Source organism: Parasteatoda tepidariorum, chromosome 11 (genome assembly GCF_982258835.1).
Source record: "Parasteatoda tepidariorum strain Cologne lab strain chromosome 11, Ptep-v5.0, whole genome shotgun sequence".
Taxonomy (NCBI): Eukaryota; Metazoa; Arthropoda; class Arachnida; order Araneae; family Theridiidae; genus Parasteatoda; species Parasteatoda tepidariorum.
In genome coordinates, this window is record NC_141765.1 from 86837504 (window position 1) to 86899046 (window position 61543).

At 29.4% G+C, this 61543-nt stretch overlaps 2 protein-coding genes across 5 annotated transcripts; one reads left to right on the forward strand and one right to left on the reverse strand.

Moving 5' to 3' along the window:
- Positions 1-10236: 10236 nt before the first annotated feature.
- LOC107450467 (flavin-containing monooxygenase 5) lies at positions 10237-41121 on the reverse strand. 3 transcript variants are annotated; one of them, XM_016066275.5, is made up of 5 exons: positions 41000-41121; positions 40678-40861; positions 24564-24913; positions 18345-18635; positions 10237-12654 (listed from the first exon to the last, which is right to left on the reverse strand). In XM_016066275.5, exons 2-5 carry the CDS (start codon positions 40730-40732, stop codon positions 11761-11763), a joined length of 1590 nt encoding a protein of 529 aa, XP_015921761.2. In that variant the 5' UTR covers positions 40733-40861; positions 41000-41121; the 3' UTR covers positions 10237-11760. The 3 variants fall into 3 exon arrangements, with proteins under 3 accessions (XP_015921761.2, XP_071043406.1, XP_015921753.2); XM_071187305.2 differs by having other exon boundaries at positions 40678-40892; positions 41000-41076; XM_016066267.4 differs by lacking the exons at positions 40678-40861; positions 41000-41121 and adding an exon at positions 32396-32786.
- A 7224-nt stretch (positions 41122-48345) lies between these two features.
- On the forward strand, positions 48346-55257 carry LOC139427015 (uncharacterized). Of its 2 annotated transcripts, none has more exons than XM_087154652.1 (3): positions 48346-48420; positions 52106-52198; positions 53207-55257. In XM_087154652.1, exon 3 carries the CDS (start codon positions 53233-53235, stop codon positions 53860-53862), a length of 630 nt encoding a protein of 209 aa, XP_087010778.1. In that variant the 5' UTR covers positions 48346-48420; positions 52106-52198; positions 53207-53232; the 3' UTR covers positions 53863-55257. The 2 variants fall into 2 exon arrangements, with proteins under 2 accessions (XP_087010778.1, XP_087010779.1); XM_087154653.1 differs by having other exon boundaries at positions 52106-52140.
- The last annotated feature ends 6286 nt before the right edge of the window (positions 55258-61543 follow it).

Genomic DNA, 61543 nt, shown 5'->3' on the forward strand with positions numbered 1-61543 from the left:
TTGTAATTGCGAAATAAGAATTTCCAAATACACCATATCATTGATCTTAATCTAATAAACTGCTTAAAATCATTTTCAATTCACTGATTCAACTTAGAATCATTTTTTTTAATTCGAATCATTTTAATAATTCGTTTTGCTCATTTATGAACTATACTTTTGTTCTATAATCGTAATTTGCATGTTTCAATAAGATATTGAAGGGTATGTACATATAATCAATTATGAAGTTGATTTTGTTCTGTAAAGAAATTAATATCTCATGTATTGTTATTCCTTTTTTTTTAATTAAGCTTTACTGATCGGGAAAAGTTCTCATGATCACCACTGTTACTAACATGTTACGACATGCATTATAAAAACGAAATATTTTTAAATACATCAAGTATGATAAATAAGTCAAGCTAAATGTCTATTAAAAAGATTTAAAAAAAAGCTTTTTCTGCCAAAATAACTGATTTCCTTTGTTATTCTATTTTATGATTTGATATTTAGGTCAAGAGTGTTTTTTCATATAAGAGATTCATTTTAAAACTCGTAAAAAGGAAAACTGTGACCTTTGTATTTTGTGATAAGATAGATGTTTATAAAGACAAAAAAATACTTTACTCCACCAACTATTCGATATAACTTAAGATGCTGATATATATAGTTTATTCTAGGTTGTTCACCTCACATTAGGGAATATCAAGATGTGATGATCTTGAATCTTATCTGATTCATATAAATGCTGATTCCCTAGTCAACGACATGAGTTCTTCCCCATAACATGAGTTCACATCTCGTGGAAATAAATCTGGCCTGCTTTGCCTCTCTCGGCTATCGTGGTTTTTTATAATTTTGATATTCCCTAATATTTACTTTCGATCTTTTCATTTATTTTACAACCGGCCTGGAATAGCCGACCCGATTCTGATTTTACGACCATGAGTGTTCAAATCCGTAGCATTGTAATTTTGAGCCCAACCCAGGAGATGAGGAAACTCCTGGATCGAGAATTGGGGCAAAATAGCTTTCATGGAAGATTTTTTGATTAAATTAAACCGTATTTGCGTTACATGAAGAGGAAAACTATTAGGCGGCGAACGCTCTATACTTTGAAGCACTTTAGCTCTGACTCGCCCCTTTTTTTATTTTACTTTTTACGCCCCTTTTTTTTTATTTTACCGTCGTTGAACAGTCCGACCCAATATTGAGTTTCACGTCCACCAATGTTCAACTCCGTAGCAATGTAGTTTTGAATCCAATCCAGAAGACAAGAGGACTCCAGAAACAAGTATTGGGAGAAATTTTGTTTTCGTGGAGGAGTTCTTGATGAAACTATCCCGTAATTGCGTTACATAGAGAGATAAACAACGAAAACCTGACAGCAAAGGGACTCTTACCCATGATCCGTCTTCACTAAGGATATTTTACGTCAGCACTGTTGTCGGTGCGAATCGGCTGCGGAATTCATATCAACCAGCCATCGCTGGGATTCGAATCAGTTTCACCCTGAGCCAGCAAGACTCGGCATGCCTGCTTGACAACTCTATGATTTCCGTTTGCGATATGTTTTTTCCCCTTGGTCTTGCGAATGAGAGTCTATTTTTGAGTGCCCGAAGCGAATCTATTGTTTCACTTTTGAAATAAATATTAACAAAAAACCTCATATTTTCATTTTTTAATGTTTTTTTTCTAAATTTGTTTGCTTGGCTATCCTTTTCATATTAAATTTTTTCTTTAATTTAACTTTATAATTTATTATAAAACATCTAAAGGCTAATATAATTTCAATGCAATCTTAAAGAGTAAAATAGATATGATTAAAATATATCCAATAAATTTTTTATGTTTTTCAAATTACATTATTAAAATTTGTTTTGAAAAATTCAATGACTTTTCAAGATACATAAAATATTTTAATTCAAATTAACTGTTACTTTTTCATAATGAAGTAAACTGATTTTACTTATAATTCCGACCACTACCTTCTGCCAGGAAGTTTTATAAATGCCAAATTGATCACAAAATACGAACTCTTATACAATGTCTATTTGATTAATATAATCCTCAATCATTACATGCAAATTCCAGTAAGTGAATTTAGCTAAATTATATTATTACCGTAGTTGTTTGAATAACAATAATTGGCTATTGACAAATAATTAAAACATAATTAGCCATAAAAGTTATGAGCCTATTCTGCAAATCTAGCCAATAAACATTCCTAAGGCTACTACAGCCTTTTTACATCATTTTCTAATGGTTTTGCCAAATAAAGCTTATTAACACTAAATTTATTTGCTTTTTTTACCCATACACTCAAATACTGCTCCAATTTGTATACAATGCATAAAACAATAATAATATAAATCATTATTCGTTTATCGTCTGCTACGAAAAGAAAGTCTGGAAGAAAAGGATTTAAGATATTTAAGGATCCGACCGGATTTTTGAAAACAGCCTTAATTTAAATGTTAATTTTGTTTTTGGTAAATTGGGTTCCTAAAATTATAAATCTAAAGCAAGTTTTAATAATTTATAAAATATTTTTTTTGCAAAATAAGGGCAAAGAGCATAAGAACTACAAATGTTTTTTGTCACTTTATCAAATTGTAAAGCATAAATATCGAAATAATCTCAATCTAGATCAATAAAATTGTTTCTAGTGTTTTGAACTATAATCTTTAAAATAATATTCAAATATGCAATAAAGCTGTTCAATATTGATTTAAAAAAAATAAACACTATAACTTAAAGTTTGATAAAATTATTAATTCCCACTTAAACCTTAGATTTTACTTCAACTCATAGCTAAAGTTATGCAAAACGTGCATGCAAATTTTCAAATAATTTTATAATAATTATTTTTTTTTGTAATATGTGCTATCGTAAAGAAATTTTCTCAAAATTAACGTTTTTCAGAAAATGCATCTAAAATACAAGAAAATTCTGCTCAAAGAGAAAGATTATTTATTCAAAAAGTAATTTCTGAAATGAATCGAATCATTGTTCTAAAAATATATTTTATTCAAGTAAAATTTTTTTAAATAATCAAACATAATGAAAAATATTACGTTTGACTTTCGGAAATTTTTCTTCGGTTTTAATTTTGTCTATCAACATGCGAAAAAACTATAACATGATTTCTAGAAATCGGAGAACAAAAATTTAAAGGGTTTTGAAAAGCTAATGAACTCAAGTTAACATATAGATTAAAAAAAAATTTTTTTTCGTCGAAATTGCTGATTTTTACCCTGTTTTGTACAAACAATTATCGACTGTTAACGAGGTAGACATTAAATTGAGATAAAATTTTCCGTGCCATTCAAATGCATATATTCAAATGTAACATTTTCGAACTGTATCTTTCATGATAGAAATATGAACTAGACAAACATTAGAAGTAACAACATAGCACTACAACAAAAATGGCTGGTACAAACAGAATCCAATATGTAAGCCAGACTGGTTTTTCTGTCTCTTTTCTCTAGCACGCATTTTTAAAGATTTTCATATTATAAATTCAAAGAATTATCATGCATTTCCTTATTAAATTCTTCACAATTACCTCTATTCTTATCAATGGAATCTGTATTTGTCTATTGTCTCTTCTTTTAACATATTACAAAACAATACTAAATGCAAACTTTTCTGTAGTAGTGGAACATTACGCATCGTAGAATGAAGTTTGTCGCAAGTACTAAAACCCTCTATCAAGTTGATCTACCTGCGGGCTACGGAGCGAATCATTTTATACGCCGCCAGTGTCTGGTACCACAATACTGTTAAAATCAACGAAAAACTTAAATCCATACAGAGAATCTCACTCATTAACATCACTAAGGCCTACTCTACAACCAGCACGGAGGCCCTCCAGATACTGGCGGGGGTAAAACCTATCCATCTTAAGATTTTGGAGGACACTTGCGTTAAAAGACTTAAGTGGAATTGGAGACTTAACGACTTTGACTCAGAGATGCAGCAGATTCTCCTCACAGCACATATGGATGATCCACCAACTAGGATTCACCCATCAAAACTTATTTCCGTTCCCTACGGTAGATCACTCCCAACAAACAGCGGCCTTGAAATTTTTACTGATGGATCAAGGATGGAGGTTGCCGACTCCGCTACTGATACCACAGAATATAGAACTGGCTTCGACATTGTTACTAAAATGCACGATACTTTAATTGAGGCAACCTCCACCAGGATCTCAAACAATAGTAATGTTTACATGGCAGAATTGGTGGCAATTAATAATGCTTTTTCTGGCTCTCTAAAAAAGAATATCCAGACGCCACTATCTATACTGATTCGCTTTCCTCGTTGAAACCTTACAAAACCTAGTATCAAACTCAAAAATTGTTGAAAACACTAAACAATTATGGCGATCTAATATACTCTGTAATTGGGTTAAAGCTCATATAGGTACTCAATGCAACGAGGAGGCGGATCGAGCAGCTAAGAAAGCCACCGATCTCTGCCAAATTACCCTTGAGGTCCCAAGCTCCATCGCCCAAATTAAAACTCAGGTTAAATTATATAGCATGAAGAGCTGGGGGCTGGAATGGCGGAGTTTCGAGAAAGGGAGACAGACATTCAAATTTTTTAAAGACCCGAAATTAAATAGACTACAAGCAAACTTCTATCTCAATCAATTTTTAACACGCCACGGAGTGTTTGGAGAACACCAATATAAATTATTCCACAAAACTCCAGAATGCAATTACTGTGGTGAATATCAATCTATTGATCACTTGTTAATGAATTATTCTCAATTTCAGACAATCCGGGGCAATAACTTTAATAATATTGGTCAACATCAATGCTATGCTAACCTGACTTGTAGAAATATCATAAAAAAGATTATTAAACAAACTTTAGAGGATGTATTGAGGGACGGTCTTTAATGTCTCGGAGCTTGTTCCTTCCAGCTTGGGTGTCTCAATTTTTTTTTTTTTTTTTTACTATGTCTTTTATAAACTCTTCTTCTTTTACTTGCTCCAATTTTATTGTTATTTACTTTTGTACTATTTAATTGGTTTTAAAAGTACTGTTTTTAAATGTTTTACAATATTGTTCTTTTGTAAATTTTGCACGTTTATCTTTTAAAGTGTTCTTTTAAATTATTCTTTTAATTGACACTTTTAATATATTGCTGTTTTAATGGTTATCACCTAACATGATTTTAGCTGCTCTACGCCCGCCATGTTCATGGGCTGTCCATGTCCATGTTCGTGGCCATGTCTGATGTGTATTTTATGTATTTTATGTTTGTACTGTTTTCTGGATTTTTTTTATTTTAATAAACATTTACCCGTATGCCCTAAATAAGGGCGGGTCGGGGTAAATTCTTCCATATGATTATTAAGTATAAGGGAAAGAAAATGGGTTAAGTATAAAGTAATTTCATTCGTTGCAAAACAATTAGTTTAAATTTTATAAGGAATCAAAAGATGATTAATTTATATTTTCTAATTTCGGAGATGTATTTTTGAAATTATTCTTTTTTAAATCTTTCTAGTATGAAGAATTTTTGTTTCCTTTCTAAAAAAATGGAATTTCAGCAGTCGATTGAATGCCCGGAACTATACCACTTTTGTCCCATTCTTTTTGTGACTTATTCTTCAAGGTCTAGCTACAAGCTAGTCCATGTCCAGGAGGTCGGGAATCCTTAAAAAGTCATACACAGTAAGAGGTGTAGTTCTAATGTCCTCATGCAAAAGCCGCTCACAGTGAATATGCCCTGGGGAGACCTGTGCAGACGTGCACTTGGTGCACACTCGATAAGATTTCAGTCCATCATCGATATGTAAGGCTCCCTATTTGTCCACTCAAGAGTCAGCTGATGAAACTTTGGACAGCTCTATCAACGGTGAGGGGGTGTATTTGGGCGGAGTGGGTGAAGTACGTTGAGAGTGCTGGCAAGAACTCCCCTCATCATGAAGTCTAAGGCCGTCTGCTGCTATGGAAACAGGAAATAGCGCATTTCAAAAAGGGGAGTTTCTCTCCCCCCTGATAACCTGCCTCTCACCGTCCTGAGCCAAAATCTGTCTTAAATTATGATCCAAAACCCCTACTTGAAATAGTTAAAACTCGTAACCATAGTCACCGCCACTACTCCAGACGAATGTCTAGGGGAGTTCTTTACATAGACAAACTATATTCTTTTTGTAGGGCCAAACAAGGTGTGAAAGCCGCTCCATTATGCTTAACTAAAGTCTGCAGGCACAGGAACTAAGTCAGTCTTCTGTTTTTGGGTGCTCCGGGTCTAATGATCCTCAGAAGTTGTCCACCACATTCTTCAGTCATGAGACGTGAATCTTCTGCAGTTCATGCTTCCCCCTTCTTTTTGCAAGCATGAGACAAGTGGTACCGAGCAAGGATCTGCGTTAATAATTCAGTGTATTGCTGTTTACTTTTTAAGAAGACGCGCAACTCATTTGCTTAGATTATTAACCGCTTAACAGCGTCTTTTTTCTGGCAAATTGGGTCCAAAAATAAGCATATTTTTGAGAAACAAATTTCTGTTAAAATCGATTACATAAACTCAAATCAAGAGTCAAAACTGTTACAATTACTGATTTTATGAAATAATTTTAATTTTTATAAGGAGCAAAAACAATTGCTATTTTTACTTAAAGTTGACTTTTCTACTAAGCTAGTGAAAACAAAATTCACGCCTTTTCCCGCGTAAAAGAAAAGCGCCAAAACCTTTTGCAATCATACCTCTACTGGACTACCAGAGCCATCTGTTAGAAACGTTGTAAACTAAAGAAAGAAAAAATTCGGGCAAATTATTGCAATAGAGTAAAAAAGTCAGTCGCAGGAGCGGCGCTCGGGCAAAACAGGGAAGGCCCCTTTTCAAGTACCTGAACGATGTTCGGTCAAAACTGGGAAGTGGTTAATTTAATATAACATCATTAGAAATATTTATAAAATAACTAATTACAGGCAACCGAATGATTTATATATTTCACGAAATGATAATCTCATTACATTTTTAAATCAATTATGTAAATCAGAAGGAAACATTGATTATTATTTTAAGATGAAAATGGTATGAATTGAAATTCGACATATAAAACTAAAAATAACTAATAACTGTAAAGCAAATTCATTTCCGCAAATTCATTCCGCTTTTCTACGAAGGAAGCTCGCTTAATTCTACCGTATTCCGGTAGTTTCGTCCATACTTTTTTTCAGGGAATATATATTTCTGGTTTAAAGATATTCTTATCGTCGAGCTATTTGTCAGTTTCACTTAAAAGGCCAGTCAGAATATATCATTTATCAGAATACTCGAACCCAAAGTTTGCTTGTCTTAAGGGTTGGATTCAAAATAGCAAGTCTGCGAAGTATAACATTGAAAATCATATATCCGTGATATGGGTTGCAATCAAATTAATACAACATTGCCTAGATTACAATCTTCCAAAGAAAAAAAAACTGCTCCATTTTACTGCGAAAAGAGATAAAAAAAATTAATAAAAACAAAATAAATCGATTGTTCATTTAGTATTCGTATCATTATCTGAGTGATTAATAATTTAGCATTATTCTTATAGATACGCACAATTACTCATGAAAAAATAGAAAACTATTTGGTTAACTATTTTAAATCCTTATTTTAGCTATGTTATTAGCTTTTTTTCTTAAATTTCAAAATTGTTTTAAGAAATGTAATGTGAAGTTTGAAACTTTGTAAATATTTTTTTTACATTTTCAGAGTCATTTTTTTATAGGTAGTAGAGCATTTTGTAGAGGTGTCCTTCATACATCAGTCCATTTAAAAATTCAATTGTTAAATAACGATAACATTTCAAAAGATCCGGGAAACGAAGCATTAAATTTAATGAAATTCTCGGAAATATATATTACTGACAAAAGCTTACATTGAATTATTTAACAGCACTCGGAACACAGGCATCCGCATTCAACGACCCTTGCATTTTGTTATTTATGCATTCATGAAAAAAAACTATCATGAGCTTATAAAGCCACGACTTGTAATGAGTGTATGCGTCTCAATCAATCGTTTTACACTGTAGTTACAGTCCAAATTTTTAGACGCACGGTAAGATTCTATGCAAAATCTTAATTATCAGGTGAACAGCTTTACAGCTTTATTGTTTTACGCGGCTGAAAGCAGTTTACACTCGTTTATGTTCGAGTATTAATTGGTAAATATTGTAATGAAATACGTTAAAAATAAATGCAAATATACACTGAAGAGCCAAAAAAAACTGGTATACCTGCCTAATATTGTGTAGGGTCACTCTTCTGAATTTAGACACTTCCGCTGGCCACCGAAATCCCCAGACATGAGCATTATTTAAGATATTTGGGATGTCTTGCAACGTGACGTTCAGAAGATATCCCAGCCCCCTCTTACTCCTACTTATGGACAGCCCTGCAGGATTCATGATGTCAATTATCTCCAGTACTACTTCACACATTGATCGAATCCATGGCACGTCGTGTTGCGGCACTTCTGCGTGCTCGCGGGTAACCTACACGATATTAGGCAGGTATATCAGTTTTTTTGGCTCTTCAGTGTATATAAAAAATCTCCTCGATAAAAACCCATTACATTTATGTTAAGCGATGAGAATATAGCATATAAACTCGTGCAAAGCATGCAATTATTAAAACACTACAGCGCGTCTATTAATTTGGTCTAAATGCCTGATATAATAAATATTCCATATTTATATAATATATCGTCTAATTTATCGTCTGATATAATAACTATTCTATATTTATATAATATACCGTCTAATTTATTCAATTGTCGAATTTATATTATATATCGTCTAATTTCACCAATTCATACACAAACGTAAACAAGTACAAACCGGTTTCTGCGCAAAAGCAATAAAGCTGTATAGTATCACCTGATGATTAAGATTTAACATAGAATCTTATAGCGCATCTAATAATTTGCCCAGGGATTGCAGTTATTGGCGTAACTCTTTTACATTTTTTTATTACATGCAATTGACAAGCTTAAGATATAATAGACCAGAATGTATAAAATATCATACGTTTGTTTTTATTAATTTGTATTCATGTTATCAATTTTTTAGGGGTGTTAGTGAAAAGCTATTAAGGGTTTTATAAAAATGTATAGATAGGAACTCGGAGTCCAAATGGCCTGAAGAATTAATGAAGTATAAATTATATCTGTTAAACGTTATATTGAATCTACAGAGAAATTAATTTTGACATGTTTTGTTTCAGAAGTTTTGAGCTACAGCGTCGTACTGTGAAACCAAAACACTTTCCTGAATGACTGACGTTGAAGATTAGAAAAAAAATACTTTATATATTTGAAAAACTCATTACATTTAATAAAAAATATTTCGCGTATTCTAAAAATGAATTTATTCATAAGTTAAGCATGGAAAATGGTTATCAAAAAGTTAAGGAAGTTTCAGTTTTGCCGTTCTATTTTTTTTCAATATTTATATCATTGGTAAAGAGTAAGGGTAGTTTTGTTTTTTTATAAAATTTATTTTTAACCTAAAATGTTACGATTTACTTTGAATGTATTAAATTTATTGCAAAAAGCCTTTTAGTTTTTTTTTCCTTGTAAAATGTAGAAGAAACAAGGAACTCATAGTTATTCAAGCTTTTATGATTCTTACACGGCGATATATATACAAAAATGTTTGAAACTGTTGAAGTAGAAGAATTAATTGCAAAATATTGGAATTGATTATAAAATATGATTAAATTGAGTATAAAATATTTTTAAGAAAAATTATCATTTTTTAATCTTTATCATAGGTTTCTGGTTAATTCTTTTTATCTTTACTATTTTTTTCTGATTACTAGTTCTTTATTATGTAAAAAAATTCCATTGTTTTCTTTTCTCTGAAACAATAAAAACTTATATCTTTATACCAACCATGGATCTCGAGTTTATTATCACGTGGGATCTACTTTAAAAATTAATTTTTAGGATTCATTAGTTGCTTCAGTTTTATTCGTTTTATTCACAAAGTTTAGATTTTGCAGCTTTAACTTTCGATTCAACGGAATCAGTAACTTTACTTTTTTATAGAGAAGTAAACTCGAATGCAAACAAAATAAACGCAACAAATCCACAATTTTAAACATTTTTGAAACGTTCGTTAAATTATTTTATTCACCCGCTAGAAGCTCATAATCTACAATGTGATGAATAATTTTATTCCAAATAAATAAAAATTGGAAGCAAAATTAGATAAATTAGAAACAAAATTAATTAAATTCATTTTATTAGCTGGGACAAAAAACATACAAAATCATAAAATACCAAAAAGCATTAAACTCAAAATTATATACTACAGTTATTATAAAGATTGTTATGATCTACTTACATGTTTTTAACTTTCGAAGGAAAAATAAATGTATAAATGCATCAACTCACAAAAATCGAATAAGAATACGCATAAAAATACAACGTTTCAATACAAAATATAACATTGAAATAAGCACATTTTCAATACAAAATATAATTCTGATTGAAACAGGTTATCAAGCTAAAATATATAAAAATTATACATGATATCACAGATTCTCTTATTACTTTGATGAATGCTATAAAATTGTGTGCATATGAAATTAAAAGGAAAGGAAAAAAATAATTCATACACTAAACAAATATAACTACATCAAATAAGTGCTTTTACCTAATTTTTGAGAAGAACGTGAGGATTAAAATGATAAGCCAAGAGAATTTATCTATGCACTAAGTCAAAGATAATTTCAAAACTATAATTTCGGACAAAATACATCGATATAATTCAATGAAAAGGAAAGAAAAAAAAAGTTCTGAAATTTATAATATTAAATTTAAATTCGAAACATAAACAAAATTTTATTATTTATCGATATTTCATTGTGATAAAATTAAACAGCAATAGATAATAGTAGCTTACTGGAGAAAAGAAAAATATGTACATACATTGGAAGTTAATGAAGAGATTTATTTCAGAATAAAATTAAAAATAGACGAGTTCAATGAAAGATTTTTAACAAGTTAGAAAAAAATTGTATAATTTCTCGGAAGGGATGCATGTACGAGGGCTGTTTTTTAAGCAAGAGCAATTTTGTTGAGTACACTAATAGGTGACGCGTGCGTCGCAACGAGTGCATGCGTCGAGTCCTAGCATTCCTTGGGAACAACTGTGTAGGTAACCTATACGGTCAATTCTGTGTCTTTTAAATGTTCAAGTTTAACAAATCGCCATCAGCGTATGAAGTACGGTCAGTAATGTGTTTTTAGTAGGCAAAAAACCTGTCTTTTGCGTACATTCACAGGCAGATTTGTGAAGTTTACGAAACTTCCTACTGGCATATTGACAGGAATTTTTGCAACTCCGTGACAATCACTCTCTCCACAGCTCAGTCCCGATCTTTATTCGACTCTTTTGACTGGGAAGTTTTGAACCACCCTTCAATGCAGCCCAATCATTTCTCGGCAACCAGTACAACGATGACGAAGGCGGGAAAACGGTCGTAACCTCTTGATTATTGGAGCAGGTGGCAAATTACTATGAAGAGGGTATTCTAAATTTATTTAGAAGGCATTAAGTGCTTAAGCAAACTTGGCAACTATTTTGAAAGAAAGAAAAACGTATGGAGATTCAAAAAATAAATTTGCTGCATAAATTTTTTGTTTTGTTTTTATTTTCAAACGGCCCTTACTTAAAAACTAACCATCGTAATTTGGATAAAATTTGAAAATGACTTTTTGATGTAAATTTCAAATGATTTTTAGTATTAATCATCGCATTTCCTAGTATTCAAAGCAGCAAGAACACGCTCATTATACTTTAAAATCGCTTCCCGTGCACCTGACCAAGAATGGGGACCTTTCAATCGATATTGATAAGGTAAAGATGGACCTGTGAGTAAGGCCCAAAAAAGTTTAGGGTCTGTAACAAGTAGTTTATGAAGCTGTGGTTTGACATCAATCAATTCCGCTAGTTCGTCCAAGTATGTTATATAATCAACTTGTACTGTATGTCGGGGGGATGGAATATATCTTTCACTATTTGCTTTCAATTTCGCATTAATATCTTGTAGCATGATTTCTTTTGTTGGTAATTTCCGCTTTCCTGTCATTATCAATGAATACCATCTAGCTTGAGCTTCAGCAACTGGAAAAATAGCACCAATTACTTGCACTAGAGCAATAACAGCCAAGCTAGGATGTGTCAAATTAGGAGGAAACATATACTTGTAAAGTTCAACCTTGTTGTGTTTGACAGGAATTATTTCCTCACCTATAAGTGGAAATGCAATTTCATAGCCAGTTGCTAAGATAACAGCGTCGATGTCTGTTTGATGGTCATCGTATTTAAAAATAACACCATTTTCAGTAAAAGATTTAACATCCTCTCTGAGAATTACAGTTCCACTGAGGATTTTGTTGGGTAAGGCATCATTTATGGTAGGATGTTGGCTAAAAACATGATGTTTAGGCTTCAAACCATATGCAGCGTGATCAAAACGCTTGTTTAGTTCATGTTCTATAAACCAACAGGAAATGTTATATGGAGCCATTTTTCTTAAAATGTCAAGATTACGTTTGGTATAAGCAGCATCAAATGGCTTACCATCCGGTCCTACACGTTGAAACAGCCAAGCTCCTCTTCTGGTGCTCAAATAAACCTGAAAATTGACAGTTTCTTAGGATTAAAACAACAAAAAAGAAATCTATGGAAAAAGCTGAAATAAATTTCAAACATTTTACTTTCAGTAGATCAACATTATTTCACCAATGGAAATAGCTATTCTAAGTAATAAAGGGTAGAGATGGGTGAGTACCATTTTTTACGGTATCAGCTCCAGACTGATGCTGATACAACTGAGATTAGTTACAAAAACTTACCATTGTTTATGTAAGATGCAGTTCAAAAATAATTTAGATCTGAATTAATGAAAGGGATGAAGAATTAAAAAGTTTTCATTTCATCTAATTTCGTTACATTTTTATTCGCTGATAATTCAGATTTAAAAACATTTTTGGTCTTAACATAAAATGACATTTAATTTAAATTGCATACAAAATTAAAAGGATTTTGTTAGAAAATAGCATTTTTAATTCGTGTTTATCATCGTTGCAGTCAATGAAGTAATACAAATAGAATAATTCTACGGAACCAAATAGGATATAAACAGTTCATATGTTAATTACGATTGCATCATAAACTTTTTTTTTAATGGCGGGCACTTGGGGGTTGTCCCATTGGCCACTAAAATGCTAGAACTGCTACTCTCTTCTCGTTACCCAGTGGGCAAATGTGGCGAAGCCAAGGCGGTGGAGCAGCGTCGCCCACGTCACACAACCACAAACCCGTTTATAAGGCGGGTCACATTCACACACAAAGGAGAAAGGACATAGAGCACAGAGAGAAATAAACATCCATGCCCTGAGCAGGATTCGAACCCGCGACCAGCGGCTCCGCAGTGAGGCACGCTAGCCTCTCGGCCACCAGGTCGGCGCATTATAATATAAACAAATATTCTTTGACTTATTATACAAAACTCTAAACTCTAAAAAAAAGTGGAAAATTCAGGAATATTAAAACAGTTTTCAGTTTAGCGTTTTTCTCATCTTGTTCCGGTTTAACTTATATAGTCCTAAAAATCGAATATTGTTGTGTTTAAAGAGGAAAATTGTTAGTATTCATATTTTGGAGAAATGATAAAATATAACAATGGTGGTCAAAATAATTTTTATGCATATTTCATTTAATATATTCAGCTTTTTATTATTTACAAGAAAAGAAACAGTTGAAATGAGATATTTCGGTTTTCACATGGTCCATTTTGGTACCCCCCAAAAACTTTATATAAATTTACATAAGGAAATAAAAAAGACGACACATAGAACTCTCAATTTCTTCCTACTTCTGCAGAATTTATAGTTTCAGTATTAAAATTTTAAAAAGATTAATTTTAATTCAGAAAAAATATTTGTTAAAAATACCAAATTCTGAAAATGTTAATTAGCACAAAATAATTACTTTAAAAATCCTATATTATTTTGATAAAGACTAAATAAATAAAACTACATAAAGTACAATTAACGCACTCGTACAACAAATTAAATTAAACAAATTATCCAGTTCTTAAAAATATATTTTTAATACAGTTTTTATTCATGAGTATAATGAAATCATATGGATTTTGTTTATGAAACTTTTGCATTTGAAATATTTCTTCGTTCTTTTAATTAATTAGAATGTAAGCTAATGTTAATTTTTCGTATAAGGATATACATTATTAATATTAATACAAAATTGTTTATTAAATTATATGCAAATTTTCTTTATAAAATTATACGTGACATTTAATTTATGATTGAAAACAAAGTTATTGATTATTGTTTTAAAAATTTAAACGTCACATTAATTTCATGAATATAAAATGAAAACGAACTCCATGCGTTAAAAATAAATTTATGCGCAAAAAATGAACGGTAAAATCATGAACTAATGTACTACATACATAAATTTGGTATATTAACTATAAAGCATAAAACAATTCTGACATTACATAAACAGACAATAATAAATGTACTTCGTAATTTTAACACAAACATTTGATTACCCCCCAAGAAATTATTTAATGAGCTCTTGTAATCAAAAGATAAACTTTATTAAATGGTTGAAAACAGCTAGTTTAAATGATTGTGGAGAAGAAATATGAGTGCTTTGTAAGAAAAGATTTAGAATGTCAGAGAAAGTCTCTTCGCAAAGTCACCAAAAAATCGTAAATATCAACAAGAGTTTCCCCCTACTTAATTCCCTAAAAGGTTAATGCATCTGTTTTCTATAAATTCTAGACAATTGCCTGTTTGAGGTGATTTATGAATAAATAGCCAACATAGAGATGGTTCTGTCGATATCCGACATTTTTAAAAGATTGCATAGGATCCCAGAAATACAATAAATACCATTTCAAAATGCAAAGGACATTTTCCCTTAATGTAAACTGAGGCGGCTATTTTTGAGGTATCAAATGAATCTTCGTGGGGATGCATTAAGTTAAGGGATGCTTTAGAATCAATCTTAATCAGTTAAGTGCATGGGGGAAAGGAATTTTGCTAAGAGCGTTTTATTGCTCATTGATGGAAAGGACAACAGTGACAATTCATGTAGTTCTCTAAACACTTGTTTTATTTTTTGACATGCATTTTCGCAAGTTAAAAATTGCATTTTTTACATGCAAAATTTTTATATATTTGCAGTGCATTTTTTTGTATATTTTATTTTTAATTAATTTTCTTTTTATAATAATGAAATAAGTTGCACTATGTAAAAAAAGGAGAGAAGAAAAGTAAAAGATATAGATAAAGAGTAAAATATATAGATATAGATAAAGAGTAAAATATATAAATATAGAGTAAAATATATAGATATAGAGTAAAATATATAGATATAGATAAAGAGTAAAATATATAGATATAGAGTAAAATATATAGATATAGATAAAGAGTAAAATATATAGATATAGGTATAAATAATATTTTCTCAAAATAATGGACCCTGATTTCCCAATTATTGAAGGTTCCGGATCCCTCAGGCCCCTTGGAATACCGTGTACGAGTCAAACTAGTCACAGATTTAACTTTCTGCAGTTAGTACTTCTGACCAAACCGATACGGGTGACGGGTACAGCGAATTGATAATGGACTCTGTTACCTAAGATAATCCAGAAGCAAAAGTTTTATGAGGTGCTGCCATCTAGCTTTTCAATGAATAAGATTAAGTTATGTTCATTTTATGTTACAAGTTTTAGTGGCTTTGCGGCTGTTTTAATTTTGCAAAGTAATTGATACTAATTGAAATCGCACATTTCATGCTTTATTCATTTAGAGTATTTCATTCTTTAAAGTAGGGGAGAGTGGGGTCAATTGTAACAGGGTACGATTGTAACAGAGCAAAAATTTCAAGTGTCGGGTTCTAGATTTTGTTCCTAGGTGGCGCACAAGGTGTATTTAATAAATCTACATGTACACCCCTAATGGCAACCATTTTTATGTACTTTTGAAAGAGTTACATCACAAAAGATATTTTCACACTACGTAAGTACTTTTTTTGGTATTAGAATATTATATTGTAGCAAAGTAATTTTGTTTAAACAAATAAAAATTAGTAACCGAATATGTAAGTGGACACCTTAATTAACATTTCAATAAAAAAAAAGATTAGTTTTGCCAATTAACTAGCATTGTTTTTAACAAATGAAGCTGAAATGGCGTCTTGGGGACAATTGTAACAATAAGTAAAGGGACGATTGTAACAGCTGAAAATAAATAATCTTATGTTTACAAATTAATACTTAACCCTTTAAGAACCACCAATAGTTTCCTATATCATTTATATTATGTTGCATGTGCATTATTTTATTTGTCACTTTTCACAGCATAAATTAAAATTTTTAACCCCTTAAAGTTAAAAGTTTAAACTTTTAGGTCTCTGTTCATTATTATTTTTACTCCTAAAATATCACTACTATTTTGATCAATAAAAAAATTTATCACAACTATGATAATATGTATAATTAACTATGTTTTAGTTGAATTTATGAACTGTTACAATTGACCCCGTAAGTGGGGACAATTGTAACAAGTGCACGACTGTCAAAAATTGTTAATAACTAATATAATAACATTTAAAATCAGGTATTTGTTTTTTTTTTTCTAGTAGAGGATAGTCTACTTTACTCGTCTGTCAATTAATACTAATAATATATTGGATATTTTGTTAGTTAAAAATAGTTAAGTAAAAAATGTTACAATTGACCCCACTCTCCCCTACTAAATGCAAAATGTTGGTTACGTTACGTTATTACGTTATTTACGTCACTTACGTTATTTTTAATAAAAATAGAACGCAAACAATAGAAAAGTAAAATTTGCATTTTATCTTTTGTTTTGAAAATTATGCATGCAAATGAGTCAAAATGCGTTTAAAGTAATTTTATAAGAATCACTGTTGGAAACAAACTATTACAAATAGAAGTTTCATTTCAATTGTTTACGTCTGTTCTTTTGGTATAAGATTAATAATATAAGCGTAAAATTTTTCAATTAACAGCTGAAAATACGTAAAATATGTTGCCCCTAATGCTAGTCCTCATTACGCTACTGATCATACACAGACAAACAAAAAAAGGTCAAATCTATCAGAATATGGCAAAATTAACCTTGGTTTCGGCTTTATGGGAACATCAAATAACTCTGAAATTTTTACGGATGAGTTTTGGTTTTATTTTGGTAAAATAAATAATAATATATGGTTTTGCAATACATCTATGATAAAATTTGGGAAATGTGGAAAAATGTAGTAATTTTAGTATGATATCTTAGAGAATAGCATAAAAACCATTTATTTCTTAAATTTTACTTTTCAGTTTTGCATTTTCTACTAAATGTGTGGTAATAGAAATTAAAGTTTTGAAATTCAGATTTTCCATTAAACTGTTACCGTATGAATGAAAAAATTACCAAATGAATGGTTTATATACCGTTTCCTTAACCAGATTTCTGCTTTTTCTTCTTTTTTTTTCTTTTTTAAACCAAAAATGCCATTACGATGCAGTACGGTAATTTTCTTATAATTTTTTTCTCTCTGTGGTACAAGTTAGATTTTTTAAAAAATATTAAGTTATTATTTTGAGTAATGAAAAGAGAAAAAAAATGCTAAAACTAATATTAGATTACAATACTAATTTGACAACTAAAAATAATATAACTAATCATAATAATTTTTTACGTCTTGTAACTATGAATAACTGAAGTCAATAACGCTATTATTGCTATGTCACATGTATTGAAAAATCATGCAGAACTTTGAATAAGGAGAGAAAAAAAGATGCACAGTTACCGTTGATGCATTACACGTTTGTTTTTCACAAAATTATGTATACTATTGGGTGTTGAGTAAAGACCGCATTTTATATATTTTAAGACTCCTTTAAATATGTGCACATTACATTATAAATTAGAAAACGTGTTCATAATCGTAACAAGCACTGATCAGATCAATGAGAGCAAAAGAGGAACTCAGTTAATTTGCGTACGAAGATTAGATTGAGTTCTCAGAGAAAGAAAAATGCATTCGAGCCCTACTATACGAATAAATTAAAGATTTTAAACAGCTAAATTAATGGCGGCCATTATGAAGCATACATCCTGTAGTTTGAAAATTGATTGCAATAAATATTTCATATTAATTTAACTTTATATATTTTATAATAATATAACTTATAAATATTTTAAATTAATTTAAACTTATATATTTTCATTGACTGAGCAATATAAAAGGAACAAATGTTAAATTGTCATTTACTTGTTTAGCAACGGTGCTTATTTCCACTGCTGCGTCAACTGCCGAATTACCGATTCCGATTACTAACACTTTTTTATCTTCGTATCCAGCTGCTTTTTTCAAGCTGTGAGAATGTATGACATGACCTTGAAAAAGTTGAAGTCCAGGAAAATCTTGCTTTAAAGGTACACAATGATGTCCAGTGGCTAGTAAAACACCATCAAATTCCTCTTCATTTGTCGTCCCATCTTTAAGACTTCTGGAAAAAACATTCCATCTACCACTCCTTTCATAATCATCACTTTTTGAAATCTGAAATTGAGCAATTAATGTATATGAATTACGAAGATTTTTTCATAGAAACAGGGGTGCATCCAATCAAAGGAGGTACCCAAGGTTAGGTTTCTCATAATGTATATATATATATATAACGTCGTTGCCGAGTGGAAGGATTAAAACAGGTCATAGGTCGGGAAGGAGGGTACAAAATTTATTTATTAATTATTAGACAAGAGCAGTCATGAGATTGAGTAAAAGTGCACACGAAAAGTTGCGCTCCTTGGTTATATGTTAGGGAAAATCTTGCAAAGTAAAATCCGTAATATGTCTTCAATTAGGGAAAGAGGGAAATCTTAGTAGTTGCAATTGGTTTATGAAATAGATCGAACGTTTCCCACACAAGAGCAAAGGGAAAAATGTCCTGCTTTTAATTAAATGCATACTTGAGACAAAAATAGATTTAAGAACAGGATGTGGCTTTTAAAAGTGTGAGAAAGTATTTCGATTAGAATAATTAATTAGGATGAAGTTTTATAGCAAAGAAACCAACATAAAAAGACTAATTGAAGCTTTTTATGTTACATCCCCCTTCGCCAAAATTGTCTTATTAGAATCCAAAAATTTTGAAATTATCCATTTGCAAAATCTTCCCTATGGTAGAAGTACAAATAAAATAACCAAATTTGTAATGGTAACAATATATAAAAGTAATATAACTTATAAAACATTTACATATGTTTTCATTGTAAAAATTTTAACACAATTAAAAACCTGTAGTAGCTTTATCAGCAAATTTAAAATTTTCATTTTCAACAGTTTTTTTTTTTTTTTTGAATTAACAGCTTTTTCAATTTCAAAAGTATTTTGTTTAAAGATCACAACACAGCTTTTTCATTATAAGAAGTATTCTTCATAATAACACAATTTAAGTTAACTCTTCAATCATGATAAAAATTTATAAACATTTGTTAGAAATGTGAAATGTGTAATTTAAAATGTAAAACACAAAATGCAAAATACAGTTTTACAGGAAAAATTTCAATCTGAAATTAGATTTGAGTATTGTTTACCTTGTTTGAAAACAAAATAAAATAAAAAATCTCACAGTGGTTGTTATTCTGAAGACCAAGACTTCAGTATTGTCTTTTTTTCACTTTATTTATTATTTACCTGACATATTTATCACTTTAATAGCAAAATATTTGAAAAAAAAATTTTTTTTTTTTTCAAAATCACCTGAAGTTAGGAATTTATTAATTTTCTTGGATTTGCACAACTCTGTCAACATAATTTTGACAATGTTACGCACCATTATCATATTTAGTCTCAAGAATATTAGAAAACACAAGATCATTTTCAATTCTGCTATTTGAAATATTTTTTTTTTTTTTTTTTTATGTCCAAAAATTTACTTTCTATACCCTTTTTTCTTTTCTTTTTCTCTCTTATTCTTCTTTCTACTTTCTATTTTTATTTACACTTTTTCTTTATTGGTATTTTTATTGCAATTATTAACCCGGATTTCAGGAAATATGTAAAGACAAATTGCTTTTATAATCAGAAAAGGTGATCAGTCTTCTCAGATTTTGCATTACAACCTGTTTAACAACAATCACTAATTGAAATCCAAAACAAGCTTTCAAATTTAATATGGTATTAAGGTACATCAGTTTTTAATTTTTGACTGATCTAGCTATTTTCCTTATTTTTAATCTGAAGTGCAAGTTTGGTTTATTTGCAAATTACCTTTTTTTTTTTTCATTTATATCTTTCTTTTTTTCTTTTTGGACATAAATTTTTTTCTTTTTTTTTTTTTCAAAACATTTTCGTTTGGATTTTTTCTTAAGTAATTTTTGTGCAGAGATCTTAATTGGTAATTTAATTTGTCACAATTGTTAGGGAATTCAAATATTTTCATTTCTATTTTAAATGTGTTTTTGAAGTGAATTTGGTTACTATTACTTTTCAAATTTTTTTGATCATTTTCCTATCTTTATGTTGTTTGTCTATGGAAATGTCTGAGCTACAACTTATTACCAACGTTGGACTAAAGCATTAATGTCTGGTTGTACTTCAATTTAAATTCTAACAACAAGTTTTTTATTCATTTTTCCAAACTATTTGCATTAGTTTCAACATTTCTTGATTTAATTTTTGCAACACCGTAATTGCATTCACATATCTAAATTAAATTTCAATAATTACTGCAGTTGCATTACGAAGAGAAAAAAAAATTTAAATGGCATTTTCATTTAAACCCTAATCACTGTAAAACAAAAATATAATTTCTACTGTTCAAAAAATCATAGAAGCTGTAACACATAAAACAATATGAAAATAATTTCTTGAAACACTTTTCAATCAAATAAATCAATTAACTGAAAATAAAAATTTAAAGAAATAAAAATTTCAGTAAATACTATCAATATATAAAAAGTAGTTTCACTTTGAAACATCAAATATGGGAAAAAATTAAAATCATAATCATTTAAGAAATTGCTTTATGAGAAATGTAAAAAACTTTAACTCAAAGGATACCTGAAAAAGTTCGAATTAGTCCGAGATATTTTGAAAACCACAACAGAGATGGGAATGCGTTGAAATTCCGTAAACACAATTCCAAAACCAAAGACGTGAACTGCTAGGGAAAAAATTTGTTTCTTCGTTAAGATGAATCGTAAATTAACACCAATAGTGACGGAGAAATTGAAGCTTATTTTTCTTTTGAATGTCGAATATTTAAGTAGACCATCGTGGGTGTGAGAACAATTATTCATCGACGATAAGATCCAGCTCAGCACTTAAGAGTGGCAAAATCAACGCTTTCTCAAAGGGATAGTTTCAATAAAACATTTTAATTAACAGGAATTCGATGCAGTTTTTCTTTTTAGTCCAAGGAAGGAATTGAAGCTCAGCTTTCTAGTATTCTCAGGAACGTAGACAAAATATGCAGCATAGACATGGAAAACGGATGATCGTTTAGTTCCACTGTGCGTAGGTATAATTTATAATAAACTAAACGTTTGATGATTGAAGAGATTATTATTTTTTTTTTTTGATGAAGATACAGGATGAATTAATTATTGCCATAAGTTGAAGAAGAATTTGACTGCTTATTTACCAAATGTCCATTTGAAAAAATGATTTGAAGTTATTCCATATTTTTGAGGTACCCTCTTCCGAAATTGATTTATTTATTTTCAAATGAGATATTTAATATCTTTAATGTACCGTACCAACTGTACCCCTTCCCGACCGTTCAATCCTGGCGACTTATAACGTCGTTGCCGAGTGGAAGGATTAAAACAGGTCATAGGTCGGGAAGGAGGGTACAAAATTTATTTATTAATTATTAGACAAGAGCAGTCATGAGATTGAGTAAAAGTGCACACGAAAAGTTGCGCTCCTTGGTTATATGTTAGGGAAAATCTTGCAAAGTAAAATCCGTAATATGTCTTCAATTAGGGAAAGAGGGAAATCTTAGTAGTTGCAATTGGTTTATGAAATAGATCGAACGTTTCCCACACAAGAGCAAAGGGAAAAATGTCCTGCTTTTAATTAAATGCATACTTGAGACAAAAATAGATTTAAGAACAGGATGTGGCTTTTAAAAGTGTGAGAAAGTATTTCGATTAGAATAATTAATTAGGATGAAGTTTTATAGCAAAGAAACCAACATAAAAAGACTAATTGAAGCTTTTTATGTTACATATATATATATATATATATATATATATATATATATATATATATATATATATATATATATATATATATATATATATATATATATATATATATATATATATATATATATATATACAAGTAATAAATAAATACAAGAAAACACTAAGAAAGTTAAGAAAAACAATAAGTAACATTTATTGCGCTTAAGCTGCAAGTAAACAGCACTCTATATATATATATATATATATATATATATATATATATATATATATATATATATATATATATATATATATATATATATATATATATATATATATATATATATATATATATATATATGTAGGTGATATACATAAAAATAACGATTAATAATGATTATTTATTGATGGTCAAGTATCTTCTACTAAATAATCATCTACTTCTACTAATAAAGGATACTTAGTAGGGTAATGCACATATCACAGTTAAAGATATAAACAAAAACGAAGGATGCAGTTCAAAGGTGGTTACAGTTAGGACTCGTTTCGATTACGATTAATTTATAAGGTTACACTGGTTTCGATTAAGATTAATTGCTAATTACAGATACATAACACCCAACGGAGGACCAAAGGCACTGAAATTTTAAAAACTAACATTTTAAACACTAATATTTCTTATAGAATAAAATTTTTTTAACATATGAATTATATTCATGTAAATTTTTACGAAAAATAGGTTCGAGGAAACTATTTTCATAAAAATTAACATGATTTTCAAACATATACATTAAATACATTACTTGAAATTACATTAAAGTTTTACTTATATATATTAAACTACATTAACGTATACAAATAATTGCATTTCTACATTAAATTTTTACTTATAATTACATTGGGACATTAAAGTTTAAACATCCATTAAGAATATTCTGTTAGAAATTATAACTTGTTTGCCATAGAATAATTTCTCCTAGCATCTTTATAAAAAATTGATTTATTTAAATTTATAGCTTTTCAACCTTTTAAAAATTTTTTTTTGAGCTCCCCCCTCTTTGGAGAACTTAGCTTCAATTTTCAGGGCATCTACTGGAGCAGCTAGCCCCGTGCAGTCTTATACCTCTGCTCGCCGCTTCTTATAAATAACAAATGGCAGTTGCTTTTTCCAATATTTTTCAATAATAACAATTTGAGTGAGGCATGGTATATATTCGGCATTTTAAATTTCAATTATTTGACTTCTTATCTGGTAGGAATTTTTATTAAATTTCTCTTTTGAAATTTTAAAAATTAGCATCATAAACAATTTAAATCAATAACAAATACACTGCAAAAAGTTTTGTTGTATAGTTGCTATTTTTAGCATTGAGATAAACTAACATTTTTTACAGTGTATAACATTTTTATTTACTTTTTCACTGTTATAGTTTCATTTATTTATTTATTAATTTTTTTTTGTTTGTTTACAAACAACACATATTTTCATGCCCATTAGAATGAATTTAACGGTTTCATCTCAAAAACATCTCGTTTAAAAACTAACACATTTTTAGTAATATATTCGCTCGAATTTTTTCAAATAATTGCTATTTTGTCAATTTTATGTAATTTTTTGCACGATAACTACAGTTCCGTATTTAAAAATGCATTTAGTTTACCTCCACACCAAAAACGGTACCTACTATACACCAATTCTTTTATAGTGTAGATCATAAGCATTTCTGGAAGTTAATATGTACACATAAATTCAAACTAATAAAAATCGTAAATCATATTTTCTTAAGAAAAATCTTAATATACATTTTGATAGATTGCGGTTTTATAACTATCAAGTCTTTATCCTTAAATATAAAAATATTATTCCGGCATTAGATTTAAGGTAATTTGCAGTAGTATGAAATTAAAAGAAAATAATTTAAGTGCATGTCATTTTATAACCATATTTTGAAAATAAATAAATTATAACTTCTTCAGGCTATTGAACTTATTATTAATTACAGATATAGACCAACACCTCCCAGAAAAGAGAAGACCTTCGCAAGGACTACTATTAACGAGAAATCCGATGCATTAGTAGTCCGCATGTTGTAACATCTTTCCCTACTGCACAGTTTTGTAATACGGACGTTGTGATAGCTTTACTTAAAATCTTCCACGCAGTTTATGCTCGTTACGTCACACTACTAAATTAATCCGTGCAGAGGCCTTCTCTCTTTTAGGAGGTGTTGTATAGAATGAATTTAAAACAAAACGGAAATGAATTTATATTGAATGAAAAAAATTCTCATACTTTAACTACTTCAGTCAAGAGCTGAACATGCCGAAGAACTCCATACTTTTCAGCGTAAAGTTTAAAATACTGAAACATAACTGAATTGTGCATGAAATTCGGAAAATGTTTCGGTGGTGGAAAATCACTGAAAGCACTCATTTCTTTACTTGTATTGATGACTGTGGATTTCATAACTGACGGAATTCCTTCTTCATCATAATCTCTGTAACACCAGAGACCACCAATGTTATCTGTCTTATCGTACACCACAACCTCTAAATTCTCTTCCAAACAGGATTTTGCAGCAGTCAGTCCACATGGACCAGCTCCGATAATGGCAATGCGTTTTGCTTTCGTCATTTTTGTTGCTGAAATAATAATTAATGACATAAATGGTAAATTTTGCAAAGATTATTAAATTTATATTAACATTTCTTTGAAACAATAATGTTTAATTTAAATCGTAGATTCTTAATAGTACATAGTAGGTACTTTGTTTACGTCACACTAGAGCTGCACAATGGGCTACTGGCAATGGTCTGGATTACAACTCTGAGGATGGTCCGAAGACATGCAATCTCAATTTGTGAGACCACTTCCTCAATTTAGACGTAGATCTGAAGGGGAAGGAAATTTTCTCCAGGTTCTGCTCAGCGATCGACCGCAGGACTTTCGATTCCACAGTTTTTACAAGCACGTAAATCGCATGTACTCGGGTGAGAGGATCGAAGCCACTAACCACTGGGCTACCACGGCCTCTTGATAGTACAGACAATTGTACAATGAGTTAGGAAAAAAAACATTTCAACCTAAATACGTTTTACTCTAATTATTGAATTTTCTTATATTAAGTGCCAATTATAATGGTTTAAATAGTTGATCTCAAATATGTGCTAATTAATTAGCTCTCAAATATGTTAATTAATTAGTTATAAAGTTAGACACAAAAACGTTCTTTTTCGAGATAAACATATAATGATTGGATTAATTGGGTTTTTGACTATTAAAATACATATTAGAGTAAGCTAGATTAATTAATTTGTTATAAGTGTACGCAGTCATTTAAGACAACTGATACCGGGGCGAGCCGCAATGACTCAGGGGATAGAGCTTTCGCCTTCCAATGAGACTAACCGAGTTCGAATTCCAGACGAATTCCGCATCCGGCTTGCACCAACCACAGTGCTGAAGTGAAATATCCTCAGTGGTAGACGGATCATGGGTTAGAGTCCCCTTGCCGTCAAGCTAATCGTGGGAGGTTCATGTGGTCTTCCTCTCCATGTAACGCAAATGCGGGTTAGCTCCATCAAAAAAAATCTCCATGAGGGCAAATTTCTCCCAGCACAGGAGTTCCCTTGTCTTCTGGATTGGGTTTAAAATTATAAGGCTACGGAGTTGAACATTAGTTGTCGTAGACCCATGAAATTGGGTCGGCTGTTCAACGACGGCTATATAATGAAATAAAATTTTAAAAAATTGCTAACGGGAGAGGGATCCTAGTTGGTAGGGCACTGAAACCATGCCCAAGAGTTCGTGGGTTCGATCCCCGCCGGCCGAAGACTCCCAGTGTAGTAAATTGCGACTGATGCACGTTATATCTGTCGAATCGCAAAGAAAAAATCAATACCTCTGGGGATACTGATCCAGTAGTTTCCTTGTCATCTGGATTGGTTCTAAATTACAAGGCTACGTAGTTGAACATTAGTAGTCGTCAACCCAAAATTGGGCCGACTGTTCAACGACGGTTATGAAATTGTTAACGGGGGAGGCCGGGATTGTCTGGTTGGTCGGGCACTAGGCTCATGACTAACAGTTAGTGGGTCTTCCGGCCGGCTGAAGACTCCCCGTGTAGTAAATAGTGGCTGATGCACGTTAAATTTGTCGAGTCGCAAAGTCCTCCATGCTCTCATAACAAATCAATACCTCTGGGGGTACTGATCCAGGAGTTTCTTTGTCATCTAGATTGGTTCTAAATTACAAGGCTACGTAGTTGAACATTAGTAGTCGTCAACCCAAAATTGGGCCGACTGTTCAACGACGGTTATGAAATTGTTAACGGGGGAGGCCGGGATTGTCTGGTTGGTCGGGCACTAGGCTCATGACTAACAGTTAGTGGGTCTTCCGGCCGGCTGAAGACTCCCCGTGTAGTAAATAGTGGCTGATGCACGTTAAATTTGTCGAGTCGCAAAGTCCTCCATGCTCTCATAACAAATCAATACCTCTGGGGGTACTGATCCAGGAGTTTCTTTGTCATCTAGATTGGTTCTAAATTACAAGGCTACGTAGTTGAACATTAGTAGTCGTCAACCCAAAATTGGGCCGACTGTTCAACGACGGTTATGAAATTGTTAACGGGGGAGGCCGGGATTGTCTGGTTGGTCGGGCACTAGGCTCATGACTAACAGTTAGTGGGTCTTCCGGCCGGCTGAAGACTCCCCGTGTAGTAAATAGTGGCTGATGCACGTTAAATTTGTCGAGTCGCAAAGTCCTCCATGCTCTCATAACAAATCAATACCTCTGGGGGTACTGATCCAGGAGTTTCTTTGTCATCTAGATTGGTTCTAAATTACAAGGCTACGGAGTGGAACATTAGTAGTCGTCAACCCAAAATTGGGCCGGCTGTTCAACGACGGTTATAAAATTTTTAACGAGGGAGGCCGGGATAGTCTAGTTGGTCGGGCACTAGGCTCATGACTAACAGTTAGTGGGTTTTCCGGCCGGCTGAAGACTCCCCGTGTAGTAAATAGTGACTGATGCACGTTAAATTTGTCGAGTCGCAAAGTCTTCCATGTTCTCATAACAAATCAATACCTCTGGGGGTAGTGGGGCATGGATCTTGGGTTAGAGTCCCTTTGCTGTCAGGTTTTCGTTGTTTATATCTCCAAGGAATGCAATTGCAGGTTAATTTCATAAAAAAGTCCTTCATGAAAGGAAAATTTCTCCCAATACTTGTTTCTAGATTGGTTCAAAATTACAAGGCTATGGAGTTGAACATTAGTAGTCGTAAACTCAAAAATTGAATCTGCTGTTCAACGACGGTTATAAAATAAAATTGAAATAATGAAGAGCCGCAATGGCTAAGGGAAAGGAGCGTTCGCCTTCCAATGAGGTGAACCGGGTTCGAATCCCACCGATGGCTGGTCATTGCGAATCTGCATCCGGCTTACACTGACCACAGTGCTGATGTGAAATACCCTCAGTGGTAGACGGAACATGGGTTAGAGTCTCTTTGCAGTCAGGCTAACCATGGGAGGTTCTCGTGGTCTTCCTCTCCATGTAACGCAAGTGCGGGTTAGTTCCATCAAAAAGTACTCAACCGAGGCGAATTTCTCCCAATACTTGATCCAGGAGTTCGCTTGTCTTCTGTATTGGGTTCAGAATTACAAGGCTACGGAGTTGAACATTAGTAGTCGTAAACCCAGAAATCGGGTCATCTGTTCAACGATGGTTACAAAATAAAATTGAAATAACGTAATATTTTAAAACAAAATGATTTAATATTATAATTAGTTATAAATGAAAGTAATTGCAATATTTTAATATGACATTTTTTTCTTTTTTTAAACAATAAATAATAAACACTCTTGACTTTCTTGTTCTGAGTGCAATTACTTTCGTGTATAGTTTTGTCTCAAAGTATTAAGTTACGCTGATTTAAGCAATAAGAAAACTTGCAAACAATATATATGTATATATATATATATATATATATATATATATATATATATATATATATATATATATATATATATATATATATATATATATATATATATATATTATATGCATGCTAAAAACGTGTGCTAGAAAATACCATGTAAATTTTTTTTAATAATTATCATTTATTATTACGTTTAATATTGGTTGAAGATATTTTGAACAGTAAGATATAAAAACTTTTTTATAAAAAACTATTCTTGTATTTTGTTATTTAGAATTGCATAGTTCAAAATGGTGAACAACGTTAAATACCTTACAATTCAACATTTTCTATCATTATAATAAAATAATATAAATTAATATTTAATTTTTTAAATTATTTATTACATAAAATTATCGTTAAAGAACGAATTTTATAAATATGTGCAAACATTTTTGATTCCGTCAAAATTTTTCCGTGAAATGGCGAAATACGCAAGAAATGAATAAGTTGTTTTAGCTTTTGCCCGTTCTGGAACATTCTTTGTTTCATTCTATTTGGACCATATTTCCAAAGTTCCACATTCAGTACGTAAGAAGTCTGCCTGCTTGTTATTTAAGAGTTTAATAGCAAATTTATTCATGTATTAGATTAGGATTTTTCCATCTGTTCAAAACAAATATATTAAATATTTCATTAAATTTAAAGTCACCTTTAAGAGATACTTATCGATATTAGATATCAATCATTTTTTTCAGTAAATATTGGCAATTATCTGACAATTATCCTCATTGTTTTTAGCCATCAACCGAAATATGAAATAAGGAAAATGCAATTTTCCGACAATTTCGAACAATTTCTTTTCGTTTTTGGTTGCAAGAGACTATTTTAACAGATCTTATATGCTTTTTTATCGCTGATTTCAAATCTACAATCGGTTTACCTTTTTAAGCTAAAGTTTTTTTAATGATATTTTCAATCAATTTTTTTTGTCGATATGTGCACGTTTAAAAACGTCATATACATCAGAGAGTTGCGTGCATGTGACTAACTTCTAGGGGAGTTAGAGCACATCCTCAGAATTAAAATTGCATTGGGACCCATACCCGGAAATGTTGTCATACGGCGCAAGGGGAGCTTCCTTATTATGGACTGTTTCATCGTGTTGCTGCTGATTAGGTAAGCGAGCCTAATCGTGTACAAAGGCATTTCTGGGTATGGGTTACTAAGCAGTTTTAATCCTGATGTTATATCCTAACTCCCCTAGAAGTTTGTCGCATTATTAGCGCAATTTCCTGTTTTATTATTATATGTCATCCTATTATATAAGTTCCTATCATGTTACGTTATATATAACGTTTTTAAACGTTTAAATTTCGTCAGTAATTAGACTAAGAATGTAATTTAAAAAATCTATAGCTATTGGAGCAAAACGAATTTTAAATTTGAAATCCTCATAGCCGAATTAGACAAGATCAAGTATTCGTATAAATGCAACAAAACATTTGTTTTCCATTGTAATTTAGGAATACTAGAAAAGTATCTAATATTTTCTTAATACTTTTGCTTGAATGTTTTTTTATAAATCATCTACTCACAATAGGTATGTAACATTTAAAATAATGGCTAAATATAATAAAGGGATCTTAAACCGAGACCTAAAAAGAATTATATTTTAATTATAGATTAGCCCTTCTTAACAGATGAGAACATTCAATAATCTCTTTCGTATAATAAAGGAATCACTTCGCATATATATTTTCGTTAATTAGTTAGAAATATAATCTTTATTTATAAAATGTATCAATACTTTGCAGTAAAATGTTTATATGATATCGAAATAACATTCAATTTTATAAATATTTTGAGATTTTACTGCATCTTCATCCGGTTTTTTGATTACTGCGTCATCCCTAACAAAGAAGTCTGAATATTACGAACCGTCAAAGATAAAATTTATTAATTGTATTTCATAATGAAATATTTCAATAAAAATAGATGCATTATATTAGGTTAATAGTGAAAACTTCTACTATATAGATCAAATTATAACTCCTAACTTTCAAGATAAGTAAATTCTCATTTAAGTTTTGAACAAAAAGAGCAATTAAAAATTATAAAATTAGAATAGTATTATATATTATATGATAAATATGACTTTAAAAATGTAACTTTTCCTCGAACTTGAAGTAAAAATGATGAGACTTATTTCTAAGCTACAATGATTTAGATACGATTGCCCATGTGGCTTTAATGTTAAGAAATTTCAAATTTCTGTAATTTGACATAAAAACTATTTTAATGACAAATATTTTTTTCTCATCTTCTCTATTTGATAGTAGAGGTCATCAACCTATGGCAGCCGGCGCTGAGGAGGCCTTAAAAGTTTTAGGGAATCTCACTGTGAATAGCAAAATCCTAGGTAAAAACCAGTGTTTTGTAGGAATTTGCTTATTCTACGATTTAAAAAAGTTAGATTAGAAAAAAAATCTACCGTACTTTAAATTCTTGTACTTTAAAATATTAAATTTTGAAAAAAAGTAAATAAATAAAAAAAAAATAATTAAATGTGTAAAAAAATTTTGGAAAAGAAAAGTGGTACACTTTGGATCATCCCTTAAAATGCATGCACTTTTAATCTCTTTAATTCCTTTATCTTAATGATAGCAGAATTGCAATAAAACCATTAAAAACATTTTCAGTCTTATATATTGCTTTCAATAAATTTTTATAAATAAGATCATAAAATTTTTTATGAAAAATGTGAGATATTTATCTATGCGAAAATAATATTTTCATAAGCTGCATAATGAAAATCAAGATATCATATCAATCAAATATGAAAATTAAATGAATTTTCTAGAAAATATTATATGTTGGAAAAATGTTAGTAAAACAATAATTATTTCAATTTTGAAAGTAAACTACTTTTTTAAATACCTACATAATAACTAAATATGACAGTAAAAAATGAAATCACTGTAAAAATCGGTATATTTTATCGGTTAAAAAATACCGAGATACATTTTTATGACAACTATGAATAAGCTTAAACATCTTAAGTGTATATTCGGCATTTTCTTAGATAGAGAAATCTTTATATTTTTTAGAAAAAAATTGCTAAGTTCAAAAGTGAAAAACTGTTACCCACTAATTCCTAGATATAAATACATAGAATGTCATTTAAATCCAATTCTTAAAATACATTTTTTAAATCCTCAAAGATTTTGATTACATCTTGTCATTTTTTTCTTTCTAAAAAAGAGAGAAATAGCTTGCTACTTTTTTTTAAATCTCTTTTCGACTATTTCAACGATGAAATGTCCTTTTTAAACAAAAAATTAAAATGTTTACAAAAACTATTCAAATAGCTGTTTTGTGAGATAAATTTTGAATAAACAAATTTTTGTAATTAATTTTTTACTCATAATTCGATCTGTATGGGGAATGAAAAATGAAAAATAAATATTAAAATAATTCATTGAAAGTTTATACGGTTTTCACTACTTTGTAGACACGTTCTTTAAGTTTATGACTTAGGGATATTTTTGTTTAAAGGATTTTAAATTATATTAAGGCTTGGAATCAAAATATTTTCTTATAATTGAAAAATAAATATGGAATTCATTTATGATATTTTTATATAACAAATAATTAAAATTATTTATTATTTTGTCTATACCATAAAATATCATAGTAAATTAATATAAACAACATGCACAGAATATAAATTTTTATCTTAACTATTCTTAATATTAATATATCTTGATTATTAGTTTTTTTAAGACATAATTTTATAAAAATGTTTAAAAAAAATTATAAAAATTAACTACTTCTTAAATAGAGGTGCAATTATTATAATTTCCTAAATTTAATAACGAAATAACTTCTTAAATGAAAATATAAGCAAAATTTTTAATCGTTTCTGTAAAACATAATTTTAATTTAATGGACCTGAAATTTTTTTTTCTCTTTCTGACTTTTAATATCTATATTTCATGAATTTAGGTAACATGGATTTGTTCATTTATTTTTATCTTAAACTCCTCGTTCTATTCTTAAAAAAAAAATGTTAAATAGAATCTTTAAAAATTCTGTTTTTAAAAATTGAAACAATTCATCCATTTTGTAATAGACTCAAGTATAGATTAATATCAAAATAAAATTCTGTAATTCATAGTTATATTCATCAATTAAAAAATATTCTTACCCAGGTCAGATAAAGTTCGGTGTAGTTTTCCAACATCATCTCGAAGGTCATGCAGACTACCTTGTATCACGCGAAACACAACATTTTCAACTGTAGTGGCCAGAAAGTCGGGGCAACTATTCCCTGAGGGGTTTGAACTTAAAGAACATGTTTTGGTCTGAAGTGCTTGTTCGGAAATGCTCTCAACACTCAAAGCAGCATTAATATATCCATAGGATATCTTATCTGGGTTTTGTTGTGAAGGATATATCACAGCAGGAGCTGCTTTTTTTATATCCTTAGTATTTGACTGAGAACGACTTCGATATTTTCGAGTAGCATAATTAGACATGCGCACACTAGTGGCGATTCTGCTTCTTTCTGTCATCTTTATTCATTTAAAAACACTCAAAATTTTCCTTCTTAGATTAGAATTTTGAACGCAGACCACGTACATGAATGAAAAACAAGTTGCAATAATAATTAATTTCAAATTGATTGTGATTTTCCTTTATGTTTTGTTTTGGAGAAAGCATTGCGAAGACAAAATTTTTTTTAAAGACACTCAGTCACAAGTAAATATCTGATCTAGTGTTCCTCAGTTGAAAACTATTCATTAAAGCTATTCATTCACAAATATTGAGAAAGCTTTCATCAATTTGGAACTATTTTTTAAAAAAAATATCCACAAGTAAAATACGGAACTAACCTGATTTCTCAGTTTAAATCAGCTTTTAAAACATATTTATTCACAAATAAAATCCTTAACCAGCGTTTCTCAGTTTAAAAAAAAATTTCCAAATATAACAAGTAAATATAACAAGTAGTTTTTCACAAGTAAAATATTGAACTATCGTTTCTCAGTAAAAATCAACTTTCAAAAAGCTATTCATTCACAAATAAAATGTTGACCGAGCGTTTCTCAGTTTAAAACTATTTTCTAAACTTATTCATTCACAAGTATTGAAAAAGCTTTTATCACTTTAAAACAATTTTTCTTAAAAAAATATTCATTCACAAGTAAAATGTTGAGCAAGCGTTTCTCAGTGAAAAACAACTTTTTAAAGGTATTCATCCACAAGTAAAATACTGAGCAAGCACTTCACCGATTAAAACAATTTTTTAAGAGAATATTCATTCATCAAAAATAAAATAAACAATCATTTCTCAGTTTAACACCGTTTCTAATGCAGAATATATTCTTCAATGATTTTAAGGGTTTCTTAGAAAAGAAGAAGAAAGGTTAGTTTAAACAGAAACCGAGAATAATATAAAATTGCAGAGCAACATACGTGCTATCTCCAATGAGAACATGTTATTAACATGTCTTTCTTCAGTACGTGGGATAATTTACATGCTCTAGCGACATCTATTTATTTGGTCAACGGGTTACAGTTAAATATTTCTATATTTAGGCTCCATTAACTTAATATACATCTTTTCAATTGAATATTTTCCTTACAATGACAATAAAAGTCACACGAATTCATAACACACTTTGTTTTGTTGGTTTTGCTTTGATTTATGTTATTTTTTCGTCATTTTTAGCTACTTCTGCTGTTATGCAATTTAAGTTCATCTCAGTATTTTATTCGTGAGTAATTTTTTTTATTAGGAACTCGTATATCAAGTGAGATAGAACGAGAAGTGACGAGAAAACAATTCATGGTCTATCAATGAACCGATCGAGCTAAATTTGAAACTCTTCAATTTAGGCATAAATTAAAACTTTGCTCATCTTATAGACGTGAAATAGATTCTGTTTTTTTTTCTCTCTTTTTCTTAACAAATAAAAAGTTTGATTTTTTTAAATCATGCATGACTTATTTTAATCTTATCCAACACATTATTACTAAGATTTATGTTGACTTTTTCAAGAAATCTCTCATGTAGGTTTTTTTAAATATTAAAACTACTGAAAAAAAGTGTAATAAAAGCAATTGAAGTACGTTAAAAAAATAATCCCAAGAAACTGAAGCGATAACGTTTTCTTGATTAAAAACTTTTTAATCGAGTATGTATAAAAGGTGAAAAACACAGTTAAACTGATGAAATAAAAATGTTGCGTTAAATTTTTGTTTTGCTGAATTAAAATGTTTTCTCAAATTATTTTTCATTTTCTGAATGAAATATGATTATCAATTTATTATATGGGAGAGTAGGGTATTACCGAGTAACATGATTGCCTGGAAATTAGTTCTATTTTCTAGCGGACAAACTCTGAATTACAAGTAAAGAAGGTGATAGAAAATATATTTCGAGTTTCGGGATATGCGTATATCTCTACCATTTGATGCCCTGGTCAGTAAGAAAACAATCAATATGTGCTTCTATATTTATTAACAAACGTAACAATGAAAAAAGTAATAATTAGACTGAAACAAAACAACAAAATATGAGAAATAGGATCTTTCAAGAAATGCTCCTTCAGGCATGAGTGTATCGAGAACAACTGAAATAAAATATAATTTGATTGGCGACGAATTGACGCCGCCAAAAAGAATTAATTCGTAACAGAAGGACCTATAATAATGGCTTGTCGTTGTTGATTAACTCACGGCGTCTGTGAAGATAAATTTATTTTGCCATGTCAATTTTCCAATGTTCTCTTGTTTTTAAGCTATCCTCATTTATTGGTCATTAGAGTTACAAAAATTATTTTTAGTCCAGCTTATTATACGTTTATTAAAGATTCATACCCTATCAATAGATAAAGATTTCGTCCAACAGTGGAACTGTTCTGTTTCGTTTCGATAATCTCGGCTCTCGATGTAAGACCGGGTACTCCTTGATGTGTGTCACGAAGGTTGCAGTGCAGTAAAGGAAGAAGACAATTACATTCAAAACTGAACAAAAATTTTACCGGCACCAGCACAAAAGTTTTTGCAGGCTTCTTTTTCAAATCACAAAAGGACTCCTTTTCATATTTTGTAGACTTTTTGAAGGCACTTTATTCAAGACAGTAGTTTTTATACAGATATACACTGTTAAAATTTTCCTTCTTAAATTATGGTAAAATAACTGGCAGATGTCTGTTTATCCGATTAAAAGTAAAGATTACGGTAAAGAACATTTCTTTTCCTTTATGGTTTTGAAACCATTTGCAAAAAAATATGGTTATAAAACCATGAATACAAAACTATACGGTATTTTAACCATTTACAACTAGCATTTTTCAAAAACGTAAAAATAGTTAATTATTTACTTAGCTATAGGAGCTCGGCTTTTCGTAAGGTAATGGGCATTGGAGAGTGCCGGACACTGGAAATTCTTCACGTGTTGAAGGTAATGAAGGAAATATGGTGGTGTCAACACTAGCACTCGAATTCCAGTTCTGCCGGTCATGAGATTGATAAATAAGCCCGCTCGGCCATGATATGTATGCATTTGCAAAGAACTAAGAAGCTTCATTAGGTCGTCCTAGTTGGTGCGATTAAATTCTGGTTGTTTAACCGTATTTGGTGAAAGCAGTTAATAAACAGTTTTTCTCAAACTTAACAGTTTGATTACCATTTTTTTATGGTTATTTGACTGTTTTGATTAAATATGGTAAAATAACCATTTAATAGATTGTTTTTTAACCATTTTTTCGGAGAAATTTCTAACAGTGTAAGGGAATTCTCTGCATTTTCTTTCACAAAAAAAATAATATCATAAGCACTATACTTTCAGCAAGGAATTTTGGTTGGGCCCTCAGCAGTTCCGGACAACTGTCCCTCTCTCTCCTCTTCTTGAGTATCGCCTTGAATATATCACATAATAAGTACATGCATCATTTACTTTAAATTGTCTTATAAGATCAAATGCCTGACACTTTTTCGCTGAAATTCTAGTATTTCTAGATTTCCCATAGAGTTTAAATGTGTACCCTGTTTCACCTTACTATGACCGGCCGATTTGATTTTTTTCTAGGAAAAAAAATCATTTTGAAAAGAATACTACCTCGATGACTTTTTATGGAAGTTACATTGTACACAACTAAACAATGGATATCTTGATTAAATCAGACAGTTTCTAGATTCTAAAGTTTCTATACATTCTGATAAATTTCAGTTATTTTATAATTTTAATATCAACTATAATATAAAATTTTATCTTTATTTTATTTTGTATTAAGCAAAAATTATATGCACAATATATTTCGCCTAATCAACATTTAACGATAAATGAATAAGTTTCTGGAATATTTAATACAAAAAAGTCACGGCAATTAATTGAAACTTCTGACGAAGTAGGAAAACTTTCAATGGTTTAATTTCAAAATTGCGAAGTAGTGAAAAGATTATAAGAATATATTTTTTTCATGAGTGTGTAACTAAAAACGTAACTTGAAACTAAAGCAAATCTTAAACCATTTTTTCAAACAGATGTGATACGATTAAAAAATAGTTCATACATAAGGTAGATAATAGATAGATGCTAAAAAGTTTAAAATTTAAGCCCCTTTTTTAGTTTCTTAAATTGAAAGTCATTATTAGAATTTCGAATTTCTTTCCTTCAATGCCTATAAGAATGAAATGAAGCATTAGACTACTTAGAAATTTCTAGATTTTTATAATGCGTCGCAATCCCTAACATGGCATCGTTAAGAAACATGCATTCAACCTCTATATCTATTACGAAATAAAACCTTAAGCGAGTCCTGTTTCTTTCTTTCTTTTCTTTTCGTTTTTTTTTTAAAGATGTCATCAATTCACTACTTCCTCTTTCACTAGCATAATAATCTAATTTTCATGTCTGTTATTAACTCTTTTTTTTTCACCAATAATATCTCAATGGTAATTTTTTTGATCTTTACGTTTATGACTCACATTACTAAACTGTTAATTACACCGTTTCGTTAAATTACAATACATTAATTTATTTATTCTAAAAATAATTTAGATTTTAGATCATAGGTATCTGACCTTATTTTGAACCACTTTTCAATAAAGGTTCATAAAGAGCAACCACTTTTCATAAAGAGTCTACTTTTTCAATACAGGAATCTGAAGCTTTCCCCCAAATAAGCTACAATTCGCAGTGAAAATATTAAAGTTATTTAAAAAAATATAATAAAACTATTAATGTATTGCTCATAGTAAAATTAAAATAGACAAAAACTATCAGCTGCTGTGCCATTATAAAACCGTTTATTTAACAGAAAAATGCTGTTATTTAAAAATTGACGCCTGGTTTTTAAACAGATAAGTATAATTATTTTAAAGTACAAACTCTGTCATATTAACAAAAACTCTGTTATTTTAACAAATATAATAAATTGTATACAATACGTAAGTCAGCATAATGGTCGGAGTGATCCAAGAGCCTAATTCGCATGACAAGTCAACTCAGGGATTTGAACTCGGAACACCACATTTGACAAGCGAGTGCTCTGTCCAAGCCACGACAGATCTCATGCTTGGTAATAAAGAAAAATATTGAAGTGTCTTTATTTCAGAGGTCATACTTATTAAAATCCTACTTTAAAGTAAAAACGTGTAAATTTAGTTTTCGAAAACTCTAATTGAAAATACTGCATGGTCTTTAATACAAAACTAAACAAATTATTTATATTCGTTAATGATAAATCATAATGGTTTAAAAGAATAATATGAAAAGTCTTTATTCCTAAGCATCAATTTGGTTAATAAAAAAGAACCCAATTACTTCTCAAAATTAGAATAATCGTAACAATTTGTGATCTAAGACTACTAGAATACAATTCATTCACGTATAGATGACACCCCATAAACCTGATTAACACAAAACGGTCTAGCATTTCTCATCTTTTACGATAATGCAAAAAAAAAAAAAATTAAACCACATTCTACGGTTTATTTGATAAAACACAACTCAACCACAAGATAACTCCTAATAAAAGATCCTCCACAAAATACTACCTAACGAAAGGCCTAGTTCTAACGACCAGTTAAATCTGTCTTTTAGGGGTTTTGAAACCACTCTAGTTGTAAATGTTTAAAATACCGTATAGTTTTGTAGTCATGTTTTTTTTAACCATAATAGTTATAAACGGTTTCAAAACTGTAAAGGTATGAAATGTTTTTAGCGTAAACCTTACGAATAATTGGACAGACTGTTGCCGGTTATTTTATCATAGTTTTAGAATGAAAATTCTAACAGGGCAATACATTAAGCAATGAAGGAAGATTTTAATAGAGTTATGAAGTTAATAATATTATATTTTATTTTCATATTATCGACACAGTATGATTACTAAACTATGTTTACTCTCCAAACCTTGTGCTTAAAATGTAATTTTACATTAAATTATCAAAATTTATAAATGTCTTAAATTATGTCTTACTCAGAAAACAGAATTAAAAAAAATCAATTTATGTAAAAATTTAGCAAAAAGAAAGAAAAAAAGCAGAATAAATTAAATAACTTAAAAAGCAATAAAATTTGCAAGATGTATAAAATATCTTGCATAACTTTCATTACAGCTAATAATTTTAAATTATAGAAATCGCTAGATTTTATTTATAGTTTAAATCAATTAATTCTATCTAGATGTCATAAATGCAAAATTGATTCGAGAAGATGTAAAGATGTAATCGATATCCAAGCTCTTGTAATGACAATTTGCTTAACAAAAACCTTGATCATTGCGTATGAATTCTAAAATAGTTGTCAGGTTTCACGAGCGGTGTTGGAGAACTGAGCAAAAGAATCGAAAATAGTGAGACAAAAGGCTAGAAACTTCTCAATTTTGTCCTATTAAAGGTACATTAGCATGTTTTCAAAACAAATTGAATGCATTTCAGTTTAAATATCGAGTCATTATAGCTCAGTTATATGACAACTGAAGGTAAATTATCAAGTACTTTAAAGTGGATGAGTAACTGTTTTCTAATAAAGAAAAGTTCTACACTGTCAACTATAGTCTGATTTACTTTCACATAACTTATTTTATTGATTATTTTCTACTAAACCCAGTAGAGATGCAAACAATAAAAAAATAACAATTTTCTTCTTTCCACTGGACTGTACACACATTTACTTGCAAAAATTATTTCTAGAAAAATTACCGTCAAAATAAAGGTGCGTCTTGTGATGCATCTTTAGATTTATAAGTTCCATGCGTAAACGAAAATTCAAAAAGGAGCAAAAAAGTATATGAAAAAGAAGATTTATATATTTTCTAAAGTATTGCTGATAAACAGACTACTAAAGCAAAAAGTTTTTGTCTGATAATATATTCTTAGGCAGCTTCAACTTACGAAATTTTTGAATTCAAGGACCCCTGTTCAGAAATTGGAATTGAGTTATTTTATGGGTATTATATTATAAAATTTTATTTCTGAAAAATTTATTATGTATTTGTCATGTCATTCTACATAAAAGCCAAATGATTACTTTTAAACAAATACTATTTTCAAACCTACTTTTGCATTTAAACTAATTTCAAAGCATTCATTTTAAACGGAGAGGAATATCTTATTGATAAAGAGGAATATCTTATGGATGCGAAAGGAATATCTTTTTGATCTCTGAAAAGGAGTGTTTTGCATTTTAACTGATGCCGATTTTTAATATTTTCATCCTGAACAAAATATTTTATTATTAATGCAATGTTTAGAAGGAAACTTTTGTACTGAACGGATTTCAAAAATTAAACATTCTTAAGCCTAAAGAAAAATGTTAATATAAAGGAAATTTCGGAAAGGAAATTTTCGGGATTTGAATTGATTCTTATATCAAACATTTACAAGCTGATAGAAATATTTCGTCATTTATGAAACTTTGAAACTGAAACTTTTGTACTTGAACGAATTCTAATATTTAAACAATTTTAAACAGAATGAAATATTTTATTATAAATAAAAATTTGAAAAAGAAACTTTCGCATTTCAATTGATTCTAATATTAATATTTTCAAGCTGAAGGAAATATTTTATACAAAAAGAAATATTTTATTATAAATTAAAATTCGAAAAAGAATTTTTTGCATATTAATTGATTCGAATACTAATATTTTCAAGCTGAAGGAAATATTTTATCATTAATGAACCTCGAAAAGGGAAATTTTTGTACTTGAACTGATTCTAATATCAAATATTTACAAGCTGATGGAAATATTTTATCATATAAATAAAATTTTGAAAATGAACTTCTGTACTTCCAAAACTGATTCCAATATTTTTAAACAGAAAGAAATATTTCATCACTGATAAAAAAAAAAAAATGTCAAGCTTTATTTGTTCTTTTTCCCAAGGTATTTCCTTCCGATTAGTGAAGCGGGGTAAGAAAAAAAAGTAAATGCAAAGAAAAAAAAAAGAAAATAAAAAAAAATTACTTACTTCCATTTCCTCCGTTCGATTGAATGTTTTCAAGGCCGGTCTTTCCGAGCACCATTTCTTTCAACTGATAAAAGAATTGATAGTGTGCTCAGTCATGTTAGTAAGATCAAATTGACCTCAAGAAATTCGGTTAATAGATACTTGGGAGGAATTAGAATAATAGATGATTTACGACAAGCGCCATCTGCAGGAGATACAATATATCTGTTCTAAATCTTAAAAAAATAAATAAATAAAATAAATAAATAAAATAATAATAAAAAATATTAAGACAAATTAAAGGAATGCTTAAAATGTGTGCTGTATTGTAAGACATATTCACCCTGATAGATCATCTTTAACAGATATTAAAGCAAACGTGAAGAAAAGATAAATGTTTTACAGAAAGAAATTCCACCCAATTTTTTTATTTATTTTCGTTTTAGCCAGTGGCTTACAGAGGGGGAGGCGAAGGGGTCAACGAGAGACAGGGAATCAGGGGAGAGAGAAGTTCCTCTTTTTGGCGTGCTATTTTTTGTTTCCATAGAAACAGACGACTTAGACTTAGTGGCGAGGAAGGTTCTTTCTTCCAACAAACTATATCCAGCACAAGGCGATCATTCAATTGACTCCTAGCAACACCGAAACTTTTAACTAACTGATTATTTTATTACGAAATTTATTACATATATTTGCATTTAGCTCAAGAAAAATATTTTCTGAGAACTAAAATGTGATTTTTAAAACAGAGTTAATTATTAAGGTTTAGGTCGTAAATATTCTAACCTTTTTTTCTATTTAAGAGAACAATTAATAATATTCTGTTTGAAATTTTTTTAACCATACAATAATTTCGCATATTCGCATTTCGCATTTTGCAATTATTTTGCATAAAAATAAATTTTTAAAAATAGAATCTGATTTTTTTTTAGGCAATCAGCGATTTTTTGGGTCTTACGTATTGCGCTTTTTTTTAGGGTCATCAGATCGAGTAGTTTGCCACGGGTACCCAAACGCCTCTGAACGCCACTGGTTTCAGCAAATTTTTTATTTTACTTATTTTGCTCTGATAAAGTTGTTAAAAAACACTGTTGAAACATTTACAAATTTTCTTTTCTGAAAATCATTTTATATACTACATACTAATCAATGAAAATATTTTTTGCAAGCATTATTAGATGGTAAATTTGTCCGTTATGACTGCTGTTCACGCAAACCATCCATAATCTTGACATTTTTACAATTATAAAAAAAAAAAATGGAAGAAAATTACTTTTTGAATCTTATTTGAGTAGGATGACATAGACAAATAAAATAATGACCCTTGAAAATTAATCAGTAATATGTATGTCTTTTTAAGTTTGTTCTTTTTTCTTTTCTTACTGTAGAGATCTTGTTTTTTTCCTCTCTTTTTTGAACTATGGATACTTTTACAAGGGATATGCAAACCATTAACCTCAACATTCAAATCAATAACGTTAATATGCCTTTTGTGATAATATTTACGTGGTTAAAGTTGCAAACAATATGTAACATTAAATAAACATATACATTTCTGCAAACTAAACTGCGTGTTAATTAATGTTTCTTTCTAAAAACCGCGCAACGATTTCAATCAAGTTGCGTAACATGCCCTGTTTAGCATTTCCTTAAATAATAATAAAAACTAGATTCTTGACTTTTTTTTTAGTTCAGGCAACAAATTTTAAAAGAAATAAAAACTTGCATTAAAAAGTTTGGTTAAAAAGCGGTTAAAAAATTCTAATATTTTTAATTCTCCCATGGAGATTACATATGCATTCGATCCTATCCCACTAGTGGGGTAAGAGCAAGTGATTTGACATTTTTTAAAAAATATTTATAAGAAAGAAGCGCATCTATGACTTTTTCTAGGAGGATATATTGTTCAAACTGAACAGTAGAGTGATGGTGGCTCAGGGGATAGAGCGTTACCAGGTGGTAACGCTCAATCCCCTGAGGTAACGCTCTACACGATATGAGGTGAACCAGGTTCGAATCCCAGCGATGGCTGATCAATACGAATGGAGAGATAGAAAAGGTTAGATACTATTGAGAGTTAGAAAAGGTTTTTTTCTTCGGCTTCCGGAGCTGGAACCCCCTGATGACGTCGGCTTCGGTAGCTATATTTTCATTTCCATTGTTTTTCTTTTTTCTTTATTGTTTCAGTTCATATTTACTAGGTCAGAATGATTTCTTATTTTAAAAGAGGAAAAGGTTGGGTGATAGCTTACAGATATGAAAAATTATTTCATTCATTAAAATATATTTCCTCTGCATCTTGCTATGTAAGCGGCAGGTTGTTCAGGTAAGTGGAAGATGGCGAGTTAATGAACTCTTGTATTGCACTTTTGTATTATTTTCAATGAGTTATTTTCAAAGAGTTAATTATTTTCAAAGAGTTAATTATTTTCAATGAAAATGAGGAGCTTTACATGATTTTAATGAGTTGTAAAATGGGTGTGAAGAATTTTTTTAAGTGCAGAAATTGAGATTACATTTTCTTATAAGTAAAAAAAAAATTGTTAAGGGAACAAGTATAGGAAAAAAGACTTGGAAAAACTGATGACTCCAGATTTTGTCAGTTTTACAACATTTCCGGACTTAAATTGTTTTCATATTAAAAACTTTTTCAAATTTATGAAAAAAAAGTGTTGTCAGTTGGGGCTAGACCTAGTGAATATTGGGGATGATGAAAAAATTCCAATTCCTGTACTTTTGACATAATCATTAATGTAGTTTGTGTAATGTATTGTGTCACACAATTAAACAGAATATAATCTTTTGGCCAATATAGGCTATTTTATTTTTAGTTTTTGCATCATTTCATCTGGTTAGTTGCAATATTTCTATTATGACCGATGAGTCAGTTTTCATAAAATCAGAGAGTGAATGTTGCCTCTCCTAAATCGTACTACCTCTAATTTCTAAAGAACCATAGAGTAGAGATCGCTCTAGTGGATAAACCATGAAGCTTTGGAGACTCATGCAGAAAAATAAAAGTCACTGTGTGCTTGAATTAAGTTTTTATTCAGATAAATTGGTTACTTAAATTTTCTTTTTCCTCCTCTCGTGAGGTGCACTTCCAACGGATACCATCCAACGTTGATATACATGGTAATGAGATGACAGATATTTTGGTTAAAGAGTGTGCTGATAAGCCGTTGGACACACTTGATTCACTAACTTATTTGGAGCTGTTCTTAAGAGCTAAAATAGCTGAAAATGCTTCTTGGATCATCCCATCTGTTCACCAATGGTACCAGAGAAAGTGCCCTAGGGGTGCTTTATCACTCAAGTTTCGTAGGCAGGACCAGACGGCCATCACCAGGCTTATCAGTGGACATTTGAGATCTGTCTTATTCCAATGGAAAAAAAAGGTTTTCCCAATCTGTGTGAAATGTGCTGAACATCAGGACACTCTTGACCATATACTAGATTGTCTGGGGCTCTGCTGACAAGATCTTTTAACAAACCCAATTCTTGTATTAGACTTTCTCGGAGAGACAGATTTTATAAACCTGATTTAGCTTTGCTAAACAATGGAGCTGTGCAACAGCAATAACTATAACTTTCATTGTAATTTTTTGATTATAGAAACACAACAGATTATTAAAAACCTCACATAATTGTTAAGCAACTTATTCTGTTATGTTATACTTGTTTCTTTGCTAGCTAACTACTGAGCTGGTTGGTTATTAAACCTTTTAAGCCATCCAAACTGCCAAAAAGTGGCTGAGAATTATTTCTGGACAAATTTATTTTCCAATCCCCTTATATCTCACCTGAAGATCTGGTCTCTTATCTAATCTGATTTTTTGGTTGCAGAAAATCTCAATTTATACATGAATCACTCAGGAAAAAAACTAAACTATTTTAGTAAATTCAATATTTAATATCCTTACAATGAAATTTAGTTTTTTATTTCCAGGAATGAAAGAAAAGATGAAAAACAGCTCTGGTTAGTAGTAAGTTAGTAAAATAGTAATTATTGGTTAGTAACGTGATTAACCGATTTGTACCAGTAAGCTTCCGTCGAATCAATTATCCCATTTTTAAAGCCTAAAATGAAGAAAGTTGGATACCAAGAAAATGCAGGCTCAATAAGCAGCACTTATATAAGCCACGTTTGAACTTTGTAGAACGTAATATCATGTTCCATTAACATTTTATAGTAACTGTTATTATACTTGTAACAGTTCTAAATTTTAGTATTACATTTTTTATTATGATTATAATTTTTTTTGAGTTAATCATGAACAACTTCTTAAATACTCAATATTTTTGGGATTAGCATGATTAAGGGAGCAGGTAGTACGAATTAGACAATCGGTTTCTTAACTTGTATCACTTGTAGACACAGCGAAAACAATTAATTTTTAGTACTTCTGCACAAATATTATTATTAAAAAATAATTTAAACAGCTGACTATCTGTATTTCATATTTAAAATATTTCAAATATTATTGTCAGGAAATTTTGAGAGAAAAAAATTTAACTATGAAAAATGTCACTATTTAGCAATTTTTCTTCCTCTTTCTACTCTTGAGGTAGAGCTTCAAATACTCCCTATCAGTTTTTTGTGTGAATATTATGCTTTGGGGTGGTTTAGTAATTTATCTTAGTTCAACCAACAATAAAGCCAACTAACAACTGAGCCAAACGCCCTATCAATGCTTCGCATGGTCTGTGATGATAATGTAGTTCCGCGTTCATATTTCATAATAGTGCGAATAGTGCCTTTAAAATAAAATAATTTCTTGAAAAAAGTTTTTAATATTTATTAGAGTTTACAATGATTTCATTAAGCAGTTGAGATATGAAACTTTTCAACAAAAGAAAATGGTAAAATATTAAATCATTATCAAATAATAAGCCGTTGAAGTTCACATAGTCAACATAATTAAACTATTAATCGACGAATTATAAATTTGTCGATTTAACAGTTTTATGATAATGAAGACAGTGATGGGACAAACACTAAACGGGAATTGCCATATATCAAACTTCATCCATTAGAGCAAGTATTCGGTAACTTGGTGCGTGTAGTTAGAACAGTGGTTCCCATTTTTTCCGGCTATGGAACCAACTTACTTTTGATGGAGCTCCGAAAGTTTATGAATAAAGTTCATTAGAAATTGTGAGCCCATTTACCTACAAAAAACTACTATTAATTTTGAAAATATATACGAATGTGAATGGTGAATATTTTTCATAGTAAGGTTTTATTATTACTAGTCTAAAAATAGGCTCTATGCCAGACAAATAAATTCACAAGTCTAGAGTGCCAAATCTAGTTCTGACTTTTAATTTGGTGTGAGCATAAGCTGAGCTTTGGTTTCAGTTGAAATAAAAGCGGAAAAAGACGAAAATAAGAGTAGAGAACGGTAAACAGAGAAACCTTCTTTATCGCTTAATTTGGTTATTTTATTTTAAATTCACAAGTTCGAGGCAAAATACTAATGCGTTTTTCAATGCGTGCATTCAATATATTGTTAACATTAAAAATACACATATTTTCAAAATTTGCTTCGTTCCTTCAAAATTTTTACTTAAGTATATTACACAAAAATAACCAAAACATTAAATAACTAATAAATAAATGGTTGGTTACAAATCTTATTACGAGTTTAAAAAATCATAAAAACTCTTAATTTTAGGAACTCCTATAACATTTTTGAACCCTAATTCTACGTAGAACACATTTTGGGTATCGCTGAGTTAGAATATTGTCTTAGAATTTATGTTAAGAATTCGTTTACTAATAGAGAAAGCATTGGAGATTTGGCCAATTGTATTTTTTTCATAATGAAATTTTTTTAATTGACGAGCACCAGACTTCAGCATGAATTTTAATACAATGTCAAGTTTTTTTCATTCTATCAGCCAATTATTTATTATCAGGTAAAATCCAGTAAAATGACATGTGATATCATTTGTACCCAACAAAGTAATTTTTTTCTAATGTCATTTCCTCTTTTATTTGCCCTCTATTGCTAACATGTATAGAAAAAAGCTTTATTCCTTATTAACTTATAATACTTAAGAGCCAGCATACTTTTTAAAATTTTTATTTTGATGTTTTTATTTTAAATATTCTTTTTTAATGGAGGTTTGATTTACTGTACTAAATCAATGATTTTGACAGATACTACTGTCAAAAATGAAATCGAGAAGAATCGCAATATGAAAAAATTAAGCAATATAGACTAAATAATATATTTTTTTAACTTATATTAGAATACTAAAAGCCACTATATGTATTATTTACTTTTAATTTCTATTTAGTTTTTAAAATATTTTTTGAAATATTTTTTGCTTAACTGGCCATAAAAAGGAGGTTCGATTTATTGTGTTAAATCATTGATTTTGGTAGATACTACTGTCAAAAATGAAATCGATAAAAATGCAACATGAGAAAAATTATGGAATATATAATAAGTATAATGAACGAGACCAAAAAACCAACAAAAAAGCCAATGACATATTTTTATTCATAGAGTTCACTTTATTGATACAAACTAATTTTATTTACCAATTATAGTTCAGATTTGTTAGCTTTTACCAGTAAATAAGTATTTCTTATTCATTTAGACATTTTTATCTGTAGGTTATTTTGGACATTTAATCATTACTGTTTAGCTTCAATAACTCATTTCATCTCTATTGGTCAAGCCTTCCTCATAATGAGTCGAACCACCTTCAAGTAGGGAGGTTTGACCCTATTTGTAAGCCCATAAAAAACTATTTACAAAAAAGGTAGCTTATAATTTAATCAAAATATTAAATGTTTAGAGGTTAGCAACAAATGAAGGCTTATAAATTACATTATGTTGAAAAAAATATAAAAAATACTTTTGTATAAAGTGAGTCAAACCATACACGTTTTCTCTACGAAATGAAATAATACAGTAATTTTAACTTGAATACCTTTTTGTTCATGGTCCCTTATTTTTATCTTTTCCGACATTTTCTTAGGATGAAAATTGTTTTAAGGAATTTTTTGTCTTAAATAAAGATATATTTTAAAAAGATATCTCATTAAAATTTACGAATTTCTTGAAGTAGTATATTTGTAGAAAGGGAATATTAAATTTCTATTTAAAATTTTCCCGTTTAGAATGAGCAAAAGGAACAGGTTAATTGATTTCATAGAAATCAATGAGATAAACAATAGAACAAAAAGTTACTAATTATATGATTGAACTTAATCAACAAGTTAAAGCTAACTTTAAGACGATAAATGCAGTTTGAACATAACCAGAGTTACAGAACTATAAAATTAAATTTTCCACATATTGGTCTTCAAGACCTCGTATCTTAAATGTATCATTAGAAATTAAAATATAAAATTCAATACTGCATTTCAAACTGCTTGCTAAAAACTGATTTTCAGTTTTGTTACTAGCACGGCTGTTGGAAAAATTTTATTGCAAATGTCAGCCAATTATACATATAAATATATGCACGTTTTTTTCTTCTAAATTATGAGCCAATATTTATTATTTAAAAAATTTTAAGATTTTAAAATTTTGCATCTTTTAAAAACGTTAATTCTTCTTCATGCTAACTCCCCCGCAACAAGTCCTGGAATCTAAATCAATAAATTATCCACTAAGCAAGCGCATGCGTTAGCCAGCTGAGCAACTAAATATAATTTTTCTGGACTTCAGTTATATAAATGTTCTGCGACTTATAAGGTTGCAACAAACGGGATCTCTGTTAGACGTCCATGTTAGCATCGTAGTGAGTAATATTTAATTTCGCTGACTTATTTGTTTAACATCTTTGTAGTGTTTGTTTTTAAATTTGCCAAGCAACTTTAAATCATTTCAAGATATTTTCAGATATAATTTTCATGCAATATATGCGATTTATTTACTTGTCACGGGCATAATGTTTTCAAGCTTTTTTCGAAGCTGGTGCCAAAATTATTCCAACGGCAGACTTTAATTTTAGTTCAAAAACGTAATTAAAGTGATCGAAACATTTTGGATATAATATATTTCACATAATTAGTGAAATTAATAGTTTATATTATTCCATACTTAACTCAAAATTCACAATCAAAAAACTAATTTATGCCTATAACTAACTATTCGAACCATAGAAAAATTTCGAAAAAACCACTCTGAGATTAAAAAAGTATGGTCAAAACTACAAGCATATGGTAAAATTTTACGTGTTTTAAGTTCTGTAGAAACACTTAAAAGCTCGGTAATTTTTACCGAAGCGCTTTCGTAAAATTAACAATAAAATATGGTTTCATATCATGAGATAAAATTAGGTAATTTTATCATGATATCATAGAGAGTGGCATAGAAATTATTTATTTGCCTAAATTGACTTTTCAGTTCCGTATTTTTTACTAAATTTGTGGTAATAAGAGCTACAATTTTGAAAACCAAAATTTCTGATAAACTTTTTCCATATGAACGGAAAAATGAATTACTAAATGAATAGTTTAAATATCGTATATTTTTGTTTTGTTAACAAAAATTTTTTTTTTTCAAAAGTGTCATTAATATGCAGTGCGGGAATTTTTTGAGAATTTCTTTTCTACTAGAGGATATGGGTATAAAACCGAAAACCGACAGCTATGTCCATACTATGTTGCCATCTATCGAAAATAATATGGTCTATAAATTGAGTTGTTTATATACGCCATACTATTTAAAGGTCAGTTAAAGTCTTATTGTGAGCTTGCTTATAAATCTTTTTACAGATTTTAGTAGTTTAAAGATTATCTTCTTGTAATTATAACATCTGAAAATTTTTTTGTTTTAACGTTTTAAAAAAGATAGGATAAGCATATTTTTATTATTGTGGTACAGTTAATAAAGGGATCTTAACAAATTCGTCAGAATAGTTGACGACGAGTTTTTATGGTATAGACTGTTTTAACGATTAAACAAATAATTAGGGAAAAATAAATATTTTGTATATAAATATTATATTTGATAAATATGGAAAAATAAATATTTGTATTTGTAAATAAATATTTAAGGAAATGAAAGCTCTAATTTATTGCTTCTCGTTGTCGTCGATTGGATAATAGACAAATCAATTTGCTTGTTAAGCTAACTGATTCAAAACTTGAAACTCAGTTAGATTTATTTATTAGATTCATTTTCTGAAATTTTACGCTAAACTGGAAAAAAAATTCAGATCATTTGAATTTAGGCAATTGTTTTTGTTCTTTTCTTCAGAAGGAAATGAAGTAACTACGTTCTATTATTTGCTAGACTTGGGATGTTTGAATCACTATCACTATTACTATTGTGAAATCTTTCTCTACTATTACTTTCACATAGGTAAAAGGTGACTAAAAATTTAAATATATTATATATTATAAATTTAAATATATATATATATATATATATATATATATATATATATATATATATATATATATATATATATATATATATATATATATATATATATATATATATATATATATATATATATATATATATATATATATATATATATATATATCTTATTCGACTCTTGTTAAATTAAATTCATGCCTGTTGTTCTCATTCTTCGAAGACGATAGTTTCATTCTCATAAAATAATCTCATTGCAATAAAATAATATTATTAGTCATAAATTAATTGAAATAGTCATTGTACTTGTATTTATAAATGTTAAAGTTGACACATACTAAGTTAAGAAGAAAGAAAAACGAGACATCTCTAAAATTTTAAAATTAAATCATTATATTTTTGTAGCTAAACAGATATTAAAGCTAGTTTATGTATCTGAAAAAATCAAAGGGATGGCAAAAACTTTGTTGTTAATGGATTCAAGCTTTCATCTAATTTCGGACCATAATATCAGTATCTTGATACCATTCTAACTTACAAAATCGCTTTAAACTTAATTGAGGGTTAAACTACACAATTTTCAGTTCGAATAGAAATATATTGTCTTGTAATTGAGTTAAAGGATGATTGCTTTTTACGATATTATGAATAGTTGAATGATACTAATGTTCAACGAGCTTTAAATTATAAACGAGGATCAGATGTGCTATGATAATGTTGAAGTTTAAGAAATCTCATAGTTACTACTTTAGAAAACATCAAAGTCAATATTTCTTCAATGTTATCATATATATACACTCGAAAATCTTCTTTTATTATTGATGAAAATAATTATAGTAGATTAAAAGTGAAAGTGCCCTGAATAATTCTTGTGGTTGAAAATAAAGTGGATTAAAATTATATGCGCATATTGTATGACATCGTCCGTTCTTGTTATAGATTATTTATTTAACTTTTTTTTAAAATTTTTGTGGGGCAGTTTTTAATTACATAATTTTAGTTAAAATGAATCAAACTAAATTTTTCATTAAGAAAGAAATTGTTTACAAAATTTGTATCATAATTTACATTATATAATTATCTCGAAATAAATTTAAATTAATGATTCAAGAGAAAACAATTAGGCTGAACAAGGTTGTTAAACTAAGTTTATTGATGAGATAAATTTATTTATCAGCAATAGCAATTTTAGTGGCTATTTTAGAAACAGGTAAGTGTTAGTTTTGTGCATTAAAAATTGTGGTGAGATAAAATGTATTCGTCAGCATTAAAGATATCACTGGTCATATTAATAACGGATAAGCTTTTGCTTCATATATAGAAAATCATGGTAAGTAAAAATTTATTTGCTAGTATTAGAAATCCCAGTTAGCCACGTTAAGAGTAGGTAAGTTTTTGTTTTTTTCGTAGAAAATCTTTTTTTTTTATAAGGAACTCATCAAAGATAACCTAAAAGATATCAAAAACAGAATTGTGTATTAAGGTTTGAAGAATATATATTTTTTAACAGCAATGGATCAATAAAAAATATACGAAATTAACACGTTATTATTTGAAAAACTTAAAAAAAGGTAGATTATATCGTGTATATAAACAGCTTAACCTATTCCTAGATGATTAGAAAGGAACACATTAGAACTACCGTTAATTTTTAGTTTTCTTGGAATTGTGCCCGTATCGGGGCATAATTAAACATGGACAATGACCTTATTACTTTAGTATTTCAATTTTCTTGCAATAATATTGTTCAGGTTAATTTTGTATTATTTATTCAATTATTTATTTTGAAATATTTAAAAATAAATGTAAATTTTAACACACACTAAAAAAAAAAAATTGCTTTGAAAGTTTGCATGTTGAAAGTCTTAAGATGGGATGTTGAAAGTCTTAAATGGAATATTGTATTTTAAAATTTTAGGTAATTAAAGCAAGTTATATCTAAGCATGAGGCTTGTTGAAGTGTGGGAAAATATCTTTGATATGGGCTGATTTTTACTTTGTTTCATGTTTTAGGATTTAAAGAAACTAAATCTTATGCAATCGCAAGTAATGTTTTCAATTAAATTAAATGTTAATTAATTTGCTTTTTATCATTTCAGTTTTTAGGAACAGATCTCACACTCAGCTTGTTAAGGTATGTTCAACTGATGCATTTTTAAGAAGTTTGAAGAAAGTATTAAAGAAAAGTTGAAGTAAATATCGAAAACGTTTGTTTTTACAATATTTAAAATATCACATAAAGTTAAGGGACGATAAAAAGGGAAGACAGTGTAGTTACATTAAAGCACCCATTTTCCCTCGAATTTTATTTTCTTAACTACTAATCTTGCAGAAAACAGTTGATAGTTCGATTTTTCAACTTAAATAATTTTTTATGTTGCTCGAACTCGTGGTTTATATGAAAAAAAAATCTCATATTCAGCTTGTTAAGGCACGGTTAATTAAAATACATTTAAAAAGCTTGAAGAAAGTATTGAAAGAAAATTTGAAGTAAGTATCGAAAACGTTTGTGTTTAGAATATTTAAAATATCACATTAATACAAGGAACGATAAAAAGAGAGGACAGTGTAGTTACATTAAAGCTCCAATTTTCCTTCGAATTTTTTTTCCTTAACTGCTAATCTAACAGAAAACAGTTGACTTTTCGATTTTTTAACTTAAATATTTTTTTGCTCGGACTCGTGGTTTTTATGAAAAGCATCACAACCTTCCTCCTAACAAAATTTCACTAAACTTAACCAAAAATGAAATATATTGAGTGATGTACACTGTAAAGATTATGAATCAAATTGTGGTGTAAAGTACCGGCACTTTAGGTGTATTATCCGTAAAATCCATTTTTACTGTAAAGTATTATACCGTAATATTTGCAGCAATATTTATTTAATTCGAGTGCTTCAGGGATTTTACGATAATTATTATTGTAAAAATTACGATATATCAGATTTTTTCTTCCGCAACATGTTCGAGTGAAAATGGATTTTACGGTAAAAAGTATCGGCATCCTGAATGCCGGTACTTTTTACCGGAATTTGATCCGAAATTTTTCATAGTGTAAATTTAATTTAGAAATTTTACGCATTTTTATATATTAGCTTGAAATTTTTATTTTCTGAACGGCACTGATCAGCTTTGAATCTGTGTAATAGCAATCGTCTTTCAAAGAATTCAAACTGTAATTACAATTTTCAAATTACAGGATCAACCTGACCTTCTTAAATAAACATGGGTCTTAGATGCTCCGTTGTTCCAGTTGCTAACAGAGACTCAGCAATATTCCTGAACGAATTTAAGAACAGTATTAAAGATACCGATTGCAAAACTATGCGGGTTAGGGTTGATATCGATAGAGAAAACAACAACCCAGTTAATCCCATTGTTGGAGAAAACAACATCCCAGTTAATCCCATAGTTGGAGAAAACAACAACCCAGGTAATCCCATTGTTGGAGAAAACAACATCCCAGTTAATCCCATAGTTGGAGAAAACAACAACCCAGTTAATCCCATTGTTGGAGAAAACAACATCCCAGTTGATCCCATTGTTGATAAACAGAATGAAGCGAAGACTGTGACGATTATCCTTAAGAATGGCGATAAAGCAAACTGCGCTGTGGTGCATTTTGCTGCTGGTAACTATCAAAAAAATGTTGTTCTAAATTTAAGAGGACGACGATTTCGGTTTTATCCAATGAGGCGTAATAATCCGGTTGGTAAGCCAGGAAAAAAATCTTATAATGTTTCAGTTCACTCAAACCAAAATGTTAATCTAAGATATAGCGAAGAAGAAGGCGATATTCGTGATCACTTCAAATTTCTTGAAAAATACGACTTACAAAACCAAGCTTCAGTGTAAATATTTTATTTTTTCATCAGGGATTTAGTATTTTTTTACCCTTAATTACTCACACTAACTCAAACAATAAAAATTTCTGCGTGATAAATTTTGTTTAGCACATACAATATATATTATATATATTTAAACTTTCCTTTCCAATTTTTCTTTTTGTTATTTTTGACAATTCTGCTAATTATTTCATATATTTTGATCAGTGGTCGGAAAACTACATTTTTCTTGTAGTTAATTACAATTACTTTATTACAAATGTAGTTGACTACAACTACTTTTTTTTTAAATGTAGAGACTACTAATTACTTTTGAAACGTAGTCACTACTTCACAGATTTTGGAAGACAAATTTAACTGGAGAACTTAATTTTCAATATTCAGAAGGATTTTGAATAAAAAATTGGCCTGGTTAAATATGAGAAGTTATTAAGAAGTTTCAATTCATGTGTACATGAAGTAGTTTTTTATTCTAAAGCACTTCTTACAAATTTGTTCTTTTAACCTGCAAACTCCATGCTTTTCTCGACAGTAAGTATTTAATTTACGAAATGCTGGAAAATTATCAATTATTTGTGATTTAAGTCATCAATGTTTTCTTAAATCCCTAAGAAGTAAAGTACAGTGCGAAAAATTAAAAAAAAGGATTACCCCGAATAACTTTTGATCTAATGATCGGATCTTCACGTTCTAGGACTCAATTTTAATGGTTTGAGGATGTATCACAAATATACTAATTAATTAATACAGACGATATTTTAAGTTTCAAAATCAGACACAAAAACGTACTTCATAGTTCCTGTGAAATTGAATTTTAAAAAGTCAGACATTTTGATTTCTCAGGAACAACTCGACCGATTTCGCACCGAATTTTTTTCAGCATCACACTCTTTGCCACAGAGACAATCTCATTGCGTGTGTTGACGGGCCCGCGAAGGATTTGAACCAATCAAATTCGAAAAATTTTTTGCTTTTGAACTTTGTTTCGTTACTCAATTAAAGTTAAAAGTAGTTGCTTGCCAGGTATCTACTCACTACGCTCCTTCTTTTAAAAAGTAGCGCACTGCACTACAAACGACGGAGGGAAAAAATAGTGACTACAGTAGTTTTGCTACTTGTAGCGCGCTACTTCCGACCACTGATTTTGATATTATTATAAAGTTATATTATAAGCTATTTTATTACAAAGATTGTTGGTAAAAACCTCAGATTAGGTCTGATGTATATTGTGCTTTTCGAAATATATATTTTATTGCGTAAAGCATTACGACTGCATCTATTCCCTTTTTTATACCTTCATTCTATTAGTTTACAGCTTAAAAAAATACAGAAACAAAATGAATGAATTTTTAAAAACATAATTCCTGCCCCCATCATAATGAAATATAATAGAAAAAAAATAAAACACTGAAAGTAATCTACCAGATACTTTAAGGTTGACTTTATTAACATCAAAATAGTTTCTGCAATCGATGTATGCCTAACATTAGAAATAACATGAGTTTAATCATGCATTGATCCTTGATCCATGCCTGAAATCATCTCTTCATCATGAAATAATAAGCAGCTAAAAACGCACCATGTCAGTGTGTAGAATTTATCAGATACTTTTGGGTTGACTTTCTTAAAATCTGTTATGCAGTTTCTGAAATTAATTTAAGACTCATTGCAGAAACTACGTGAGAATTTTTTTTTGAATTTCGTGTAGCTTCGTCAGTTAGATATCACTTCAACTTCAATTCAAATGTATTTGACTAATTTTATTTCCGAAACTAAGTGAGAAACTTCTTTTTTGTTTTTGTTTTCGCTTATTTTCTACAGTTAGTCCCTTAAACTCAAAATTATGTGCCCTTGACTCATTTTATATCAGAAAGTACAAGAAAAACTTTTTTGGTTTCATGTAGTTTCTTCTGCTGAAGATCTTTTTAGATTTAGCTTATAAGCATTTGACACATTTTATTTTTACATTATTTTCGACTTTTCTTGATGAGGATATTTTAAAGGAGTGTAAAAACAATATTTTATGAACGACAAGAGTCCATACTGGTTGTCCATAGTGTATGGCTCAAGGACTTTTTAATGTGAACCTTATTTTTTGTGGGATATTTACTTTTAGTACTTCAAAACAATTCAACAATTATAACTGAAACTATTCAAAGAATAAAAAATAATTTATTTTATTTTATACATTGTTATGTATAATATTATTATATTTCATATATTTTATACATTTCTCAAACTGAAAAAATCATAGAAGTGAACATAATCACCTTACAATAATGCTCCTCCTTGGGTTAGTTGAATATAAAATACAAGGAACAAAGTAGACAATTTATGGTGATTGATAAATTCGCAAAATTACGCAAAATTTACACCACGAGTAATTAAGGGTAAAATTGAAAACGGGCAAAACTAACATTTATTAGAGCATATTCAGCACATTTGTCTTAAAAAATATAACGAGTTAAACATTATTATTTAAAAAATTATTTAATGACTGGATTTTATTGAATGGTATTAAATGGAATGGTGCAAATAAAATGGCGAAAAATGGAATTAAATGGTGCAAAATAGAATTAAATGGTGCGAAATGGAATTAAATGGTGCAAAATGGAACTAAATGGTGCAAAATGGAATTAAATGGTGCAAAAAATGTCACAATTTCTTTCGAAATTAATAAAAATACAACTTATTAAATTATTGACAAAGGTTTTTAAAAAATACATTTCAGTACAACCAAATTACACTTGGTTGCTGATCTAACAAAATCGACATTAACCTAAAATATTTGTACCCTCTCTGTACGTTATTGACGTTCTCGATGTAATCTTAGAGCAGACGTGAACTACGAGTATTTTCCCCACTTTACTTTAATAGCTCTAAATAATTTCGTTAACTAATTAAAAGATATTTGCATCACATCACTATTTTATTGTTTATGCTATTATAATATATTTATTACTCCGCATACAAATGCAGTTTGATTATAATTTACTATGTAATATCCTTGATTATGTTTTAAAACTATATGGTTTGAATTAAACATATTTATATATTTAAAACCTTTGCTGAATTTTAAGTCTGAAATAATTCCAATTCTTCCTTGTTTATAATTACCTATGTTTAAGGGGAAATAGTAAAAAATACACATGTGTGTTAAAAATGCACATGTCTAATTGTGTTTGCTAATGCGTTTACATAAATTAGTGTCTATTCTGCTAATCTATAAATATTCTTATTGTATACATCTTGTATCATTGTACTTTAATGTGATCAATAAGCATTAATACATAATGCTTTTTTAAAAGTATTTAAGATTTTTGAAAAGAGCTTTGAAAAACAGGGTAATGTTTTTGTCTGAAAAGTTGACTAGAATACTGATGCTTTCACTTGATGATTTTATATTCTAATGAATAATAAAATATTATGATGGAATATACGGACGGACGGAATAGAATATCATAAACTACCGTTTTTTTTTATATCTAATGCCTTGAAATTTATGTAATGCTGGTTATTTAAAAATGACCTGATTATTGCATTGTTTATATTTTTAAGTTTATGATACTTAAATATCACATTTAAGCATATTACCGAGCTAAAAGTGACACGGATCTGTTAGCAGTGAGGTAGTAAATTTCTTTTATTTGATGGATGGAATATTTGATATTCTAAAGGATACTAGATTATTACGGTGGGATTCTTAAATATCCGTAATTTTCTTTTTATCTTAAGTCTTGAAAATTTATGCCCTGTTGGCTATTAAAAAGGGTCTATTTATTGTATTGTTAATTTTTTCGAGTTAATGATACTTAATGGTCGTATATATATATATATATATATATATATATATATATATATATATATATATATATATACTGATCAAAAAAGGGCGCGTATCAGTTAGCAGTGAGATAAATTACCAATTAAAAAAGTTATACTTATCAGTTACCAGTGAGAAAAGTGACACGTATCACTCAGCTGTTAGATCAATTACCAATTAAAAAAGTTATACTTATCAGTTACCAGTGAGAAAAGTGACACGTATCACTCAGCTGTTAGATCAGTTAACAGCGACAAAAGTGACGCGTATTAGTTACCAGTGAGAAAAGTGACTCGTTTCAGTTAACTGTTAGATCAGTTACAGTGAGAAAAATGACACTTATTAGCTAGAAGTGAGATCAGTCACCAGTAAGAAAAGTGACACGTATCACTCAGCTGTTAGATCAGTTAACAGCGACAAAAGTGACAAGTATTAGTTACCAGTGAGAAAAGTGACCCGTTTCAGTTAGCTGTCAGATGAGTTACAGTGAGAAAAGTGACACGTAGGGGAGAGGGGGGCACTTGTGAACAGGGGGCACATGTGAACATGGTATGTTTTACCAATATTATTTGAAATAAAAAATCTCGAAAAATTTTCAATTGAAGGCAGTACTAGTCCTACCTCTCTGAAAAACTTTCAGAACAATGAGACATTTTGTTGGTCTATTCTGACAATTTCTTTGTATCAGCTGGTGTTGCATATATTATAATCGCCCGCTTCTTCAAGGGAAAGCATAATATAAATCAACTAATAAACTAAAATTAACTATTGCAGATCATTATATGAACATTCAGGTAAGTTTATGACAATTAATCTTTTCTTTTACTCAATTAAAAGTTCTTTATTTTTCAAGTTAGGTTTAAGAAGGATGATGGGGGCACTTGTGAACAAAACATCTGGGGCAGATGTGAACAGTTCACAAGTGCCCCTACTTAGTATTAAGATTATTATCCTCATGATATTTTCAGTTTAAAAAATATGTATGCATTTAAAATTATCATTATTTAATTTTCCATAATTAATTTATTAATTTTTCCTTTAAAATTTTTTTTTATTAAATGGTTGATCGCGCATCACGCATATTAACTGATACACCTGAGAAAATAGAATTGCTAAAGCTACAAATGAAAAGATAGAAAAAATGAAAAAAAAGCATGAAAGAGTATTCGAGAAGAAAGAAAAAGGCCCATTACAACACCCGTGGAACATGAAGTTGCGAAAAACCCAATTACGGAAAAATTATTGTACAGCTGAAAAATTATTTTCTTATTGACAGTACTGTTGTACAATTTAAATTCACATAGTAAGCTACAGCCCCCTGAGTATAATGCGTATCTATATCTGTTATATTAAGGATTTTTTTCCTTTCAAATATGATGATTGCTTAGTGTTTTTAATCTTGTTCATATGTGCCCCAGGCCTGTTCACATGTGCCCCCAATAGGGGCACATGTGAACAATTGAAGTCATTTTTCTAAAATATTATAAAGTAAAGAAATATTTTATTGAAAAATCTCAAAAAATTCCACAAGACAAAGAAAAGACTATTTAAACATATGGACTTTTTTACTATGAAATATTGATGATATTTTTCGAAAAGTGAAGAAATAAAAAAATTTGTTCACATGTGCCCCCCTCTCCCCTATCAGTTTTATTGCGTGATAGGATCAGAAAGAACTTAAAATAAATCGATTTACAAATAAGTTAGGCAAATAGGCAAGTATAGGTTCGTTAAGCAATTTTTGAACCAGAAGAGGTAAAACACATGGATATATAAAAAACATTTTTAATTTTCTCTAGTAATAGAGAATTTTGCTGGTAATTGACTTAGATGCAAAAAAGATGCAAGCCTCTAAGAGAAGGGTAGAATCTAAATTCGCCTTCAAAGCTTGGGTGAGATATCAACTACCACCTAATTTTTTGATCTATGATTTCCACGTATTTGGTGCAGTTTTTTTAATTTCAGTTGTTAAATGTCGTAAGTAAAATGTGATTGTATATGTCATAGTTGTAGTCATGTAGTTGTCAAGGATTTGAGATAGCTAAACTATCTCAAATTTTTCTTCAGAATTCTTTCGTCCACTTGAAATTTTGCTGGGAATGGTGTCTTTAAAATTACGATAGATATTTTGAAGTTAAATATATATTTACAGCTTCAAGATTACTACGTTGATATTTTTTTAACACTTTTGATAAATAATTCAAGGATTGTAAATGAATGAAAAAATTATAAGATTTTAGGTTGCAGATCTGTAGAATAGTCTGTAGCTAAAATATTTTAAGCCATTAGAAATTAATATAATAACTTTTTTAACATTATCACTTTTCAAACTGTATACTACTAAACTAAAGTATTGTAATTTTATTACCTATTCCCAAATAAATAGCTTTAATGATTTTAACTATTTTGTCTCATAATTATTTATGAAACTAAAAGTCTATGCTTTTATTCATACGAGTGCCAAAAACTTTATTTGTATTTTGCAAAATATACTTCCTCAATCAGAAATAGATTTTATAAAGCATCGTGTGATGGCTGAAAGACTAATAAATAAGTTATTTTTAATAACTTAAGAAAAATACAATAAAACCAAATTGTTTTTAACCGGCTACAATAAAAAAGAATAACTGATATCGAATCGGATTGTAAATGCATTTGAAAACGAAGTTTATGTATCAGTGCATAATGTTTAAACTAGTATTGCAGATGTATGTAATTTCCAATAATAATTATGTATGTTTTATACCTGTATATGAAGGGCCAATATTGAGTAATGATTTTGTCAGAAAAAGTACTTTTTATAGATGAAATTTTTGACTCATCAAAATGTTTCATTATTATAATTTTATTCTTTTTCTATTTTACACTTGAAAGTGAACAGTTTATAGCAGCAGTCTCAACAATATTTTTTTCTCAAATAAGTAGAATTTACATAAAAATTAATCTAAGTCTAAAAAGGGCCTGCCACAAATCTAGCTTCATGGTATACTATATCACTTCGTTGTAAATTGAACTCCAATGCATCTGTACATATCCGTCAAAATTGAAGAAGTGAATTTTTCGACTAAACATATAATTTATCTATTTTTCATATTTTTTTTTACAACTTTTAAGCAAAAAGAAATATGCTTGAAAATCGCAATTTTTTAGCCTATGCAGTGTTTTCTTACCTAAAAAATAAGAGAAAATATTGTTAAAAAATTTTTTTGCTTGAATTTAGCATTAAAAAATTTAAAATTTGTTTTTACATACCTTGCCAAGTTATCTAAACTATACAATTCTGTTAAATGATTTTTTTTAAATAGATGAATTGGTGCATATGTTTTACTTTATATATTGTTCTATAGTTTTGTATTTTCGGTCATATAAAGTATTTTTTGTACATATTTACGCCTTTAATCCATTTTTAATATTCATATATATATATACATGTATTATTGTCGCATTATTGTAACATATGTGTTATTTACTATTACTACTCTTAGATGTTGTTAAAGTCATTCTTTGTTTCATTATAGTGTCAAATATACAAAAGAAATGCACTTTGTTGAATTGCTAATTTATGGCAATATTCAACTTTTTTGTGGCTTTTGTTGCCTTAAATACATGTTTGCAAATTTTGATGCTTTAAATTTGTATTAATGGTGTATATTTCTGTATTTCAAATTCTATTAAATTACATCTAAGAGTAATTTAGTTTGTCGAATTTCTTTTAATAAGAAGCAAATTTCCTTACATTAGACTTTGAAAACAAAACATTTAATTTTTCGTCAAAGTATACATTAATATCAATTAAAAATCTATTTCCTCAAAAATGGATGAAAAATGTTTATTTGCTCACTATGAAGAAATAGGCAAAATTTACAGA

Coding starts and splice junctions, on each gene's coding strand:
- LOC107450467 (XM_016066267.4), bottom strand. CDS start 32,762: ATGACAGAAAGAAGCAGAATCGCCACTAGTGTGCGCATGTCTAATTAT. Junction 24,914..32,395: donor CCGAACTTTATCTGACCTGG/GTAAGAATATTT, acceptor TTATTATTTCAG/CAACAAAAATGACGAAAGCA. Junction 12,655..18,344: donor TAAGCACCGTTGCTAAACAA/GTAAATGACAAT, acceptor GTCAATTTTCAG/GTTTATTTGAGCACCAGAAG.
- LOC139427015 (XM_087154652.1), top strand. CDS start 53,233: ATGGGTCTTAGATGCTCCGTTGTTCCAGTTGCTAACAGAGACTCAGCA.